A 72,089-nucleotide genomic window follows, 5' to 3' on the forward strand; every position below is an offset into this window, starting at 1 on the left:
AGGACATTCAGAAGCCAAGTTATAAGCCCACAAAGGTGTAACTGGACTACTTCTTTAAAGTGACACCAGATCCAGTGACCTATGGGACATGGTTTGACCCCCTTAGGAAAGTGCTATCATCATGAAACGTTCAGATCACTTACAACTCAATAGATTCTACCTTCCTGTAACGTTTCAGCCTGATTGGACCTTGTTTTCACACAAATGAACCCAGAATGATGTGAAATTGTGCTTCATGCAACATAATTCTGGGTGCCATTTAAAAACCATAAGTGCTAATGACTCCATTCCTTTTTGTGGTTGTAGGGGCTGTTGATTGGAGTACACTAAAACAAACCTGATCTCTCTAGGTCATTCAGAAGCCAAGTTATAAGCCCACAAATGTGTAACTGGACTACTTCTTTAAAGTGACACCAGGCCCGGTGACCTTTGGGACATGGTTTGACCCCCTATAGGAATGTGCGATCATCATGAAACATTCAGATCACTTAAAACTCAATAGAGTCTACCTTCCTGTAACGTTTCAGCCTGATTGGACCTTGTTTTCACACAAATGAACCCAGAATGATGTGAAATTGTGCTTTGTGCAACATAATTCTGGGTGCCATTTAAAAACCATAAGTGCTAATGACTCCATTCCTTTTTGTGGTTGTAGGGGCTGTTGATTGGAGTACATTAAAACAATCTGATCTCTCTAGGATATTCAGAAGCCAAGTTATAAGCCCACAAATGTGTAACTGGACTACTTCTTTAAAGTGACACGAGGCCCGGTGACCTATGGGACATGGTTTGACCCCCTATAGGAATGTGCGATCATCATGAAACGTTCAGATCACTTACAACTCAATAGATTCTACCTTCTTGTAACGTTTCAGCCTGATTGGACCTTGTTTTCACACAAATGAACCCAGAATGATGTGAAATTGTGCTTCGTGCAACATTATTCTGGGTGCCATTTACAAACCATAAGTGCTAATGACTCCATTCCTTTTTGTGGTTGTAGGGGCTGTTGATTGGAGTACACTAAAACAAACCTGATCTCTCTAGGATATTCAGAAGCCAAGTTATAAGCCCACAAATGTGTAACTGGACTACTTCTTTAAATTGACACCAGATCCGGTGACGTTTTGGACATGGTTTGACCCCCTTAGGAAATTGCTATCATCATGAAACGTTCAGATCACTTACAACTCAATAGATTCTACCTTCCTGTAACTTTTCAGCCTGATTGGACCTTGTTTTCACACAAATGAACCCAGAATGATGTGAAATTGTGCTTCGTGCAACATAATTCTGGGTGCCATTTAAAAACCATAAGTGCTAATGACTCCATTCCTTTTTGTGGTTGTAGGGGCTGTTGATTGGAGTACATTAAAACAAACCTGATCTCTCTAGGACATTCAGAAGCCAAGTTATAAGCCCACAAAGGTGTAACTGGACTACTTATTTAAAGTGACACCAGGCCCGGTGACCTTTGGGACATGGTTTGACCCCCTATAGGAATGTGCGATCATCATGAAACGTTCACATCACTTACAACTCAATAGATTCGACCTTCTTGTAACGTTTCAGCCTGATTGGACCTTGTTTTCACACAAATGAACCCAGAATGATGTGAAATTGTGCTTCGTGCAACATAATTCTGGGTGCCATTTAAAAACCATAAGTGCTAATGACTCCATTCCTTTTTGTGGTTGTAGGGGCTGTTGATTGGAGTACATTAAAACAAACCTGATCTCTCTAGGACATTCAGAAGCCAAGTTATAAGCCCACAAAGGTGTAACTGGACTACCTCTTTAAAGTGACACCAGATCCAGTGACCTATGGGACATGGTTTGACCCCCTTAGGAAAGTGCTATCATCATGAAACGTTCAGATCACTTACAACTCAATAGATTCTACCTTCCTGTAACGTTTCAGCCTGATTGGACCTTGTTTTCACACAAATGAACCCAGAATGATGTGAAATTGTGCTTCATGCAACATAATTCTGGGTGCCATTTAAAAACCATAAGTGCTAATGACTCCATTCCTTTTTGTGGTTGTAGGGGCTGTTGATTGGAGTACACTAAAACAAACCTGATCTCTCTAGGTCATTCAGAAGCCAAGTTATAAGCCCACAAATGTGTAACTGGACTACTTCTTTAAAGTGACACCAGGCCCGGTGACCTTTGGGACATGGTTTGACCCCCTATAGGAATGTGCGATCATCATGAAACATTCAGATCACTTAAAACTCAATAGAGTCTACCTTCCTGTAACGTTTCAGCCTGATTGGACCTTGTTTTCACACAAATGAACCCAGAATGATGTGAAATTGTGCTTTGTGCAACATAATTCTGGGTGCCATTTAAAAACCATAAGTGCTAATGACTCCATTCCTTTTTGTGGTTGTAGGGGCTGTTGATTGGAGTACATTAAAACAATCTGATCTCTCTAGGATATTCAGAAGCCAAGTTATAAGCCCACAAATGTGTAACTGGACTACTTCTTTAAAGTGACACGAGGCCCGGTGACCTATGGGACATGGTTTGACCCCCTATAGGAATGTGCGATCATCATGAAACGTTCAGATCACTTACAACTCAATAGATTCTACCTTCTTGTAACGTTTCAGCCTGATTGGACCTTGTTTTCACACAAATGAACCCAGAATGATGTGAAATTGTGCTTCGTGCAACATTATTCTGGGTGCCATTTACAAACCATAAGTGCTAATGACTCCATTCCTTTTTGTGGTTGTAGGGGCTGTTGATTGGAGTACACTAAAACAAACCTGATCTCTCTAGGATATTCAGAAGCCAAGTTATAAGCCCACAAATGTGTAACTGGACTACTTCTTTAAATTGACACCAGATCCGGTGACGTTTTGGACATGGTTTGACCCCCTTAGGAAATTGCTATCATCATGAAACGTTCAGATCACTTACAACTCAATAGATTCTACCTTCCTGTAACTTTTCAGCCTGATTGGACCTTGTTTTCACACAAATGAACCCAGAATGATGTGAAATTGTGCTTCGTGCAACATAATTCTGGGTGCCATTTAAAAACCATAAGTGCTAATGACTCCATTCATTTTTGTGGTTGTAGGGGCTGTTGATTGGAGTACATTAAAACAAACCTGATCTCTCTAGGACATTCTGAAGCCAAGTTATAAGCCCACAAAGGTGTAACTGGACTACTTATTTAAAGTGACATCAGGCCCGGTGACCTTTGGGACATGGTTTGACCCCCTATAGGAATGTGCGATCATCATGAAACGTTCAGATCACTTACAACTCAATAGATTCGACCTTCTTGTAACGTTTCAGCCTGATTGGACCTTGTTTTCACACAAATGAACCCAGAATGATGTGAAATTGTGCTTCGTGCAACATAATTCTGGGTGCCATTTAAAAACCATAAGTGCTAATGACTCCATTCCTTTTTGTGGTTGTAGGGGCTGTTGATTGGAGTACATTAAAACAAACCTGATCTCTCTAGGACATTCAGAAGCCAAGTTATATGCCCACAAAGGTGTAACTGGACTACTTCTTTAAAGTGACACCAGATCCAGTGACCTATGGGACATGGTTTGACCCCCTTAGGAAAGTGCTATCATCATGAAACGTTCAAATCACTTACAACTCAATAAATTCTACCTTCCTGTAACGTTTCAGCCTGATTGGACCTTGTTTTCACACAAATGAACCCAGAATGATGTGAAATTCTCCTTCATGCAACATAATTCTGGGTGCCATTTAAAAACCATAAGTGCTAATGACTCCATTCCTTTTTGTGGTTGTAGGGGCTGTTGATTGGAGTACACTAAAACAAACCTGATCTCTCTAGGTCATTCAGAAGCCAAGTTATAAGCCCACAAATGTGTAACTGGACTACTTCTTTAAAGTGACACCAGGCCCGGTGACCTTTGGGACATGGTTTGACCCCCTATAGGAATGTGCGATCATCATGAAACATTCAGATCACTTAAAACTCAATAGAGTCTACCTTCCTGTAACGTTTCAGCCTGATTGGACCTTGTTTTCACACAAATGAACCCAGAATGATGTGAAATTGTGCTTTGTGCAACATAATTCTGGGTGCCATTTAAAAACCATAAGTGCTAATGACTCCATTCCTTTTTGTGGTTGTAGGGGCTGTTGATTGGAGTACATTAAAACAAACCTGATCTCTCTAGGATATTCAGAAGCCAAGTTATAAGCCCACAAATGTGTAACTGGACTACTTCTTTAAAGTGACACGAGGCCCGGTGACCTATGGGACATGGTTTGACCCCCTATAGGAATGTGCGATCATCATGAAACGTTCAGATCACTTACAACTCAATAGATTCTACCTTCTTGTAACGTTTCAGCCTGATTGGACCTTGTTTTCACACAAATGAACCCAGAATGGTGTGAAATTGTGCTTCGTGCAACATAATTCTGGGTGCCATTTAAAAACCATAAGTGCTAATGACTCCATTCCTTTTTGTGGTTGTAGGGGCTGTTGATTGGAGTACACTAAAACAAACCTGATCTCTCTAGGATATTCAGAAGCCAAGTTATAAGCCCACAAATGTGTAACTGGACTACTTTAAATTGACACCAGATCCGGTGACGTTTGGGACATGGTTTGACCCCCTTAGGAAATTGCTATCATCATGAAACGTTCAGATCACTTACAACTCAATAGATTCTACCTTCCTGTAACTTTTCAGCCTGATTGGACCTTGTTTTCACACAAATGAACCCAGAATGATGTGAAATTGTGCTTCGTGCAACATAATTCTGGGTGCCATTTAAAAACCATAAGTGCTAATGACTCCATTCCTTTTTGTGGTTGTAGGGGCTGTTGATTGGAGTACATTAAAACAAACCTGATCTCTCTAGGACATTCTGAAGCCAAGTTATAAGCCCACAAAGGTGTAACTGGACTACTTATTTAAAGTGACATCAGGCCCGGTGACCTTTGGGACATGGTTTGACCCCCTATAGGAATGTGCGATCATCATGAAACGTTCAGATCACTTACAACTCAATAGATTCGACCTTCTTGTAACGTTTCAGCCTGATTGGACCTTGTTTTCACACAAATGAACCCAGAATGATGTGAAATTGTGCTTCGTGCAACATAATTCTGGGTGCCATTTAAAAACCATAAGTGCTAATGACTCCATTCTTTTTTGTGGTTGTAGGGGCTGTTGATTGGAGTACATTAAAACAAACCTGATCTCTCTAGGACATTCAGAAGCCAAGTTATATGCCCACAAAGGTGTAACTGGACTACTTTAAAGTGACACCAGATCCAGTGACCTATGGGACATGGTTTGACCCCCTTAGGAAAGTGCTATCATCATGAAACGTTCAAATCACTTACAACTCAATAAATTCTACCTTCCTGTAACGTTTCAGCCTGATTGGACCTTGTTTTCACACAAATGGACCCAGAATGATGTGAAATTGTGCTTCGTGCAACATAATTCTGGGTGCCATTTACAAACCATAAGTGCTAACGACTCCATTCCTTTTTGTGGTTGTAGGGGCTGTTGATTGGAGTACACTAAAACAAACCTGATCTCTCTAGGACATTCAGAAGCCAAGTTATAAGCCCGCAAATGTGTAACTGGACAACTTATTTAAAGTGACACCAGGCCTGGTGACCTTTGGGGCATGGTTTTACCCCCTATAGGAATGTGCGATCATCATGAAACGTTCAGATCACTTACAACTCAATAGATTCTACCTTCTTGTAACGGTACAGCCTGATTGGACCTTGTTTTCACACAAATGGACCCAGAATGATGTGAAATTGTGCTCCGTGCAACATAATTCTGGGTGCCATTTACAAACCATAAGTGCTAATGACTCCATTCCTTTTTGTGGTTGTAGGGGCTGTTGATTGGAGTACACTAAAACAAACCTGATATCTCTAGGATATTCAGAAGCCAAGTTATAATCCCACAAATGTGTAACTGGACTACTTCTTTAAAGTGACACCAGGCCCGGTGACCTTTGGGACATGGTTTGACCCCCTATAGGAATGTGCAATAATCATGAAACGTTCAGATCACTTACAACTCAATAGATTCTACCTTCCTGTAACGTTTCAGCCTGATTGGACCTTGTTTTCACACAAATGAACCCAGAATGATGTGAAATTGTGCTTCGTGCAACATAATTCTGGGTGCCATTTAAAAACCATAAGTGCTAATGACTCCATTCCTTTTTGTGGTTGTAGGGGCTGTTGATTGGAGTACATTAAAACAATCCTGATCTCTCTAGGACATTCAGAAGCCAAGTTATAAGCCCACAAAGGTGTAACTGGACTACTTCTTTAAAGTGACACCAGATCCTGTGACCTATGGGACATGGTTTGACCCCCTTAGGAAAGTGCTATCATCATGAAACGTTCAGATCACTTACAACTCAATAGATTCTACCTTCCTGTAACCTTTCAGCCTGATTGGACCTTGTTTTCACACAAATGAACCCAGAATGATGTGAAATTGTGCTTCGTGCAACATAATTCTGGGTGCCATTTAAAAACCATAAGTGCTAATGACTCCATTCCTTTTTGTGGTTGTAGGGGCTGTTGATTGGAGTACACTAAAACAAACCTGATCTCTCTAGGACATTCAGAAGCCAAGTTATAAGCCCACAAATGTGTAACTGAACTACTTCTTTAAATTGACACCAGATCCTGTGACCTTTGGGACATGGTTTGACCCCTTATAGGAATGTGCGATCATCATGAAACGTTCAGATCACTTACAACTCAATAGATTCTACCTTCTTGTAACGTTTCAGCCTGATTGGACCTTGTTTTCACACAAATGAACCCAGAATGATGTGAAATTGTGCTTTGTGCAACATAATTCTGGGTGCCATTTAAAAACCATAAGTGCTAATGACTCCATTCCTTTTTGTGGTTGTAGGGGCTGTTGATTGGAGTACATTAAAACAAACCTGATCTCTCTAGGATATTCAGAAGCCAAGTTATAAGCCCACAAAGGTGTAACTGGACTACTTCTTTAAAGTGACACGAGGCCCGGTGACCTATGGGACATGGTTTGACCCCCTATAGGAATGTGCGATCATCATGAATCGTTCAGATCACTTAAAACTCAATAGATTCTACCTTCTTGTAACGTTTCAGCCTGACTGGACCTTGTTTTCACACAAATGAACCCAGAATGATGTGAAATTGTGCTTCGTGCAACATAATTCTGGGTGCCATTTAAAAACCATAAGTGCTAATGACTCCATTCCTTTTTGTGGTTGTAGGGGCTGTTGATTGGAGTACACTAAAACAAATCTGATCTCTCTAGGATATTCAGAAGCCAAGTTATAAGCCCACAAATGTGTAACTGGACTACTTCTTTAAATTGACACCAGATCCGGTGACCTTTGGGACATGGTTTGACCCCCTTAGGAAAGTGCTATCATCATGAAACGTTCAGATCACTTACAACTCAATAGATTCTACCTTCATGTAACGTTTCAGCCTGATTGGACCTTGTTTTCACACAAATGAACCCAGAATGATGTGAAATTGTGCTTCGTGCAACATAATTCTGGGTGCCATTTAAAAACCATAAGTGCTAATGACTCCATTCCTTTTTGTGGTTGTAGGGGCTGTTGATTGGAGTACACTAAAACAAACCTGATCTCTCTAGGACATTCAGAAGCCAAGTTATAAGCCCACAAATGTGTAACTGGACTACTTCTATAAATTGACACCAGATCCGGTGACCTTTGGGACATAGTTTGACCCCTTATAGGAATGTGCGATCATCATGAAGCATTCAGATCACTTACAACTCAATAGATTTTACCTTCTTGTAACGTTTCAGCCTGATTGGACCTTGTTTTCACACAAATGGACCCAGAATGATGTGAAATTGTGCTTCGTGCAACATAATTCTGGGTGCCATTTACAAACCATAAGTGCTAATGACTCCATTCCTTTTTGTGGTTGTAGGGGCTGTTGATTGGAGTACACTAAAACAAACCTGATCTCTCTAGGACATTCAGAAGCCAAGTTATAAGCCCTCAAATGTGTAACTGGACAACTTCTTTAAAGTGACACCAGGCCTGGTGACCTTTGGGGCATGGTTTTACCCCCTATAGGAATGTGCGATCATCATGAAACGTTCAGATCACTTACAACTCAATAGATTCTACCTTCTTGTAACGGTACAGCCTGATTGGACCTTGTTTTCACACAAATGGACCCAGAATGATGTGAAATTGTGCTCCGTGCAACATAATTCTGGGTGCCATTTACAAACCATAAGTGCTAATGACTCCATTCCTTTTTGTGGTTGTAGGGGCTGTTGATTGGAGTACACTAAAACAAACCTGATATCTCTAGGATATTCAGAAGCTAAGTTATAATCCCACAAATGTGTAACTGGACTACTTCTTTAAAGTGACACCAGGCCCGGTGACCTTTGGGACATGGTTTGACCCCCTTTAGGAATGTGCAATAATCATGAAACGGTCAGATCACTTACAACTCAATAGATTCTACCTTCCTGTAACGTTTCAGCCTGATTGGACCTTGTTTTCACACAAATGAACCCAGAATGATGTGAAATTGTGCTTCGTGCAACATAATTCTGGGTGCCATTTAAAAACCATAAGTGCTAATGACTCCATTCCTTTTTGTGGTTGTAGGGGCTGTTGATTGGAGTACATTAAAACAATCCTGATCTCTCTAGGACATTCAGAAGCCAAGTTATAAGCCCACAAAGGTGTAACTGGACTACTTCTTTAAAGTGACACCAGATCCTGTGACCTATGGGACATGGTTTGACCCCCTTAGGAAAGTGCTATCATCATGAAACGGTCAGATCACTTACAACTCAATAGATTCTACCTTCCTGTAACCTTTCAGCCTGATTGGACCTTGTTTTCACACAAATGAACCCAGAATGATGTGAAATTGTGCTTCGTGCAACATAATTCTGGGTGCCATTTAAAAACCATAAGTGCTAATGACTCCATTCCTTTTTGTGGTTGTAGGGGCTGTTGATTGGAGTACACTAAAACAAACCTGATCTCTCTAGGACATTCAGAAGCCAAGTTATAAGCCCACAAATCTGTAACTGAACTACTTCTTTAAATTGACACCAGATCCTGTGACCTTTGGGACATGGTTTGACCCCTTATAGGAATGTGCGATCATCATGAAACGTTCAGATCACTTACAACTCAATAGATTCTACCTTCTTGTAACGTTTCAGCCTGATTGGACCTTGTTTTCTCACAAATGAACCCAGAATGATGTGAAATTGTGCTTTGTGCAACATAATTCTGGGTGCCATTTAAAAACCATAAGTGCTAATGACTCCATTCCTTTTTGTGGTTGTAGGGGCTGTTGATTGGAGTACATTAAAACAAACCTGATCTCTCTAGGATATTCAGAAGCCAAGTTATAAGCCCACAAATGTGTAACTGGACTACTTCTTTAAATTGACACCAGATCCGGTGACCTTTGGGACATGGTTTGACCCCTTATAGGAATGTGCGATCATCATGAAACATTCAGATCACTTACAACTCAATAGATTCTACCTTCATGTAACGTTTCAGCCTGATTGGACCTTGTTTTCACACAAATGAACCCAGAATGATGTGAAATTGTGCTTCGTGCAACATAATTCTGGGTGCCATTTAAAAACCATAAGTGCTAATGACTCCATTCCTTTTTGTGGTTGTAGGGGCTGTTGATTGGAGTACACTAAAACAAACCTGATCTCTCTAGGACATTCTGAAGCCAAGTTATAAGCCCACAAATGTGTAACTGGACTACTTCTATAAATTGACACCAGATCCGGTGACCTTTGGGACATAGTTTGACCCCTTATAGGAATGTGCGATCATCATGAAGCATTCAGATCACTTACAACTCAATAGATTTTACCTTCTTGTAACGTTTCAGCCTGATTGGACCTTGTTTTCACACAAATGGACCCAGAATGATGTGAAATTGTGCTTCGTGCAACATAATTCTGGGTGCCATTTACAAACCATAAGTGCTAATGACTCCATTCCTTTTTGTGGTTGTAGGGGCTGTTGATTGGAGTACACTAAAACAAACCTGATCTCTCTAGGACATTCAGAAGCCAAGTTATAAGCCCACAAATGTGTAACTGGACAACTTCTTTAAAGTGACACCAGGCCTGGTGACCTTTGGGGCATGGTTTTACCCCCTATAGGAATGTGCGATCATCATGAAACGTTCAGATCACTTACAACTCAATAGATTCTACCTTCTTGTAACGGTACAGCCTGATTGGACCTTGTTTTCACACAAATGGACCCAGAATGATGTGAAATTGTGCTTCGTGCAACATAATTCTGGGTGCCATTTACAAACCATAAGTGCTAATGACTCCATTCCTTTTTGTGGTTGTAGGGGGTGTTGATTGGAGTACACTAAAACAAACCTGATATCTCTAGGATATTCAGAAGCCAAGTTATAAGCCCACAAATGTGTAACTGGACTACTTCTTTAAAGTGACACCAGGCCCGGTGACCTTTGGGACATGGTTTGACCCCCTATAGAATGTGCAATAATCATGAAACGTTTAGATCACTTACAACTCAATAGATTCTACCTTCCTGTAACGTTTCAGCCTGATTGGACCTTGTTTTCACACAAATGAACCCAGAATGATGTGAAATTGTGCTTCGTGCAACATAATTCTGGGTGCCATTTAAAAACCATAAGTGCTAATGACTCCATTCCTTTTTGTGGTTGTAGTGGCTGTTGATTGGAGTACATTAAAACAATCCTGATCTCTCTAGGACATTCAGAAGCCAAGTTATAAGCCCACAAAGGTGTAACTGGACTACTTCTTTAAAGTGACACCAGATCCTGTGACCTATGGGACATGGTTTGACCCCCTTAGGAAAGTGCTATCATCATGAAACGTTCAGATCACTTACAACTCAATAGATTCTACCTTCCTGTAACCTTTCAGCCTGATTGGACCTTGTTTTCACACAAATGAACCCAGAATGATGTGAAATTGTGCTTCGTGCAACATAATTCTGGGTGCCATTTAAAAACCATAAGTGCTAATGACTCCATTCCTTTTTGTGGTTGTAGGGGCTGTTGATTGGAGTACACTAAAACAAACCTGATCTCTCTAGGACATTCAGAAGCCAAGTTATAAGCCCACAAATGTGTAACTGAACTACTTCTTTAAATTGACACCAGATCCTGTGACCTTTGAGACATGGTTTGACACCTTATAGGAATGTGCGATCATCATGAAACGTTCAGATCACTTACAACTCAATAGATTCTACCTTCTTGTAACGTTTCAGCCTGAATGGACCTTGTTTTCACACAAATGAACCCAGAATGATGTGAAATTGTGCTTCGTGCAACATAATTCTGGGTGCCATTTAAAAACCATAAGTGCTAATGACTCCATTCCTTTTTGTGGTTGTAGGGGCTGTTGATTGGAGTACACTAAAACAAACCTGATCTCTCTAGGATATTCAGAAGCCAAGTTATAAGCCCACAAAGGTGTAACTGGACTACTTCTTTAAAGTGACACGAGGCCCGGTGACCTATGGGACATGGTTTGACCCCCTATAGGAATGTGCGATCATCATGAATCGTTCAGATCACTTAAAACTCAATAGATTCTACCTTCTTGTAACGTTTCATTCTGACTGGACCTTGTTTTCACACAAATGAACCCAGAATGATGTGAAATTGTGCTTCGTGCAACATAATTCTGGGTGCCATTTAAAAACCATAAGTGCTAATGACTCCATTCCTTTTTGTGGTTGTAGGGGCTGTTGATTGGAGTACACTAAAACAAACCTGATCTCTCCAGGATATTCAGAAGCCAAGTTATAAGCCCACAAATGTGTAACTGGACTACTTCATTAAATTGACACCAGATCCGGTGACCTTTGGGACATGGTTTGACCCCCTTAGGAAAGTGCTATCATCATGAAACGTTCAGATCACTTACAACTCAATAGATTCTACCTTCCTGTAACGTTTCAGCCTGATTGGACCTTGTTTTCACACAAATGAACCCAGAATGATGTGAAATTGTGCTTCGTGCAACATAATTCTGGGTGCCATTTAAAAACCATAAGTGCTAATGACTCCATTCCTTTTTGTGGTTGTAGGGGCTGTTGATTGGAGTACATTAAAACAAACCTGATCTCTCTAGGACAATCAGAAGCCAAGTTATAAGCCCACAAATGTGTAACTGGACTACTTCTTTAAATTGACACCAGATCCGGTGACCTTTGGGACATGGTTTGACCCCTTATAAGAATGTGCGATCATCATGAAACATTCAGATCACTTACAACTCAATAGATTCTACCTTCATGTAATGTTTCAGCCTGATTGGACCTTGTTTTCACACAAATTAACCCAGAATGATGTGAAATTGTGCTTCGTGCAACATAATTCTGGGTGCCATTTAAAAACCATAAGTGCTAATGACTCCATTCCTTTTTGTGGTTGTAGGGGCTGTTGATTGGAGTACACTAAAACAAACCTGATCTCTCTAGGATATTCAGAAGCCAAGTTATAAGCCCACAGATGTGTAAGTGGACTACTTCTTTAAATTGACACCAGATCCGGTGACCTTTGGGACATGGTTTGACCCCCTTAGGAAAGTGCTATCATCATGGAACGTTCATATCACTTACAACTCAATAGATTCTACCTTCCTGTAATGTTTCAGCCTGATTGGACCTTGTTTTCACACAAATGAACCCAGAATGATGTGAAATTGTGCTTCGTGCAACATAATTCTGGGTGCCATTTAAAAACCATAAGTGCTAATGACTCCATTCCTTTTTGTGGTTGTAGGGGCTGTTGATTGGAGTACACTAAAACAAACCTGATCTCTCTAGGACATTCAGAAGCCAAGTTATAAGCCCACAAATGTGTAACTGGACTACTTCTTTAAATTGACACCAGATCCGGTGACCTTTGGGACATGGTTTGACCCCTTATAGGAATGTGCGATCGTCATGAAACATTCAGATCACTTACAACTCAATAGATTTTACCTTCTTGTAACGTTTCAGCCTGATTGGACCTTGTTTTCACACAAATGGACCCAGAATGATGTGAAATTGTGCTTCGTGCAACATAATTCTGGGTGCCATTTACAAACCATAAGTGCTAATGACTCCATTCCTTTTTGTGGTTGTAGGGGCTGTTGATTGGAGTACACTAAAACAAACCTGATCTCTCTAGGACATTCAGAAGCCAAGTTATAAGCCCACAAATGTGTAACTGGACAACTTCTTTAAAGTGACACCAGGCCTGGTGACCTTTGGGACATGGTTTTACCCCCTATAGGAATGTGCGATCATCATGAAACGTTCAGATCACTTACAACTCAATAGATTCTACCTTCCTGTAACGTTTCAGCCTGATTGGACCTTGTTTTCACACAAATGAACCCAGAAAGATGTGAAATTGTGCTTCGTGCAACATAATTCTGGGTGCCATTTAAAAACCATAAGTGCTAATGACTCCATTCCTTTTTGTGGTTGTAGGGGCTGTTGATTGGAGTACTCTAAAACAAACCTGATCTCTCTAGGACATTCAGAAGCCAAGTTATAAGCCCACAAAGGTGTAACTGGACTACTTCTTTAAAGTGACACCAGATCCAGTGACCTATGGGACATAGTTTGACCCCCTTAGGAAAGTGCTATCATCATGAAACGTTCAGATCACTTACAACTCAATAGATTCTACCTTCCTGTAACGTTTCAGCCTGATTGGACCTTGTTTTCACACAAATGAACCCAGAATGATGTGAAATTGTGCTTCGTGCAACATAATTCTGGGTGCCATTTAAAAACCATAAGTGCTAATCACTCCATTCCTTTTTGTGGTTGTAGGGGCTGTTGATTGGAGTACACTAAAACAAACCTGATCTCTCTAGGACATTCAGAAGCCAAGTTATAAGCCCACAAATGTGTAACTGGACAACTTCTTTAAAGTGACACCAGGCCTGGTGACCTTTGGGACATGGTTTTACCCCCTATAGGAATGTGCGATCATCATGAAACGTTCAGATCACTTACAACTCAATAGATTCTACCTTCTTGTAACGGTACAGCCTGATTGGACCTTGTTTTCACACAAATGGACCCAGAATGATGTGAAATTGTGCTTCGTGCAACATAATTCTGGGTGCCAATTACAAACCATAAGTGCTAATGACTCCATTCCTTTTTGTGGTTGTAGGGGCTGTTGATTGGAGTACACTAAAACAAACCTGATCTCTCTAGGACATTCAGAAGCCAAGTTATAAGCCCACAAATGTGTAACTGGACTACTTCTTTAAAGTGACACCAGGCCCGGTGACCTTTGGGACATGGTTTGACCCCCTATAGGAATGTGCGATCATCATGAAACGTTCAGATCACTTACAACTCAATAGAGTCTACCTTCCTGTAAGGTTTCAGCCTGATTGGACCTTGTTTTCACACAAATGAACCCAGAATGATGTGAAATTGTGCTTCGTGCAACATAATTCTGGGTGCAATTTAAAAACCATAAGTGCTAATGACTCCATTCCTTTTTGTGGTAGTAGGGGCTGTTGATTGGAGTACATTAAAACAAACCTGATCTCTCTAGGACATTCAGAAGCCAAGTTATAAGCCCACAAATGTGTAACTGGACTACTTCTTTAAATTGACACCAGATCCGGTGACGTTTGGGACATGGTATGACCCTCTTAGGAATGTGCGATCATCATGAAACGTTCAGATCACTTACAACTCAATAGATTCTACCTTCCTGTAATGCTTCAGCGTGATTGGACCTTGTTTTCACACAAATGAACCCAGAATGATGTGAAATTGTGCTTCGTGCAACATAATTCTGGGTGCCATTTAAAAACCATAAGCGCTAATGACTCCATTCCTTTTTGTAGTTGTAGGGGCTGTTGATTGGAGTACACTAAAACAAACCTGATCTCTCTAGGACATTCAGAAGCCAAGTTATAAGCCCACAAATGTGTAACTGGACAACTTCTTTAAAGTGACACCAGGCCTGGTGACCTTTGGGACATGGTTTTACCCCCTATAGGAATGTGCGATCATCATGAAACGTTCAGATCACTTACAACTCAATAGAGTCTACCTTCCTGTAAGGTTTCAGCCTGATTAGACCTTGTTTTCACACAAATGAACCCAGAATGATGTGAAATTGTGCTTCGTGCAACATAATTCTGGGTGCCATTTAAAAACCATAAGTGCTAATGACTCCATTCCTTTTTGTGGTAGTAGGGGCTGTTGATTGGAGTACATTAAAACAAACCTGATTTCTCTAGGACATTCAGAAGCCAAGTTATAAGCCCACAAATGTGTAACTGGACTACTTCTTTAAATTGACACCAGATCCGGTGACGATTGGGACATGGTATGACCCTCTTAGGAATGTGCGATCATCATGAAACGTTCAGATCAATTACAACTCAATAGATTCTACCTTCCTGTAATGCTTCAGCGTGATTGGACCTTGTTTTCACACAAATGAACCCAGAATGATGTGAAATTGTGCTTCGTGCAACATAATTCTGGGTGCCATTTAAAAACCATAAGCGCTAATGACTCCATTCTTTTTTGTGGTTGTAGGGGCTGTTGATTGGAGTACACTAAAACAAACCTGATCTCTCTAGGACATTCAGAAGCCAAGTTATAAGCCCACAAATGTGTAACTGGACAACTTCTTTAAAGTGACACCAGGCCTGGTGACCTTTGGGACATGGTTTTACCCCATATAGGAATGTGCGATCATCATGAAACGTTCAGATCACTTACAACTCAATAGATTCTACCTTCTTGTAACGGTACAGCCTGATTGGACCTTGTTTTCACACAAATGGACCCAGAATGATGTGAAATTGTGCTTCGTGCAACATAATTCTGGGTGCCATTTACAAACCATAAGTGCTAATGACTCCATTCCTTTTTGTGGTTGTAGGGGCTGTTGATTGGAGTACACTAAAACAAACCTGATCTCTCTAGGACATTCAGAAGCCAAGTTATAAGCCCACAAATGTGTAACTGGACTACTTCTTTAAAGTGACACCAGGCCCGGTGACCTTTGGGACATGGTTTGACCCCCTATAGGAATGTGCGATCATCATGAAACTTTCAGATCACTTACAACTCAATAGAGTCTACCTTCCTGTAAGGTTTCAGCCTGATTGGACCTTGTTTTCACACAAATGAACCCAGAATGATGTGAAATTGTGCTTCGTGCAACATAATTCTGGGTGCAATTTAAAAACCATAAGTGCTAATGACTCCATTCCTTTTTGTGGTACTAGGGGCTGTTGATTGGAGTACATTATAAACAAACCTGATCTCTCTAGGACATTCAGAAGCCAAGTTATAAGCCCACAAATGTGTAACTGGACTACTTCTTTAAATTGACACCAGATCCGGTGACGTTTGGGACATGGTATGACCCTCTTAGGAATGTGCGATCATCATGAAACGTTCAGATCACTTACAACTCAATAGATTCTACCTTCCTGTAATGCTTCAGCGTGATTGGACCTTGTTTTCACACAAATGAACCCAGAATGATGTGAAATTGTGCTTCGTGCAACATAATTCTGGGTGCCATTTAAAAACCATAAGCAAGGGACTCCATTCCTTTTTGTAGTTGTAGGGGCTGTTGATTGGAGTACACTAAAACAAACCTGATCTCTCTAGGACATTCAGAAGCCAAGTTATAAGCCCACAAATGTGTAACTGGACAACTTCTTTAAAGTGACACCAGGCCTGGTGACCTTTGGGACATGGTTTTACCCCCTATAGGAATGTGCGATCATCATGAAACGTTCAGATCACTTACAACTCAATAGAGTCTACCTTCCTGTAAGGTTTCAGCCTGATTGGACCTTGTTTTCACACAAATGAACCCAGAATGATGTGAAATTGTGCTTCGTGCAACATAATTCTGGGTGCCATTTAAAAACCATAAGTGCTAATGACTCCATTCCTTTTTGTGGTAGTAGGGGCTGTTGATTGGAGTACATTAAAACAAACCTGATTTCTCTAGGACATTCAGAAGCCAAGTTATAAGCCCACAAATGTGTAACTGGACTACTTCTTTAAATTGACACCAGATCCGGTGACGATTGGGACATGGTATGACCCTCTTAGGAATGTGCGATCATCATGAAACGTTCAGATCACTTACAACTCAATAGATTCTACCTTCCTGTAATGCTTCAGCGTGATTGGACCTTGTTTTCACACAAATGAACCCAGAATGATGTGAAATTGTGCTTCGTGCAACATAATTCTGGGTGCCATTTAAAAACCATAAGCGCTAATGACTCCATTCCTTTTTGTGGTTGTAGGGGCTGTTGATTGGAGTACACTAAAACAAACCTGATCCCTCTAGGACATTCAGAAGCCAAGTTATAAGCCCACAAATGTGTAACTGGACAACTTCTTTAAAGTGACACCAGGCCTGGTGACCTTTGGGACATGGTTTTACCCCATATAGGAATGTGCGATCATCATGAAACGTTCAGATCACTTACAACTCAATAGATTCTACCTTCTTGTAACGGTACAGCCTGATTGGACCTTGTTTTCACACAAATGGACCCAGAATGATGTGAAATTGTGCTTCGTGCAACATAATTCTGGGTGCCATTTACAAACCATAAGTGCTAATGACTCCATTCCTTTTTGTGGTTGTAGGGGTTGTTGATTGGAGTACACTAAAACAAACCTGATCTCTCTAGGACATTCAGAAGCCAAGTTATAAGCCCACAAATGTGTAACTGGACTACTTCTTTAAAGTGACACCAGGCCCGGTGACCTTTGGGACATGGTTTGACCCCCTATAGGAATGTGCGATCATCATGAAACGTTCAGATCACTTACAACTCAATAGAGTCCACCTTCCTGTAAGGTTTCAGCCTGATTGGACCTTGTTTTCACACAAATGAACCCAGAATGATGTGAAATTGTGCTTCGTGCAACATAATTCTGGGTGCCATTTAAAAACCATAAGTGCTAATGACTCCATTCCTTTTTGTGGTTGTAGGGGCTGTTGATTGGAGTACATTAAAACAAACCTGATCTCTCTAGGACATTCAGAAGCCAAGTTATAAGCCCACAAATGTGTAACTGGACTACTTCTTTAAATTGACACCAGATCCGGTGACGTTTGGGACATGGTATGACACTCTTAGGAATGTGCGATCATCATGAAACGTTCAGATCACTTACAACTCAATAGATTCCACCTTCCTGTAATGCTTCAGCGTGATTGGACCTTGTTTTCACACAAATGAACCCAGAATGATGTGAAATTGTGCTTCGTGCAACATAATTCTGGGTGCCATTTAAAAACCATAAGCGCTAATGACTCCATTCCTTTTTGTGGTTGTAGGGGCTGTTGATTGGAGTACACTAAAACAAACCTGATCTCTCTAGGAAATTCAGAAGCCAAGTTATAAGCCCACAAATGTGTAACTGGACTACTTCTTTAAATTGACACCAGATCCGGTGACCTTTGGGACATGGTTTGACCCCCTTAGGAAAGTGCTATCATCATGAAACGTTCAGATCACTTACAACCCAATAGATTCTACCTTCCTGTAACGTTTCTGCCTGATTGGACCTTGTTTTCTCACAAATGAACCCAGAATTATGTGAAATTGTGCTTCGTGCAACATAATTCTGGGTGCCATTTAAAAACCATAAGTCCTAATGACTCCATTCCTTTTTGTGGTTGTAAGGGTTGTTGATTGGAGTACACTAAAACAAACCTGATCTCTCTAGGACATTCAGAAGCCAAGTTATAAGCCCACAAATGTGTAACTGGACTACTTCTTTAAAGTGACACCAGGCCCGGTGACCTTTGGGACATGGTTTGACCCCCTATAGGAATGTGCGATCATCATGAAACGTTCAGATCACTTACAACTCAATAGAGTCTACCTTCCTGTAAGGTTTCAGCCTGATTGGACCTTCTTTTCACACAAATGTGTAACAACCAGGGCTGGAAGACCCGTGAAAGCACCAGACACAGTAAGACGCTTTAAAGTTTTTATTTGAGAACACACGGGGGAGTGTTACCAGTCTGTAGGAAGGGCAGTAGCAGAAGGCTTGGTCAGGAGGGGAAATCCAGAGGCAGAGTCCATGTAACAAATCCAAGGTCAGGAGTCCAGAAGATCAGAAACTGTGAGATAATCCAGTCAGGGAGCAGGCAGGTGGCAAGGTCGAGGTTCAGAAACAAGGTCAGGAACTTGAGGTTTAGGCAGGGTTTTAGAATGCTGGATAATCTACTAACAAATGCTTTCAAAAATCTGGCACTGGCTTGGTGTTTCTCCTGATGTTATATAGAGGTGGTTGCAGGTGGAGCTGATGAGTTAATGTGAGACAGGTGGTTTGAATCAGGTAGATGATGAGCTGGTTGTGGTTGCTGGGGAAACCGGGCCTGGCTGGAGTGGTGGCATGACAGAATCCCCCCCACAAGGGCCGGCACCGGACGGCCCACCCGGCCGGCCAGGACGGGAGCGGCGGGAGTCCCGGAGGAGAGAGAGGTCGACGAAGCGGCGAGCGGGAACCCAGGACCGCTCCTCAGGACCAAAACCAGCCCAGTCCACCAGGTATTGAAGCCCACGGCCCCGGCGCCGGGAACGGAGGACCCGCCGCACAGCCCAGACCGGACCACCAGGAAGGAGCCGGGCGGGCGGAGGGGGCCCGGAGGAGGGCACGAGAGACGAGGACACCACAGGTTTCACCTTTGACACATGGAAAGAGGGGTGGACCCTAAGGGCCCTGGGAAGGCGGAGGCGAACAGCAGCAGGGTTGATGACCTTGGAAATGGGGAAGGGACCAATGAAACGGGGAGCCAACTTCCTGCAGTCCACCCTGAGCGGGATATCGGCCGTCGACAGCCAGACCTTCTGACCCACCCTATATGCGGGAGCCGGAATGCGCCGCCTGTTGGCCGAGCGGGCATATACTGCAGAGGCTTGGAGGAGACGGCGCCTAGCGGACCACCAGGCACGGCGACATCTGAGGGCGGCGGCATAGGCAGAGGGGACGTGGGCCAGGGTCTCTTGAATGGAAAACACAGGGGGTTGATAACCAAAAACAGTGAAAAAGGGAGACACACCTGTCGCAGTAGTGGGTAGAGAGTTCATAGCGTGTTCCACCCAAGGCAGGTTCTGGGACCAGGTTGTGGCGTCGTCCTGGCACAAGAGGCGTAGCTTGGTTTCCATTTCTTGGTTGTGTCTCTCCATCTGTCCGTCGGTCTGTGGATGAAACCCAGAGGAGAGCCTCACCTGAATCCCCAACCGGGCACAAAAAGCTTTCCAGAACCTGGACACAAACTGGGGTCCTCTGTCCGAGACGATGTCTTGTGGAAGACCATGGAGGCGGAAGACCTCACGTGCCAAGATATCAGCCATGTCAGATGCGGTGGGGAGTTTCTTGAGGGGGACCAGATGGACCATCTTGGAAAAACGGTCCACGACTGTGAGGATAACTCTAAAGGAGTTAGATGGAGGTAAGCCTGTGACGAAATCCATGCTCAGATGAGACCAGGGCCGGTGTGGGACGGGCAAAGGTCGTAGAAGACCGGCAGGGGGTCTACGAGAGGCCTTTGCTTTGGCACAGTCGGGGCAGGCCCCGACAAACTCCCGGGAGTCCTTGGCCAACGCCGGCCACCAGAATCTGCTTCTGACCACGTTTATAGTCCTGGTAATGCCTGGGTGACAAAAAAGGCGAGAACTGTGACAGAATAACAATACCTCTGTCTGTAGGTGGTCAGGAACGTAGATCCGACCAGGCGGGCACTGAGGAGGTGCTGGGTAGAGATGTTCTGTCTCCTTGAGTTTGTTCTCCAGAGCTAGGCGGGAGACGCCCAGCAGGACCCCCTTGGGGAGGACTGTAGAGTCCGTGGAGGCGTTGGGTTCAGGTACCTGGTGTTCCATGATCCGAGATAGAGCATCTGGCTTGGTATTCTTGGTGCCAGGTCTGTAAGACAAGTGGAAGTTGAAACGGCTAAAAAACAAGGCCCACCTGGCTTGACGGGGGTTGAGACGCTTGGCTGTCTGTAGATACTCCAGGTTTTTATGGTCAGTCCAGACCAGAAAAGGTGTGATAGCCCCCTCAAGCCAATGCCTCCACTCCTCCAGGGCGAGCTAAACCGCCAACAGTTCCCGGTCACCCACGTCGTAGTTTCGTTCAGCTGGAGATAGGGTCTTAGAAAAGAAAGCACATGGGTGAACCTTGTTTTCAGAGCTGCGCTGGCTCAAAACGGCGCCTACACCAACAGCTGAGGCATCCACCTCTACAATGAACTGGCGTGCAGGATCCGGGGAGTGGAGAACTGGAGCGGTTGTAAACAGTTCTTTGAGTTTGAGAAATGCCCGGTTAGCATAATCAGTCCACACATAACTGACCTTGTTAGAGGTGAGGGCATGGAGAGGTGCAGCGATCCTGCTGTAACCTTTGATGAACCGCCGGTAGAAATTAGCAAACCCCAGGAAGCGTTGGAGCTGCTTTCTGTCTGTCGGAGGGGGCCAGTCAACCACAGCGGTCACCTTGGTGGGGTCCATGGAGATCTGATTGGGGGAGAGTATGAATCCCAGGAAGGACATGGAGGCCTTGTGAAACTCACATTTTTCTGCTTTTATAAAGAGGTTGTTTTGCAGCAACCTGAGAATGACTGCTCTGACGTGTCTTCTGTGGGTGTCCAGATCGGGAGAGAACACAAGGACATCATCTAGGTAAACAAACACAAACCTCCCCACCATATCACGTAAAACATCATTGACGAGGGCCTGGAAAACAGCAGGGGCGTTGGTGAGGCCAAAGGGCATGACCAGGTATTCATAATGTCCATTTGGGGTGTTAAAAGCAGTCTTCCACTCATCCCCTTCTCGAATGCGCACCAGATGGTAAGCGTTGCGCAAATCAAGCTTGGTAAAAACCTGGGAACCTCGAAGGGAGTCGAAAGCAGAGTTGATAAGAGGGAGAGGATAGCGGTTCTTTACCGTAATGTTGTTAATTCCTCTGTAGTCGATACAGGGTCGTAAAGAACCATCCTTCTTCCCCACGAAGAAAAATCCAGCACCAGCCGGAGAAGAGGAGGGGCGGATGATTCCTGATTGTAGGGACTCGTGGATGTATTTCCTCATGGCTTCTTGCTCTGTAAGAGAAAGGGAAAACAGACGCCCTCTAGGGGGTGAAGTTCCAGGCAATAAATCAATGGCACAATCATAGAGGCGATGAGGAGGTAACCTGGTAGCACGATGCTTGTTAAAAGCCTCCTTGAGGTTATGGTACTCAATAGGGACTTTTGAGAGGTCCGTGTAGGTTTCCGATGAGTCAGGTGTACGTAGGAGACTAGGAGAGGCATTAGTCAAACATTGGGACATACACTGGTCAGACCATCCCAAAATCTCCCCCTTACGCCAATCCAGCTGTGGATTGTGAGTGCGCAACCAGGTGATTCCCAAGATGACAGAGATGTTAGGAGAGGGGATGGCCAGGAAATTTAGGGTTTCGACATGGTTCCCCCCAAGCCTCATGGTGATTGGGTCAGTTTCATGGGTGGCTTGGTAAATGATGTGTCCATCAATAGCCTGCACTTCTTGAGTCTGGGCGATGGGGTGCAGGGGCAGGCCAATAGACTCAGCAAAAGAAATGTCCATAAAGTTTGTGTCAGCTCCAGAGTCAATAAACACAGGACAGCTGTGCTCCTGTTTGGCATAAAAAAACGTAGCAGAGGCAAAAGGTCGTACGGGGGGTTTTGGAACCAAACGACCCAATAGAGCCCTCCCCTTCTCTATTGAGCATGCCCTTTTAACGTGCAGTTACGTACGCTGTGATCTGAGCCCCCACAATAAAAACACAGGTTGAGTAACCGACGTCTAGATCTCTCTTTTTCTGTGAGCTTGGTCTTCCCGATTTGCATGGGTTCATCATGGGAGGACTGTGGTGTGTTGTAGTTACTCAAAGTTGCGTTTCCAGGTGAAGTTGCCGGACCTATGGGCGCAGAGCGGGGACTGACAGGTGGCATGGGTCTCCTGGACCTGTCTCTCCGCCTCTCCAACAGTCGGAGGTCGATGCGGGTGGCGAGATTCTCGAGGTCCTCCAGGCTTCTAGGAAACTCTCGAGTTGCCAATTCATCCTTGATCCAGTCCGAGAGACCCTGATAAAACATGTCCATGAGGGCTGCCTCATTCCAGTCGCTCCCTGCAGCCACAGCATGGAAGTCGATGATATAGTCGTTAACCCTCCGGGTTCCTTGTTCCAAAATCAATAATCCTCGGGTGGCCTCCCTACTTGGTAAAACAGGGTTAAAAATCCGAATGAGTTCATTCGAGAAAGCACGGTAATTAAAACAGATAGGAGAGTCCTTAGCCCATTCAGCGGTGCCCCAAACCTTGGCTTGGTCCGACAATAACGAGATCACATAAGCCACGCGAGAGCGTTCGGTTGGAAATGATGAAGGCTGTAGTTCAAAGTGAATCTCGCATTGGGTGAGGAAGGGGCGGCATTGTTTGGGCTCACCTTTAAAAACTTCCGGTGGAACAAGACGAGGTTCGTGGACAGGGGAGACCCGGAACTGGACCGGGGATGCGGAAGCCATTGGGACGTCGGTCACATGACGAGATGAGTCACCGGTTCGGAGCAGATCCAGGAGTTCGTTTACTTTGTCTTCCAGACCAGAAATGGAGCGTTCCACACCGAGCTGCCATTCCTGTGTCGGTGCTGGGTCCATGGTGGCCAGATTTTTCTGTAACAACCAGGGCTGGAGGACCCGTGAAAGCACCAGACACAGTAAGACACTTTAAAGTTTTTATTTGAGAACACACGGGGGAGTGTTACCAGTCTGTAGGAAGGGCAGTAGCAGAAGGCTTGGTCAGGAGGGGAAATCCAGAGGCAGAGTCCATGTAACAAATCCAAGGTCAGGAGTCCAGAAGATCAGAAACTGTGAGATAATCCAGTCAGGGAGCAGGCAGGTGGCAAGGTCGAGGTTCAGAAACAAGGTCAGGAACTTGAGGTTTAGGCAGGGTTTTAGAATGCTGGATAATCTACTAACAAATGCTTTCAAAAATCTGGCACTGGCTTGGTGTTTCTCCTGATGTTATATAGAGGTGGTTGCAGGTGGAGCTGATGAGTTAATGTGAGACAGGTGGTTTGAATCAGGTAGATGATGAGCTGGTTGTGGTTGCTGGGGAAACCGGGCCTGGCTGGAGTGGTGGCATGACACAAATGAACCCAGAATGATGTGAAATTGTGCTTCGTGCAACATAATTCTGGGTGCCATTTAAAAACCATAAGCGCTAATGACTCCATTCCTTTTTGTGGTTGTAGGGGCTGTTGATTGGAGTACACTAAAACAAACCTGATCTCTCTAGGAAATTCAGAAGCCAAGTTATAAGCCCACAAATGTGTAACTGGACTACTTCTTTAAATTGACACCAGATCCGGTGACCTTTGGGACATGGTTTGACCCCCTTAGGAAAGTGCTATCATCATGAAACGTTCAGATCACTTACAACCCAATAGATTCTACCTTCCTGTAACGTTTCTGCCTTATTGGACCTTGTTTTCACACAAATGAACCCAGAATGATGTGAAAGTGTGCTTCGTGCAACATAATTCTGGGTGCCATTTAAAAACCATAAGTGCTAATGACTCCATTCCTTTTTGGGGTAATGGGGGCTGTTAATTGGACTACTCTAACACAAACCTGACCTCTCTAGGATATTCAGAAGCCAAGTTATAAGCCCACAAATGTGTAACTGGACTACTTCTTTAAAGTGACACCAGATCCGGTGACCTTTGGGACATGGTTTGACCCCCTTAGGAAAGTGCTATCATCATGAAACGATCAGATCACTTACAACCCAATAGATTCTACCTTCCTGTAACGTTTCTGCCTTATTGGACCTTGTTTTCACACAAATGAACCCAGAATGATGTGAAAGTGTGCTTCGTGCAACATAATTCTGGGTGCCATTTAAAAACCATAAGTGCTAATGACTCCATTCCTTTTTGGGGTAATGGGGGCTGTTAATTGGACTACTCTAAAACAAACCTGACCTCTCTAGGATATTCAGAAGCCAAGTTATAAGCCCACAAATGTGTAACTGGACAACTTCTTTAAAGTGACACCAGGCCTGGTGACCTTTGGGACATGGTTTTACCCCCTATAGGAATGTGCGATCATCATGAAACGTTCAGATCACTTACAACTCAATAGAGTCTACCTTCCTGTAAGGTTTCAGCCTGATTAGACCTTGTTTTCACACAAATGAACCCAGAATGATGTGAAATTGTGCTTCGTGCAACATAATTCTGGGTGCCATTTAAAAACCATAAGTGCTAATGACTCCATTCCTTTTTGTGGTAGTAGGGGCTGTTGATTGGAGTACATTAAAACAAACCTGATTTCTCTAGGACATTCAGAAGCCAAGTTATAAGCCCACAAATGTGTAACTGGACTACTTCTTTAAATTGACACCAGATCCGGTGACGATTGGGACATGGTATGACCCTCTTAGGAATGTGCGATCATCATGAAACGTTCAGATCAATTACAACTCAATAGATTCTACCTTCCTGTAATGCTTCAGCGTGATTGGACCTTGTTTTCACACAAATGAACCCAGAATGATGTGAAATTGTGCTTCGTGCAACATAATTCTGGGTGCCATTTAAAAACCATAAGCGCTAATGACTCCATTCTTTTTTGTGGTTGTAGGGGCTGTTGATTGGAGTACACTAAAACAAACCTGATCTCTCTAGGACATTCAGAAGCCAAGTTATAAGCCCACAAATGTGTAACTGGACAACTTCTTTAAAGTGACACCAGGCCTGGTGACCTTTGGGACATGGTTTTACCCCATATAGGAATGTGCGATCATCATGAAACGTTCAGATCACTTACAACTCAATAGATTCTACCTTCTTGTAACGGTACAGCCTGATTGGACCTTGTTTTCACACAAATGGACCCAGAATGATGTGAAATTGTGCTTCGTGCAACATAATTCTGGGTGCCATTTACAAACCATAAGTGCTAATGACTCCATTCCTTTTTGTGGTTGTAGGGGCTGTTGATTGGAGTACACTAAAACAAACCTGATCTCTCTAGGACATTCAGAAGCCAAGTTATAAGCCCACAAATGTGTAACTGGACTACTTCTTTAAAGTGACACCAGGCCCGGTGACCTTTGGGACATGGTTTGACCCCCTATAGGAATGTGCGATCATCATGAAACGTTCAGATCACTTACAACTCAATAGAGTCTACCTTCCTGTAAGGTTTCAGCCTGATTGGACCTTGTTTTCACACAAATGAACCCAGAATGATGTGAAATTGTGCTTCGTGCAACATAATTCTGGGTGCAATTTAAAAACCATAAGTGCTAATGACTCCATTCCTTTTTGTGGTAGTAGGGGCTGTTGATTGGAGTACATTATAAACAAACCTGATCTCTCTAGGACATTCAGAAGCCAAGTTATAAGCCCACAAATGTGTAACTGGACTACTTCTTTAAATTGACACCAGATCCGGTGACGTTTGGGACATGGTATGACCCTCTTAGGAATGTGCGATCATCATGAAACGTTCAGATCACTTACAACTCAATAGATTCTACCTTCCTGTAATGCTTCAGCGTGATTGGACCTTGTTTTCACACAAATGAACCCAGAATGATGTGAAATTGTGCTTCGTGCAACATAATTCTGGGTGCCATTTAAAAACCATAAGCAAGGGACTCCATTCCTTTTTGTAGTTGTAGGGGCTGTTGATTGGAGTACACTAAAACAAACCTGATCTCTCTAGGACATTCAGAAGCCAAGTTATAAGCCCACAAATGTGTAACTGGACAACTTCTTTAAAGTGACACCAGGCCTGGTGACCTTTGGGACATGGTTTTACCCCCTATAGGAATGTGCGATCATCATGAAACGTTCAGATCACTTACAACTCAATAGAGTCTACCTTCCTGTAAGGTTTCAGCCTGATTGGACCTTGTTTTCACACAAATGAACCCAGAATGATGTGAAATTGTGCTTCGTGCAACATAATTCTGGGTGCCATTTAAAAACCATAAGTGCTAATGACTCCATTCCTTTTTGTGGTAGTAGGGGCTGTTGATTGGAGTACATTAAAACAAACCTGATTTCTCTAGGACATTCAGAAGCCAAGTTATAAGCCCACAAATGTGTAACTGGACTACTTCTTTAAATTGACACCAGATCCGGTGACGATTGGGACATGGTATGACCCTCTTAGGAATGTGCGATCATCATGAAACGTTCAGATCACTTACAACTCAATAGATTCTACCTTCCTGTAATGCTTCAGCGTGATTGGACCTTGTTTTCACACAAATGAACCCAGAATGATGTGAAATTGTGCTTCGTGCAACATAATTCTGGGTGCCATTTAAAAACCATAAGCGCTAATGACTCCATTCCTTTTTGTGGTTGTAGGGGCTGTTGATTGGAGTACACTAAAACAAACCTGATCCCTCTAGGACATTCAGAAGCCAAGTTATAAGCCCACAAATGTGTAACTGGACAACTTCTTTAAAGTGACACCAGGCCTGGTGACCTTTGGGACATGGTTTTACCCCATATAGGAATGTGCGATCATCATGAAACGTTCAGATCACTTACAACTCAATAGATTCTACCTTCTTGTAACGGTACAGCCTGATTGGACCTTGTTTTCACACAAATGGACCCAGAATGATGTGAAATTGTGCTTCGTGCAACATAATTCTGGGTGCCATTTACAAACCATAAGTGCTAATGACTCCATTCCTTTTTGTGGTTGTAGGGGTTGTTGATTGGAGTACACTAAAACAAACCTGATCTCTCTAGGACATTCAGAAGCCAAGTTATAAGCCCACAAATGTGTAACTGGACTACTTCTTTAAAGTGACACCAGGCCCGGTGACCTTTGGGACATGGTTTGACCCCCTATAGGAATGTGCGATCATCATGAAACGTTCAGATCACTTACAACTCAATAGAGTCTACCTTCCTGTAAGGTTTCAGCCTGATTGGACCTTGTTTTCACACAAATGAACCCAGAATGATGTGAAATTGTGCTTCGTGCAACATAATTCTGGGTGCCATTTAAAAACCATAAGTGCTAATGACTCCATTCCTTTTTGTGGTTGTAGGGGCTGTTGATTGGAGTACATTAAAACAAACCTGATCTCTCTAGGACATTCAGAAGCCAAGTTATAAGCCCACAAATGTGTAACTGGACTACTTCTTTAAATTGACACCAGATCCGGTGACGTTTGGGACATGGTATGACACTCTTAGGAATGTGCGATCATCATGAAACGTTCAGATCACTTACAACTCAATAGATTCCACCTTCCTGTAATGCTTCAGCGTGATTGGACCTTGTTTTCACACAAATGAACCCAGAATGATGTGAAATTGTGCTTCGTGCAACATAATTCTGGGTGCCATTTAAAAACCATAAGCGCTAATGACTCCATTCCTTTTTGTGGTTGTAGGGGCTGTTGATTGGAGTACACTAAAACAAACCTGATCTCTCTAGGAAATTCAGAAGCCAAGTTATAAGCCCACAAATGTGTAACTGGACTACTTCTTTAAATTGACACCAGATCCGGTGACCTTTGGGACATGGTTTGACCCCCTTAGGAAAGTGCTATCATCATGAAACGTTCAGATCACTTACAACCCAATAGATTCTACCTTCCTGTAACGTTTCTGCCTGATTGGACCTTGTTTTCTCACAAATGAACCCAGAATTATGTGAAATTGTGCTTCGTGCAACATAATTCTGGGTGCCATTTAAAAACCATAAGTCCTAATGACTCCATTCCTTTTTGTGGTTGTAAGGGTTGTTGATTGGAGTACACTAAAACAAACCTGATCTCTCTAGGACATTCAGAAGCCAAGTTATAAGCCCACAAATGTGTAACTGGACTACTTCTTTAAAGTGACACCAGGCCCGGTGACCTTTGGGACATGGTTTGACCCCCTATAGGAATGTGCGATCATCATGAAACGTTCAGATCACTTACAACTCAATAGAGTCTACCTTCCTGTAAGGTTTCAGCCTGATTGGACCTTGTTTTCACACAAATGTGTAACAACCAGGGCTGGAGGACCCGTGAAAGCACCAGACACAGTAAGACGCTTTAAAGTTTTTATTTGAGAACACACGGGGGAGTGTTACCAGTCTGTAGGAAGGGCAGTAGCAGAAGGCTTGGTCAGGAGGGGAAATCCAGAGGCAGAGTCCATGTAACAAATCCAAGTTCAGGAGTCCAGAAGATCAGAAACTGTGAGATAATCCAGTCAGGGAGCAGGCAGGTGGCAAGGTCGAGGTTCAGAAACAAGGTCAGGAACTTGAGGTTTAGGCAGGGTTTTAGAATGCTGGATAATCTACTAACAAATGCTTTCAAAAATCTGGCACTGGCTTGGTGTTTCTCCTGATGTTATATAGAGGTGGTTGCAGGTGGAGCTGATGAGTTAATGTGAGACAGGTGGTTTGAATCAGGTAGATGATGAGCTGGTTGTGGTTGCTGGGGAAACCGGGCCTGGCTGGAGTGGTGGCATGACAGAATCCCCCCCACAAGGGCCGGCACCGGACGGCCCACCCGGCCGGCCAGGACGGGAGCGGCGGGAGTCCCGGAGGAGAGAGAGGTCGACGAAGCGGCGAGCGGGAACCCAGGACCGCTCCTCAGGACCAAAACCAGCCCAGTCCACCAGGTATTGAAGCCCACGGCCCCGGCGCCGGGAACGGAGGACCCGCCGCACAGCCCAGACCGGACCACCAGGAAGGAGCCGGGCGGGCGGAGGGGGCCCGGAGGAGGGCACGAGAGACGAGGACACCACAGGTTTCACCTTTGACACATGGAAAGAGGGGTGGACCCTAAGGGCCCTGGGAAGGCGGAGGCGAACAGCAGCAGGGTTGATGACCTTGGAAATGGGGAAGGGACCAATGAAACGGGGAGCCAACTTCCTGCAGTCCACCCTGAGCGGGATATCGGCCGTCGACAGCCAGACCTTCTGACCCACCCTATATGCGGGAGCCGGAATGCGCCGCCTGTTGGCCGAGCGGGCATATACTGCAGAGGCTTGGAGGAGACGGCGCCTAGCGGACCACCAGGCACGGCGACATCTGAGGGCGGCGGCATAGGCAGAGGGGACGTGGGCCAGGGTCTCTTGAATGGAAAACACAGGGGGTTGATAACCAAAAACAGTGAAAAAGGGAGACACACCTGTCGCAGTAGTGGGTAGAGAGTTCATAGCGTGTTCCACCCAAGGCAGGTTCTGGGACCAGGTTGTGGCGTCGTCCTGGCACAAGAGGCGTAGCTTGGTTTCCATTTCTTGGTTGTGTCTCTCCATCTGTCCGTCGGTCTGTGGATGAAACCCAGAGGAGAGCCTCACCTGAATCCCCAACCGGGCACAAAAAGCTTTCCAGAACCTGGACACGAACTGGGGTCCTCTGTCCGAGACGATGTCTTGTGGAAGACCATGGAGGCGGAAGACCTCACGTGCCAAGATATCAGCCATGTCAGATGCGGTGGGGAGTTTCTTGAGGGGGACCAGATGGACCATCTTGGAAAAACGGTCCACGACTGTGAGGATAACTCTAAAGGAGTTAGATGGAGGTAAGCCTGTGACGAAATCCATGCTCAGATGAGACCAGGGCCGGTGTGGGACGGGCAAAGGTCGTAGAAGACCGGCAGGGGGTCTACGAGAGGCCTTTGCTTTGGCACAGTCGGGGCAGGCCCCGACAAACTCCCGGGAGTCCTTGGCCAACGCCGGCCACCAGAATCTGCTTCTGACCACGTTTATAGTCCTGGTAATGCCTGGGTGACAAAAAAGGCGAGAACTGTGACAGAATAACAATACCTCTGTCTGTAGGTGGTCAGGAACGTAGATCCGACCAGGCGGGCACTGAGGAGGTGCTGGGTAGAGATGTTCTGTCTCCTTGAGTTTGTTCTCCAGAGCTAGGCGGGAGACGCCCAGCAGGACCCCCTTGGGGAGGACTGTAGAGTCCGTGGAGGCGTTGGGTTCAGGTACCTGGTGTTCCATGATCCGAGATAGAGCATCTGGCTTGGTATTCTTGGTGCCAGGTCTGTAAGACAAGTGGAAGTTGAAACGGCTAAAAAACAAGGCCCACCTGGCTTGACGGGGGTTGAGACGCTTGGCTGTCTGTAGATACTCCAGGTTTTTATGGTCAGTCCAGACCAGAAAAGGTGTGATAGCCCCCTCAAGCCAATGCCTCCACTCCTCCAGGGCGAGCTAAACCGCCAACAGTTCCCGGTCACCCACGTCGTAGTTTCGTTCAGCTGGAGATAGGGTCTTAGAAAAGAAAGCACATGGGTGAACCTTGTTATCAGAGCTGCGCTGGCTCAAAACGGCGCCTACACCAACAGCTGAGGCATCCACCTCTACAATGAACTGGCGTGCAGGATCCGGGGAGTGGAGAACTGGAGCGGTTGTAAACAGTTCTTTGAGTTTGAGAAATGCCCGGTTAGCATAATCAGTCCACACATAACTGACCTTGTTAGAGGTGAGGGCATGGAGAGGTGCAGCGATCCTGCTGTAACCTTTGATGAACCGCCGGTAGAAATTAGCAAACCCCAGGAAGCGTTGGAGCTGCTTTCTGTCTGTCGGAGGGGGCCAGTCAACCACAGCGGTCACCTTGGTGGGGTCCATGGAGATCTGATTGGGGGAGAGTATGAATCCCAGGAAGGACATGGAGGCCTTGTGAAACTCACATTTTTCTGCTTTTATAAAGAGGTTGTTTTGCAGCAACCTGAGAATGACTGCTCTGACGTGTCTTCTGTGGGTGTCCAGATCGGGAGAGAACACAAGGACATCATCTAGGTAAACAAACACAAACCTCCCCACCATATCACGTAAAACATCATTGACGAGGGCCTGGAAAACAGCAGGGGCGTTGGTGAGGCCAAAGGGCATGACCAGGTATTCATAATGTCCATTTGGGGTGTTAAAAGCAGTCTTCCACTCATCCCCTTCTCGAATGCGCACCAGATGGTAAGCGTTGCGCAAATCAAGCTTGGTAAAAACCTGGGAACCTCGAAGGGAGTCGAAAGCAGAGTTGATAAGAGGGAGAGGATAGCGGTTCTTTACCGTAATGTTGTTAATTCCTCTGTAGTCGATACAGGGTCGTAAAGAACCATCCTTCTTCCCCACGAAGAAAAATCCAGCACCAGCCGGAGAAGAGGAGGGGCGGATGATTCCTGATTGTAGGGACTCGTGGATGTATTTCCTCATGGCTTCTTGCTCTGTAAGAGAAAGGGAAAACAGACGCCCTCTAGGGGGTGAAGTTCCAGGCAATAAATCAATGGCACAATCATAGAGGCGATGAGGAGGTAACCTGGTAGCACGATGCTTGTTAAAAGCCTCCTTGAGGTTATGGTACTCAATAGGGACTTTTGAGAGGTCCGTGTAGGTTTCCGATGAGTCAGGTGTACGTAGGAGACTAGGAGAGGCATTAGTCAAACATTGGGACATACACTGGTCAGACCATCCCAAAATCTCCCCCTTACGCCAATCCAGCTGTGGATTGTGAGTGCGCAACCAGGTGATTCCCAAGATGACAGAGATGTTAGGAGAGGGGATGGCCAGGAAATTTAGGGTTTCGACATGGTTCCCCCCAAGCCTCATGGTGATTGGGTCAGTTTCATGGGTGGCTTGGTAAATGATGTGTCCATCAATAGCCTGCACTTCTTGAGTCTGGGCGATGGGGTGCAGGGGCAGGCCAATAGACTCAGCAAAAGAAATGTCCATAAAGTTTGTGTCAGCTCCAGAGTCAATAAACACAGGACAGCTGTGCTCCTGTTTGGCATAAAAAAACGTAGCAGAGGCAAAAGGTCGTACGGGGGGTTTTGGAACCAAACGACCCAATAGAGCCCTCCCCTTCTCTATTGAGCATGCCCTTTTAACGTGCAGTTACGTACGCTGTGATCTGAGCCCCCACAATAAAAACACAGGTTGAGTAACCGACGTCTAGATCTCTCTTTTTCTGTGAGCTTGGTCTTCCCGATTTGCATGGGTTCATCATGGGAGGACTGTGGTGTGTTGTAGTTACTCACAGTTGCGTTTCCAGGTGAAGTTGCCGGACCTATGGGCGCAGAGCGGGGACTGACAGGTGGCATGGGTCTCCTGGACCTGTCTCTCCGCCTCTCCAACAGTCGGAGGTCGATGCGGGTGGCGAGATTCTCGAGGTCCTCCAGGCTTCTAGGAAACTCTCGAGTTGCCAATTCATCCTTGATCCAGTCCGAGAGACCCTGATAAAACATGTCCATGAGGGCTGCCTCATTCCAGTCGCTCCCTGCAGCCACAGCATGGAAGTCGATGATATAGTCGTTAACCCTCCGGGTTCCTTGTTCCAAAATCAATAATCCTCGGGTGGCCTCCCTACTTGGTAAAACAGGGTTAAAAATCCGAATGAGTTCATTCGAGAAAGCACGGTAATTAAAACAGATAGGAGAGTCCTTAGCCCATTCAGCGGTGCCCCAAACCTTGGCTTGGTCCGACAATAACGAGATCACATAAGCCACGCGAGAGCGTTCGGTTGGAAATGATGAAGGCTGTAGTTCAAAGTGAATCTCGCATTGGGTGAGGAAGGGGCGGCATTGTTTGGGCTCACCTTTAAAAACTTCCGGTGGAACAAGACGAGGTTCGTGGACAGGGGAGACCCGGAACTGGACCGGGGATGCGGAAGCCATTGGGACGTCGGTCACATGACGAGATGAGTCACCGGTTCGGAGCAGATCCAGGAGTTCGTTTACTTTGTCTTCCAGACCAGAAATGGAGCGTTCCACACCGAGCTGCCATTCCTGTGTCGGTGCTGGGTCCATGGTGGCCAGATTTTTCTGTAACAACCAGGGCTGGAGGACCCGTGAAAGCACCAGACACAGTAAGACGCTTTAAAGTTTTTATTTGAGAACACACGGGGGAGTGTTACCAGTCTGTAGGAAGGGCAGTAGCAGAAGGCTTGGTCAGGAGGGGAAATCCAGAGGCAGAGTCCATGTAACAAATCCAAGGTCAGGAGTCCAGAAGATCAGAAACTGTGAGATAATCCAGTCAGGGAGCAGGCAGGTGGCAAGGTCGAGGTTCAGAAACAAGGTCAGGAACTTGAGGTTTAGGCAGGGTTTTAGAATGCTGGATAATCTACTAACAAATGCTTTCAAAAATCTGGCACTGGCTTGGTGTTTCTCCTGATGTTATATAGAGGTGGTTGCAGGTGGAGCTGATGAGTTAATGTGAGACAGGTGGTTTGAATCAGGTAGATGATGAGCTGGTTGTGGTTGCTGGGGAAACCGGGCCTGGCTGGAGTGGTGGCATGACACAAATGAACCCAGAATGATGTGAAATTGTGATTCGTGCAACATAATTCTGGGTGCCATTTAAAAACCATAAGCGCTAATGACTCCATTCCTTTTTGTGGTTGTAGGGGCTGTTGATTGGAGTACACTAAAACAAACCTGATCTCTCTAGGAAATTCAGAAGCCAAGTTATAAGCCCACAAATGTGTAACTGGACTACTTCTTTAAATTGACACCAGATCCGGTGACCTTTGGGACATGGTTTGACCCCCTTAGGAAAGTGCTATCATCATGAAACGTTCAGATCACTTACAACCCAATAGATTCTACCTTCCTGTAACGTTTCTGCCTTATTGGACCTTGTTTTCACACAAATGAACCCAGAATGATGTGAAAGTGTGCTTCGTGCAACATAATTCTGGGTGCCATTTAAAAACCATAAGTGCTAATGACTCCATTCCTTTTTGGGGTAATGGGGGCTGTTAATTGGACTACTCTAAAACAAACCTGACCTCTCTAGGATATTCAGAAGCCAAGTTATAAGCCCACAAATGTGTAACTGGACTACTTCTTTAAAGTGACACCAGATCCGGTGACCTTTGGGACATGGTTTGACCCCCTTAGGAAAGTGCTATCATCATGAAACGTTCAGATCACTTACAACTCAATAGATTCTACCTTCCTGTAACGTTTCTGCCTGATTGGACCTTGTTTTCTCACAAATGAACCCAGAATTATGTGAAATTGTGCTTCGTGCAACATCATTCTGGGTGCCATTTAAAAACCATAAGTCCTAATGACTCCATTCCTTTTTGTGGTTGTAGGGGCTGTTGATTGGAGTACACTAAAACAAACCTGATCTCTCTAGGACATTCAGAAGCCAAGTTATAAGCCCACAAATGTGAAACTGGACTACTTCGTTAAAGTGACACCAGGCCCGGTGACCTTTGGGACATGGTTTTACCCCCTATAGGAATGTGCGATCATCATGAAATGTTCAGATCACTTACAACTCAGTAGATTCTACCTTCTTGTAACGTTTCAGCCTGGTCTGACCTTGTTTTCACAAAAATGGACCCAGAATGATGTGAAATTGTGCTTCGTGCAACATAATTCTGGGTGCCATTTACAAACCATAAGTGCTAATGACTCCATTCCTTTTTGTGGTTGTAGGGGCTGTTGATTGGAGTACATTAAAACAAACCTGATCTCTCTAGGACATTCAGAAGCCAAGTTTTAAGCCCACAAAGGTGTAACTGGACTACTTCTTTAAAGTGACACCAGGCCCGGTGACCTTTGGGACACGGTTTGACCCCCTATAGGAATGTGCGATCATCATGAAACGTTCAGATCACTTACAACTCAGTAGATTCTACCTTCTTGTAACGTTTCAGCCTGATTGGACCTTGTTTTCACACAAATGGACCCAGAATGATGTGAAATTGTGCTTCGTGCAACATAATTCTGGGTGCCATTTACAAACCATAAGTGCTAATGACTCCATTCCTTTTTGTGGTTGTAGGGGCTGTTGATTGGAGTACATTAAAACAAACCTGATCTCTCTAGGACATTCAGAAGCCAAGTTTTAAGCCCACAAAGGTGTAACTGGACTACTACCTATAGGGGGTAAAACCATGTCCCAAAGGTCACCGGGCCTGGTGTCACTTTAAAGAAGTAGTCCAGTTACACCTTTGTGGGCTCATAACTTGGCTTCTGAATGTCCTAGAGGGATCAGGTTTGTTTTAGTGTACTCCAATCAACAGCCGCTACAAACACAAAAAGGAATGGAGTCATTAGCACTTATGGTTTGTAAATGGCACCCAGAATTATGTTGCACGAAGCACAATTTCACATCATTCTGGGTTCATTTATGTGAAAACAAGGTCCAATCAGGCTGAAACCTTACAAGAAGGTAGAATCTACTGAGTTGTAAGTGATCTGAACGTTTCATGATGATCGCATATTCCTATAGGGGGTAAAACCATGTCCCAAAGGTCACCGGGCCTGGTGTCACTTTAAAGAAGTAGTCCAGTTACACCTTTGTGGGCTTATAACTTGGCTTCTGAATATCCTAGAGAGGTCAGGTTTGTTTTAGAGTACTCCAATTAACAGCCCCTACAACCACAAAAAGGAATGGAGTCATTAGCACTTATGGCTTTTAAATGGCACCCAGAATTATGTTGCACGAAGCACAATTTCACATCATTCTGGGTTCATTTGTGTGAAAACAAGGTCCAATCAGGCTGAAACGTTAAAGGAAGGTAGAATATATTGAGTTGTAAGTGATCTGAACATTTCATGATGATCGCACATTCCTATAGGGGGTCAAACCATGTCCCAAAGGTCACCGGATCTGGTGTCAATTTAAAGAAGTAGTCCAGTTACACATTTGTGGGCTAATAACTTGGCTTCTGAATGTCCTAGAGAGATCAGGTTTGTTTTAGTGTACTCCAATCAACAGCCCCTACAACCACAAAAAGGAATGGAGTCATTAGCACTTATGGTTTTTAAATGGCACCCAGAATTATGTTGCATGAAGCACAATTTCACATCATTCTGGGTTCATTTGTGTGAAAACAAGGTCCAATCAGGCTGAAACGTTACAGGAAGGTAGAATCTATTGAGTTGTAAGTGATCTGAACATTTCATGATGATAGCACTTTCCTAAGGGGGTCAAACCATGTCCCAAAGGTCCTCGGATCTGGTGTCAATTTAAAGAAGTAGTCCAGTTACACATTTGTGGGCTTACAACTTGGCTTCTGAATGTCCTAGAGAGATCAGGTTTGTTTTAGAGTACTCCAATTAACAGCCCCTACAACCACAAAAAGGAATGGAGTCATTTGCACTTATGGCTTTTAAATGGCACCCAGAATTATGTTGCACGAAGCACAATTTTACATCATTCTAGGTTCATTTGTGTGAAAACAAGGTCCAATCAGCTAGAAACGTTACAGGAAGGTAGAATCTATTGAGTTGTAAGTGATCTGAACGTTTCATGATGATAGCACTTTCCTAAGGGGGTCAAACCATGTCCCAAAGGTCACCGGATCTGGTGTCAATTTAAAGAAGTAGTCCAGTTACACCTTTGTGGGCTTATAACTTGGCTTCTGAATATCCTAAAGAGGTAAGGTTTGTTTTAGAGTACTCCAGTTATCAGCCCCCATTACCACAAAAAGGAATGGAGTCATTAGCACTTATGGTTTGTAAATGGCACCCAGAATTATGTTGCACGAAGCACAATTTCACATCATTCTGGGTTCATTTGTGTGAAAACAAGGTCCAATCAGGCTGAAACGTTATAGGAAGGTAGAATCTATTAAGTTGTAAGTGATCTGAACGTTTCATGATGATAGCAATTTCCTAAGGGGGTCAAACCATGTCCCAAACGTCACCGGATCTGGTGTCAATTTAAAGAAGTAGTCCAGTTACACATTTGTGGGCTTATAACTTGGCTTCTGAATATCCTAGAGAGATCAGGTTTGTTTTAGTGTACTCAAATAAACAGCCCCTACAACCACAAAAAGGAATGGAGTCATTAGCACTTATGGTTTTTAAATGGCACCCAGAATTATGTTGCACGAAGCACAATTTCACATCATTCTGGGTTCATTTGTGTGAAAACAAGGTCCAATCAGGCTGAAACGTTACAGGAAGGTAGAATCTATTGAGTTGTAAGTGATATGAACGTTTCATGATGATAGCACTTTCCTAAGGGGGTCAAACCATGTCCCAAAGGTCCTCGGATCTGGTGTCAATTTAAAGAAGTAGTCCAGTTACACATTTGTGGGCTTACAACTTGGCTTCTGAATGTCCTAGAGAGATCAGGTTTGTTTTAGAGTAATCCAATCAACAGCCCCTACAACCACAAAAAGGAATGGAGTCATTAGCACTTATGGCTTTTAAATGGCACCCAGAATTATGTTGCACGAAGCACAATTTCACATCATTCTAGGTTCATTTGTGTGAAAACAAGGTCCAATCAGCTAGAAACGTTACAGGAAGGTAGAATCTATTGAGTTGTAAGTGATCTGAACGTTTCATGATGATAGCACTTTCCTAAGGGGGTCAAACCATGTCCCAAAGGTCACCGGATCCTTTGTCAATTTAAAGTAGTCCAGTTACACATTTGTGGGCTTATAACTTGGCTTCTGAATGTCCTAGAGAGGTCAGGTTTGTTTTAGAGTACTCCAATTATCAGCCCCCATTACCACAAAAAGGAATGGAGTCATTAGCACTTATGGTTTGTAAATGGCACCCAGAATTATGTTGCACGAAGCACAATTTCACATCATTCTGGGTTCATTTGTGTGAAAACAAGGTCCAATCAGGCTGAAACGTTATAGGAAGGTAGAATCTATTGAGTTGTAAGTGATCTGAACGTTTCATGATGATAGCACTTTCATAAGGGGGTCAAACCATGTCCCAAACGTCACCGGATCTGGTGTCAATTTAAAGAAGTAGTCCAGTTACACATTTGTGGGCTTATAACTTGGCTTCTGAATGCCCTAGAGAGATCAGGTTTGTTTTAGTGTACTCCAATCAACAGCCCCTACAACCACAAAAAGGAATGGAGTCATTAGCACTTATGGTTTGTAAATGGCACCCAGAATTATGTTGCACGAAGCACAATTTCACATCATTCTTGGTCCATTTGTGTGAAAACAAGGTCCAGTCAGGCTGAAACGTTACAAGAAGGTAGAATCTACTGAGTTGTAAGTGATCTGAACGTTTCATGATAATCGCACATTCCTAGAGGGGGTAAAACCATGTCCCAAAGGTCACCGGGCCTGGTGTAACTTTAAAGAAGTAGTCCAGTTACACCTTTGTGGGCTTATAACTTGGCTTCTGAATATCCTAGAGAGGTCAGGTTTTTTTAGAGTACTCCAATTAACAGCCCCTACAACCACAAAAAGGAATGGAGTCATTAGCACTTATGGTTTGTAAATGGCACCCAGAATTATGTTGCACGAAGCACAATTTCACATCATTCTGGGTTCATTTATGTGAAAACAAGGTCCAATCAGGCTGAAACGTTATAGGAAGGTAGAATCTATTGAGTTGTAAGTGATCTGATCGTTTCATGATGATAGCACTTTCCTAAGGGGGTCAAACAATGTCCCAAACGTCACCGGATCTGGTGTCAATTTAAAGAAGTAGTCCAGTTACACATTTGTGGGCTTATAACTTGGCTTCTGAATATCCTAGAGAGATCAGGTTTGTTTTAGTGTACTCAAATCAACAGCCCCTACAACCACAAAAAGGAATGGAGTCATTAGCACTTATGGTTTTTAAATGGCACCCAGAATTATGTTGCACGAAGCACAATTTCACATCATTCTGGGTTCATTTGTGTGAAAACAAGGTCCAATCAGGCTGAAACGTTACAGGAAGGTAGAATCTATTGAGTTGTAAGTGATCTGAACGTTTCATGATGATAGCACTTTCCTAAGGGGGTCAAACCATGTCCCAAAGGTCCTCGGATCTGGTTTCAATTTAAAGAAGTAGTCCAGTTACACATTTGTGGGCTTACAACTTGGCTTCTGAATGTCCTAGAGAGATCAGGTTTGTTTTAGAGTAATCCAATTAAAAGCCCCTACAACCACAAAAAGGAATGGAGTCATTAGCACTTATGGTTTGTAAATGGCACCTAGAATTATGTTGCACGAAGCACAATTTCACATCATTCTGGGTCCATTTGTGTGAAAACAAGGTCCAATCAGGCTGAAATGTTACAAGAAGGTAGAATCTATTGAGTTGTAAGTGATCTGAACGTTTCATGATGATCACACATTCCTATAGGGGGTCAAACCATGTCCCAAAGGTCACCGGGCTTGGTGTCACTTTAAAGAAGTAGTCCAGTTACACCTTTGTGGGCTTATAACTTGGCTTCTGAATGTCCTAGAGAGATCAGGTTTGTTTTAGTGTACTCCAATCAACAGCCCCTACAAACACAAAAAGGAATGGAGTCATTAGCACTTATGGTTTGTAAATGGCACCCAGAATTATGTTGCACGAAGCACAATTTCACATCATTCTGGGTTCATTTATGTGAAAACAAGGTCCAATCAGGCTGAAACGTTATAGGAAGGTAGAATCTATTGAGTTGTAAGTGATCTGAAAGGTTCATGATGATAGGACTTTCCTATGGGGGTCAAACACTGTCCCAAACGTCACCGGATCTGGTGTCAATTTAAAGAAGTAGTCCAGTTACACATTTGTGGGCTTATAACTTCGCTTCTGAATGCCCTAGAGAGATCAGGTTTGTTTTAGTGTACTCCATTCAACAGCCCCTACAACCACAAAAAGGAATGGAGTCATTAGCACTTATTGTTTGTAAATGGCACCCAGAATTATGTTGCACGAAGCACAATTTCACATCATTCTGGGTCCATTTGTGTGAAAACAAGGTCCAATCAGGCTGAAACGTTACAAGAAGGTAGAATCTACTGAGTTGTAAGTGATCTGAACGTTTCATGATGATCGCATATTCCTATAGGGGGTAAAACCATGTCCCAAAGGTCACCGGGCCTGGTGTCACTTTAAAGAAGTAGTCCAGTTACACCTTTGTGGGCTTATAACTTGGCTTCTGAATATCCTAGAGAGGTCAGGTTTGTTTTAGAGTACTCCAATTAACAGCCCCTACAACCACAAAAAGGAATGGAGTCATTAGCACTTATGGCTTTTAAATGGCACCCAGAATTATGTTGCACGAAGCACAATTTCACATCATTCTGGGTTCATTTGTGTGAAAACAAGGTCCAATCAGGCTGAAACATTAAAGGAAGGTAGAATCTATTGAGTTGTAAGTGATCTGAACGTTTCATGATGATCGCACATTCCTATAGGGGGTCAAACCATGTCCCAAAGGTCACCGGATCTGGTGTCAATTTAAAGAAGTAGTCCAGTTACACATTTGTGGGCTTATAACTTGGCTTCTGAATGTCCTAGAGAGATCAGGTTTGTTTTAGTGTACTCCAATCAACAGCCCCTACAACCACAAAAAGGAATGGAGTCATTAGCACTTATGGTTTTTAAATGGCACCCAGAATTATGTTGCATGAAGCACAATTTCACATCATTCTGGGTTCATTTGTGTGAAAACAAGGTCCAATCAGGCTGAAACGTTACAGGAAGGTAGACTCTATTGAGTTGTAAGTGATCTGAACGTTTCATGATGATAGCACTTTCCTAAGGGGGTCAAACCATGTCCCAAAGGTCCTCGGATCTGGTGTCAATTTAAAGAAGTAGTCCAGTTACACATTTGTGGGCTTACAACTTGGCTTCTGAATGTCCTAGAGAGATCAGGTTTGTTTTAGAGTACTCCAATTAACAGCCCCTACAACCACAAAAAGGAATGGAGTCATTTGCACTTATGGCTTTTAAATGGCACCCAGAATTATGTTGCACGAAGCACAATTTCACATCATTCTAGGTTCATTTGTGTGAAAACAAGGTCCAATCAGCTAGAAACGTTACAGGAAGGTAGAATCTATTGAGTTGTAAGTGATCTGAACGTTTCATGATGATAGCACTTTCCTAAGGGGGTCAAACCATGTCCCAAAGGTCACCGGATCCGGTGTCAATTTAAAGAAGTAGTCCAGTTACACCTTTGTGGGCTTATAACTTGGCTTCTGAATATCCTAGAGAGGTCAGGTTTGTTTTAGAGTACTCCAGTTATCAGCCCCCATTACCACAAAAAGAAATGGAGTCATTAGCACTTATGGTTTGTAAATGGCAACCAGAATTATGTTGCACGAAGCACAATTTCAAATCATTCTGGGTTCATTTGTGTGAAAACAAGGTCCAATCAGGCTGAAACGTTATAGGAAGGTAGAATCTATTGAGTTGTAAGTGATCTGAACGTTTCATGATGATAGCAATTTCCTAAGGGGGTCAAACCATGTCCCAAACGTCACCGGATCTGGTGTCAATTTAAAGAAGTAGTCCAGTTACACATTTGTGGGCTTATAACTTGGCTTCTGAATATCCTAGAGAGATCAGGTTTGTTTTAGTGTACTCAAATCAACAGCCCCTACAACCACAAAAAGGAATGGAGTCATTAGCACTTATGGTTTTTAAATGGCACCCAGAATTATGTTGCACGAAGCACAATTTCACATCATTCTGGGTTCATTTGTGTGAAAACAAGGTCCAATCAGGCTGAAACGTTACAGGAAGGTAGAATCTATTGAGTTGTAAGTGATCTGAACGTTTCATGATGATAGCACTTTCCTAAGGGGGTCAAACCATGTCCCAAAGGTCCTCGGATCTGGTGTCAATTTAAAGAAGTAGTCCAGTTACACATTTGTGGGCTTACAACTTGGCTTCTGAATGTCCTAGAGAGATCAGGTTTGTTTTAGAGTAATCCAATTAACAGCCCCTACAACACAAAAAGGAATGGAGTCATTAGCACTTATGGCTTTTAAATGGCACCCAGAATTATGTTGCACGAAGCACAATTTCACATCATTCTAGGTTCATTTGTGTGAAAACAAGGTCCAATCAGCTAGAAACGTTACAGGAAGGTAGAATCTATTGAGTTGTAAGTGATCTGAACGTTTCATGATGATAGCACTTTCCTAAGGGGGTCAAACAGCCCATGTCTGTCACCTGGTGCCTATCGGCTTTGGTTGAACTTGTTAAATTACTTATATGTGTGACATACAGTTTGGAGGTTATTGTTTTTATTTTTGTTGCTGATTTCTGTGACCTAAGAGAAAGACAGCATCACGTTGAGTATTGTTTTATTGATCATTTTGTCTGCCTGACTTCTATAAGAGGTGAGTTAGGAGACATGCCCCGCCCCCGAGAGTGGTACTCCCTCACCTGTCTGGAGGACGCTGGAGACAGGAGGAAGTGAGTTTTGATCGGACGCTGCCAAGCGGTGTTATGGACTAAGGATTATCGCACCTACGACTAGGGAGAGGCTAGCTGACCTATGTGACTTATCTGATGTGCTGGAGGAGTAAGCTGGGAGCGTTTTGTTCTGGTGAACCACCGAAGCAGCGGCCTGTCGGGACCTCAGCGGTACCGTGAGTAAACAGCTGATCGACGCAGCGGTTGCTGCAGCTGCTGTATACTGAATCAGCGATAATCTTAGTTTTTTTTTGCTGAGTATATTATGGACGCACATTTTTCTTTTCTGAACTGAACTGAACTGAATTTATCTGAACTGAACTGAATTTGTCTGAACTGAACTGAATTTATCTGAACGGAACTGAATTTATCTGAACGGGACTCTCGGACCTTTCCATTAATTATTATATATGTTGTTGAAAAAGATCTGATTTAATACACCCCCGTTTTTTGCCTTTTGCTTATGTGATTATTTGGGTTTGTTTGTTTCAGTCCAGGTTAGGGTGATAAACACTTCAAATTGTTTACATCCTTTGTGTTGTGAAGTGAGGGTGAGTTACAAGGGAAAGTTGTTAATAATTGTATTTATGTCTTATATGTCAGGAGAGAGACCTGGCTGGCACCCCGATTAAATCCCCCCTTAGTTACACCTGCTTCCGTCACATAAAAAATTGGCACCCCAGGTGGGACCGTTAAAGGGCGGATATTAAATATACTGAAAAATACAAACCCGGTAATAACAAATAAATAGTTAGCATACAGAATAAAGAATAGACTGTAAAGGGTTAGGAAGACTAAACAAATTAGGACATTTGGAAATGGCGGCACAAGCTGGGTCAGAGAATCAAACTGGCCTGCCTGATGAGCCTCCTACATCATATTCCCTTTTGGATATGGAGCTGTTTGAGCTCCCAGGGCTGGCCACTCCGTTAGAGGCCATCAGCCCTGTTCCTGTGAGCAGAAAGTTAGATGAATGCACACAAACAGTGAATTGTTCCGGTTCACATCCAGACCAGACCCAATACCAACTGGAAATAGGTGAAATAAAGTTAGACATTGCAGAGTTATCCAAAGGAATAACCTCTCAAATGGAACAGCTGAAGGAAAGATTGACTGAGTCATTTATGGAGCAGCAAAAACAACTAGTCAAGCATGTGGATACACGAGTTGAGTATTTACGAACCCAGCTGGATGCTTCCCTTGGATGGAGGCTTAAAGATCAGTACACTGAAATTACCACGAAACTCATACCAGATATCATCCAACCAGTGAAAGAGGAGCTTTCCCTCTGTCTTAACACGTTGCACACCATGGCTGAAGAGCTCACCTCCACGCGGCTAAACCCCTCAATGGGACAGGCAAGCGTGCAGACCATGCCAGATGATTTAGGTGGGAGACCGCTGGGACATGCAGGTCACCCCAGACTGCAGTCGACAATAAGGAGCAGTAAACCAAATGATCTGCTTGACTCCCCTCGAAGCACTGCCATCCAAGGAGAAACTAGGGGCAGGCTTGCGGGAAAGGCTCCCATTAAAGTACAGTTCCCAACATTTGGAAGAATCGATGACTCCTCGGACCCCCTTCAGTACCTGGAGAGATGTGAAGATTTTTTAGCCCTCAACCCACTCACTGATGAGGAGCTCATGGCCACTCTCCGTAATGTGCTTCACGGTACTTCCAGGGACTGGTGGGATGTGGCCCGTCATAAAGTCCAAACGTGGACTGAATTCAACAAGCAGTTTCGTGCTGCGTTCCTATCTGAGGACTATGAGGATGAGTTGGCTGAAAGAGTGCGTAACAGAATCCAAGAAGAGAATGAAGGCATCAGAGACTTTGCTTACATGTATCAATCGCTATGCAAGCGATGGAAGCCCTCTATAACGGAAGGGGATGTTGTGAAGTTGATCCTAAAGAATATCAACCCCCAACTCGCCAGTCAACTGCGGAGCAGAGTCACCTCGGTGGATGAACTTGTTCGTCTGGGACAACAACTGGAGAAGGACCAACAAAACCAACTGCAATATGAACAGAGGAAAGGTCTGCGGAAGGCAGTTCAGAAGCCTCCTTCCAACCTAACTCCCACACCTTCCACTACACAAACGACACAACGCCAACTGAACCCAGCAGCTTCCACCCAACCTCAGGTGTACTGCTGGCGCTGCAAAGGCCACCATGCACCTGCTTCATGCCCCCAGTGGAGGGCTGATAAAAATAGGGCTCCAAACGTATCCAGTCCACAAACTTCTAGTAATCCCCAAAGGCAACTTCAAGGACCATTTCACTCACTTTCCCCTCATACCCAACAAGGAGCCACTGCCTCTGTAAGTTATTTTCCTGCACCTGCTGGAACCAGCATGCCCTGTCAGCTAATGATGCCATTGAATGTTGGTGCGTGGTCAGGAACTGCCATCCTGGACACGGGCTCCTCGTACACCCTGATAAATGAGAATGTTTGGTCCACAGTACGTGATCCACAGGAGATTCTCAAGCCCTGGACCAGGGGACCTTTATATCTGGCAGACGGAGAAAGTCGGCAACCGCTAGGATGGAGTGAACTGAAACTGACTATACAATCTGCAACAGTGACATTACCTTGTGTGATCCTGCCTGGAAAAAGTCTCGCTTTCCCTGCAGTAGTTGGACTCGACTTCATTTTTTTTTCAGGCTTACAGTTTGATGTCTCAGAAAACAGTTATTGGTTCAAAGCCAATAAGCATCAACGCTATCTATTTATAAGTGCATCTGCTGGGAAGCCCGGAAACCATTCTCAACCACATGTTGCTTTCTTTTCTGCAATGACTCCGGCACAATTAATATCTCCTCCTCACAACTACCTAGAAATGGCTGTACAAAATGCCCATCTAGACGACTTCGGAAAGAAACAACTGTTGTATCAACTACAAAATAACAAACATATTTGTACCAATAGTTTGGGCCGTACTAACCTTCTCACCCACAAGATATTTCTCACTCACAATGTGCCCATCAAACAAAAGCCTTACCGTGTATCACCCTTCAAGTTGCAAGTGATTAAGGAGCATGTACAAGAAATGCTGGAGAAAGATATAATAGAACCATCCACTTCTCCTTATGCTTCTCCTGTAGTCCTGGTACCAAAAAAACTCGAGTCCAAACCACGATTCTGTGTTGATTACAGAAAACTAAATGCCGTAACCCGTACTGATGCTTATCCCATCCCTAACATTCAGGAGATATTAGAATCACTTGTTGGAGCTGCCATATTCACCACGTTGGACCTGAACAGTGGCTACTGGCAGGTCCAAATGGAGGAAGAGAGTCGTGAGAAAACAGCTTTTATCAGTCCCCTCGGCTTGTATCAATTTAAGGTGATGCCATTTGGGCTAAAAAATGCACCTGCCACCTTCCAAAGGTTAATGGAGGTGGTTCTGGGGGACTTGAGAGGAAAAAATTGTTTTGTCTATTTGGATGATATCATTGTCTATTCATCCACACCAGAGCAGCACAGGTTTGACCTTCAAGCTGTCTTTGACAAACTGCAAATGGCGAAGTTAACGGTGAACATGAAAAAGAGTCACTTCTTCCGTACCTCACTAAAATTCCTAGGACATGTGGTCTCCTCCTCTGGAGTGGAGGTAGACGCAGAAAAAACCAAGGCTGTTCAGGATTTCCCAGTCCCACAGAACATAAAGGAGCTACAGCGGTTTCTTGGAATAGCTGGATGGTACCATCGCTTTGTGCCTGGATTTTCACAGTTAACCGAACCACTTCATGCTTTGAAACGGAGAGGAGCAAAGTACATCTGGACACCTCAATGCCAAGCAGCCTTTGAAACTCTTAAAAAATATCTAGTCTCTCCACCAATACTTGGCCATCCAGACTTCAACCTCCCTTTTATAGTATACACAGACGCCAGTGAAGTAGGTCTAGGGGCTGTGTTGACTCAACCAACAGGACTCGGGACAGAACAGGTTCTTGCTTTTGCCAGCCGCACCCTTAATAAGGCAGAGAGAAATTACTCTACCACAGAACAAGAGTGTCTGGCTGTGGTGTGGGCTCTTGAGAAGTGGAGATACTATCTGGAAGGGAGGCACTTCACGGTTGTTACGGATCATTCTTCCCTTGTTTGGGTCTTTAAGACCACCAAACCCAGCACCAGACTGATACGGTGGGCTCTTCGTCTACAAGAGTTCTCCTTCACGGTGGAATACCGTAAAGGCAGATATAACACCGTACCAGATGCTCTATCAAGAGCTCCAGTGGACCTCAATCAAATACCTACGTGTGCGGCTGTGTTGGGCTCACTGAAGGACTCCTCACCGGAATTACATATAACAGACGAGGATATCTGGAAAGCACAACAGATGGATCTGGATATTCAAAGCCTGTATGAAAAAATCATTGAAACAGGAGAAATCATTGAAGGTCCAACCACCAGGTTCACCATCATAGAGGATAAAGTGTACAGAGTGACCCAACTACCGCATAAAACCATATATCAAATCTACATCCCCTCACCTCTTCGTCAACAGCTGCTCCATCACTCCCATGACAATCCCTTATCTGGCCACCTTGGACGATTTAAAACTTACAAGAGGTTACAGTCACTTGTGTATTGGCCCAGGATGAGCTTGGACGTAAGAAACTACGTTCGCAGTTGTAAGATCTGCCAGCTTTATAAACCAGAGAACCGGAAACCCCGCGGAAAACTTCAACAGACTCTGGTCAGTGGCCCTTGGGAGATGTTGGGGGTGGACCTCATGGGGCCTTTTCCCCGGAGCACCTATGGAAATGTATACCTGATAGTCTTTGTCGACTACTATACTCGATGGATAGTTATTCCCACTCCGTAAGGCCACAGCTCAGACTGTATCTCAAATCCTGATAAAGGAAATTCTCACCCGTTGGGGTTCACCCACCTACATCCTTACGGACCAAGGCCCACAGTTTGTTTCATCTGTCTTCGAGGAAACGTGCAAACGGTTGAATCTCCAGCAGAAGAGAACTTCACCATATCATCCCCAAACGAACTTAACAGAAAGAATAAACCGAAATTTAAAAGCCATGATCGCATCCTACGTAGAGGAAAAACACAAAACCTGGGATACGTACTTATCAGAGTTCCGTTTTGCCCTCAACTCAGCAGTACATGAGTCCTCAGGAGTAACCCCTGCTGAGCTCAACCTAGGGCGCTCTTTAAAGGGACCCCTGGATAATGAACTCCAACCCCATTTCAGTGATCCTGACTCTCATGCGTATCCCACGGCCAGGCAACTGACAAAACTCAAACACCTGGTTTCTCAACACATGGAAAAGGCTCGCCAAAAACAAAAGAAATATTATGACAAAGGAAGAAGAGAACCAGAGTTCAGGTCACAAGATCGAGTCTGGCTCCGCACTCATCCCAGTTCGAGAGCTGATCTGGCTTATTCTGCCAAGTTAGCCCCTCGTTGGAAAGGTCCCTACCGTATCACCCAGAAGTTAGGGCCTTTGAATTATGAAGTTGTCATGGAAGACACCGGAGAGGACCTACGGGTAGTACATGCAACCCAGTTAAAACCTTGCTATCCTCTTGCAGAGGAAGTCGACCACGCACAGCGACAAAATCTCTTTCGGATATTTGAAGAGGATAGCAGTGACGAAGACTTCTCAGGGTTTATGTAAAACTAAAAGCCTATATGATTGACGCCTACGCAGGCTTTGGCTTATTGCAGGGGAGGGGGTGTGTAACAGCCCATGTCTGTCACCTGGTGCCTATCGGCTTTGGTTGAACTTGTTAAATTACTTATATGTGTGACATACAGTTTGGAGGTTATTGTTTTTATTTTTGTTGCTGATTTCTGTGACCTAAGAGAAAGACAGCATCACGTTGAGTATTGTTTTATTGATCATTTTGTCTGCCTGACTTCTATAAGAGGTGAGTTAGGAGACATGCCCCGCCCCCGAGAGTGGTACTCCCTCACCTGTCTGGAGGACGCTGGAGACAGGAGGAAGTGAGTTTTGATCGGACGCTGCCAAGCGGTGTTATGGACTAAGGATTATCGCACCTACGACTAGGGAGAGGCTAGCTGACCTATGTGACTTATCTGATGTGCTGGAGGAGTAAGCTGGGAGCGTTTTGTTCTGGTGAACCGCCGAAGCAGCGGCCTGTCGGGACCTCAGCGGTACCGTGAGTAAACAGCTGATCGACGCAGCGGTTGCTGCAGCTGCTGTATACTGAATCAGCGATAATCTTAGTTTTTTTTTGCTGAGTATATTATGGACGCACATTTTTCTTTTCTGAACTGAACTGAACTGAATTTATCTGAACTGAACTGAATTTATCTGAACTGAACTGAATTTATCTGAACGGAACTGAATTTATCTGAACGGGACTCTCGGACCTTTCCATTAATTATTATATATGTTGTTGAAAAAGATCTGATTTAATACACCCCCGTTTTTTGCCTTTTGCTTATGTGATTATTTGGGTTTGTTTGTTTCAGTCCAGGTTAGGGTGATAAACACTTCAAATTGTTTACATCCTTTGTGTTGTGAAGTGAGGGTGAGTTACAAGGGAAAGTTGTTAATAATTGTATTTATGTCTTATATGTCAGGAGAGAGACCTGGCTGGCACCCCGATTAAATCCCCCCTTAGTTACACCTGCTTCCGTCACAAAACCATGTCCCAAAGGTCACCGGATCCTTTGTCAATTTAAAGAAGTAGTCCAGTTACACATTTGTGGGCTTATAACTTGGCTTCTGAATGTCCTAGAGAGGTCAGGTTTGTTTTAGAGTACTCCAATTATCAGCCCCCATTACCACAAAAAGGAATGGAGTCATTAGCACTTATGGTTTGTAAATGGCACCCAGAATTATGTTGCACGAAGCACAATTTCACATCATTCTGGGTTCATTTGTGTGAAAACAAGGTCCAATCAGGCTGAAACGTTATAGGAAGGTAGAATCTATTGAGTTGTAAGTGATGTGAACGTTTCATGATGATAGCACTTTCATAAGGGGGTCAAACCATGTCCCAAATGTCACCGGATCTGGTGTCAATTTAAAGAAGTAGTCCAGTTACACATTTGTGGGCTTATAACTTGGCTTCTGAATGCCCTAGAGAGATCAGGTTTGTTTTAGTGTACTCCAATCAACAGCCCCTACAACCACAAAAAGGAATGGAGTCATTAGCACTTATGGTTTGTAAATGGCACCCAGAATTATGTTGCACGAAGCACAATTTCACATCATTCTTGGTCCATTTGTGTGAAAACAAGGTCCAATCAGGCTGAAACGTTACAAGAAGGTAGAATCTACTGAGTTGTAAGTGATCTGAACGTTTCATGATGATCGCACATTCCTAGAGGGGGTAAAACCATGTCCCAAAGGTCACCGGGCCTGGTGTAACTTTAAAGAAGTAGTCCAGTTACACCTTTGTGGGCTTATAACTTGGCTTCTGAATATCCTAGAGAGGTCAGGTTTGTTTTAGAGTACTCCAATTAACAGCCCCTACAACCACAAAAAGGAATGGAGTCATTAGCACTTATGGTTTGTAAATGGCACCCAGAATTATGTTGCACGAAGCACAATTTCACATCATTCTGGGTTCATTTATGTGAAAACAAGGTCCAATCAGGCTGAAACGTTATAGGAAGGTAGAATCTATTGAGTTGTAAGTGATCTGATCGTTTCATGATGATAGCACTTTCCTAAGGGGGTCAAACAATGTCCCAAACGTCACCGGATCTGGTGTCAATTTAAAGAAGTAGTCCAGTTACACATTTGTGGGCTTATAACTTGGCTTTTGAATATCCTAAAGAGATCAGGTTTGTTTTAGTGTACTCAAATCAACAGCCCCTACAACCACAAAAAGGAATGGAGTCATTAGCACTTATGGTTTTTAAATGGCACCCAGAATTATGTTGCACGAAGCACAATTTCACATCATTCTGGGTTCATTTGTGTGAAAACAAGGTCCAATCAGGCTGAAACGTTGCAGGAAGGTAGAGTCTATTGAGTTGTAATTGATCTGAACGTTTCATGACGATAGCACTTTCCTAAGGGGGTCAAACCATGTCCCAAAGGTCCTCGAATCTGGTGTCAATTTAAAGAAGTAGTCCAGTTACACATTTGTGGGCTTACAACTTGGCTTCTGAATGTCCTAGAGAGATCAGGTTTGTTTTAGAGTAATCCAATTAACAGCCCCTACAACCACAAAAAGGAATGGAGTCATTAGCACTTATGGCTTTTAAATGTCACCCAGAATTATGTTGCACGAAGCACAATTTCACATCATTCTAGGTTCATTTGTGTGAAAACAAGGTCCAATCAGCTAGAAACGTTACAGGAAGGTAGAATCTATTGAGTTGTAAGTGATCTGAACGTTTCATGATGATAGCACTTTCCTAAGGGGGTCAAACCATGTCCTAAAGGTCACCGGATCCTTTGTCAATTTAAAGAAGTAGTCCAGTTACACATTTGTGGGCTTATAACTTGGCTTCTGAATGTCCTAGAGAGGTCAGGTTTGTTTTAGAGTACTCCAATTATCAGCCCCCATTACCACAAAAAGGAATGGAGTCATTAGCACTTATGGTTTGTAAATGGCACCCAGAATTATGTTGCACGAAGCACAATTTCACATCATTCTGGGTTCATTTGTGTGAAAACAAGGTCCAATCAGGCTGAAACGTTATAGGAAGGTAGAATCTATTGAGTTGTAAGTGATCTGAACGTTTCATGATGATAGCACTTTCATAAGGGGGTCAAACCATGTCCCAAACGTCACCGGATCTGGTGTCAATTTAAAGAAGTAGTCCAGTTACACATTTGTGGGCTTATAACTTGGCTTCTGAATGCCCTAGAGAGATCAGGTTTGTTTTAGTGTACTCCAATCAACAGCCCCTACAACCACAAAAAGGAATGGAGTCATTAGCACTTATGGTTTGTAAATGGCACCCAGAATTATGTTGCACGAAGCACAATTTCACATCATTCTTGGTCCATTTGTGTGAAAACAAGGTCCAATCAGGCTGAAACGTTACAAGAAGGTAGAATCTACTGAGTTGTAAGTGATCTGAACGTTTCATGATTATCGCACATTCCTAGAGGGGGTAAAACCATGTCCCAAAGGTCACCGGGCCTGGTGTCACTTTAAAGAAGTAGTCCAGTTACACCTTTGAGGGCTTATAACTTGGCTTCTGAATATCCTAGAGAGGTCAGGTTTGTTTTAGAGTACACCAATTAACAGCCCCTACAACCACAAAAAGGAATGGAGTCATTAGCACTTATGGTTTGTAAATGGCACCCAGAATTATGTTGCACGAAGCACAATTTCACATCATTCTGGGTTCATTTATGTGAAAACAAGGTCCAATCAGGCTGAAACGTTATAGGAAGGTAGAATCTATTGAGTTGTAAGGGATCTGAACGTTTCATGATGATAGCACTTTCCTAAGGGGGTCAAACCATGTCCCAAAGGTCACCGGGCCTGGTGTCAATTTAAAGAAGTAGTCCAGTTACACATTTGTGGGCTTACAACTTGGCTTCTGAATGTCCTAGAGAGATCAGGTTTGTTTTAGAGTACTCCAATTAACAGCCCCTACAACCACAAAAAGGAATGGAGTCATTAGCACTTATGGCTTTTAAATGGCACCCAGAATTATGTTGCACGAAGCACAATTTCACATCATTCTGGGTTCATTTGTGTGAAAACAAGGTCCAATCAGCTAGAAACGTTACAGGAAGGTAGAATCTATTGAGTTGTAAGTGATCTGAACGTTTCATGATGATAGCACTTTCCTAAGGGGGTCAAACCATGTCCCAAAGGTCACCGGATCTGGTGTCATTTTAAAGAAGTAGTCCAGTTACACCTTTGTGGGCTTATAACTTGGCTTCTGAATATCCTAGAGAGGTCAGGTTTGTTTTAGAGTACTCCAATTATCAGCCCCCATTACCACAAAAAGGAATGGAGTCATTAGCACTTATGGTTTGTAAATGGCACCGAGAATTATGTTGCACGAAGCACAATTTCACATCATTCTGGGTTCATTTGTGTGAAAACAAGGTCCAATCAGGCTGAAACGTTATAGGAAGGTAGAATCTATTGAGTTGTAAGTGATCTGAACGTTTCATGATGATAGCACTTTCCTAAGGGGGTCAAACCATGTCCCAAACGTCACCGGATCTGGTGTCAATTTAAAGAAGTAGTCCAGTTACACATTTGTGGGCTTATAACTTTGCTTCTGAATGCCCTAGAGAGATCAGGTTTGTTTTAGTGTACTCCAATCAACAGCCCCTACAACCACAAAAAGGAATGGAGTCATTAGCACTTATTGTTTGTAAATGGCACCCAGAATTATGTTGCACGAAGCACAATTTCACATCATTCTGGGTCCATTTATGTGAAAACAAGGTCCAATCAGGCTGAAACGTTAAAGAAGGTAGAATCTACTGAGTTGTAAGTGATCTGAACGTTTCATGATGATCGCACATTCCTATAGGGGGTAAAACCATGTCCCAAAGGTAACCGGGCCTGGTGTCACTTTAAAGAAGTAGTCCAGTTACAGCTTTGTGGGCTTATAACTTGGCTTCTGAATGCCCTAGAGAGATCAGGTTTGTTTTAGTGTACTCCAATCAACAGCCCCTACAACCACAAAAAGGAATGGAGTCATTAGCACTTATTGTTTGTAAATGGCACCCAGAATTATGTTGCACGAAGCACAATTTCACATCATTCTGGGTCCATTTGTGTGAAAACAAGGTCCAATCAGGCTGAAACGTTACAAGAAGGTAGAATCTACTGAGTTGTAAGTGATCTGAACGTTTCATGATGATAGTACTTTCCTAAGGGGGTCAAACATTGTCCCAAAGGTCACCGGATCTGGTGTCAATTTAAAGAAGTAGTCCAGTTACACATTTGTGGGCTTATAACTTGGCTTCTGAATGTCCTAGAGAGATCAGGTTTGTTTTAGTGTACTCCAATCAACAGCCCCTACAACCACAAAAAGGAATGGAGTCATTAGCACTTATGGCTTTTAAATGGCACCCAGAATTATGTTGCACGAAGCACAATTTCACATCATTCTGGGTTCATTTGTGTGAAAACAAGGTCCAATCAGCTAGAAACGTTACAGGAAGGTAGAATCTATTGAGTTGTAAGTGATCTGAACGTTTCATGATGATAGCACTTTCCTAAGGGGGTCAAACCATGTCCCAAAGCTCACCGGATCTGGTGTCAATTTAAAGAAGTAGTCCAGTTACACCATTGTGGGCTTATAACTTGGCTTCTGAATATCCTAGAGAGGTCAGGTTTGTTTTAGAGTACTCCAATTATCAGCCCCCATTACCACAAAAAGGAATGGAGTCATTAGCACTTATGGTTTGTAAATGGCACCCAGAATTATGTTGCACGAAGCACAATTTCACATCATTCTGGGTTCATTTGTGTGAAAACAAGGTCCAATCAGGCTGAAACGTTATAGGAAGGTAGAATCTATTGAGTTGTAAGTGATCTGAACGTTTCATGATGATAGCACTTTCCTAAGGGGGTCAAACCATGTCCCAAACGTCACCGGATCTGGTGTCAATTTAAAGAAGTAGTCCAGTTACACATTTGTGGGCTTATAACTTGGCTTCTGAATGCCCTAGAGAGATCAGGTTTGTTTTAGTGGACTCCAATCAACAGCCCCTACAACCACAAAAAGGAATGGAGTCATTAGCACTTATGGTTTGTAAATGGCACCCAGAATTATGTTGCACGAAGCACAATTTCACATCATTCTTGGTCCATTTGTGTGAAAACAAGGTCCAATCAGGCTGAAACGTTACAAGAAGGTAGAATCTACAGAGTTGTAAGTGATCTGAACGTTTCATGATGATCGCACATTCCTATAGGGGGTAAAACCATGTCCCAAAGGTCACCGGGCCTGGTGTCACTTTAAAGAAGTAGTCCAGTTACACCTTTGTGGGCTTATAACTTGGCTTCTGAATATCCTAGAGAGGTCAGGTTTGTTTTAGAGTACTCCAATTAACAGCCCCTACAACCACAAAAAGGAATGGAGTCATTAGCACTTATGGTTTGTAAATGGCACCCAGAATTATGTTGCACGAAGCACAATTTCACATCATTCTGGGTTCATTTATGTGAAAACAAGGTCCAATCAGGCTGAAACGTTATAGGAAGGTAGAATCTATTGAGTTGTAAGGGATCTGAACGTTTCATGATGATAGCACTTTCCTAAGGGGGTCAAACCATGTCCCAAAGGCCACCGGATCTGGTGTCAATTTAAAGAAGTAGTCCAGTTACACCTTTGTGGGCTTATAACTTGGCTTCTGAATATCCTAGAGAGGTCAGGTTTGTTTTAGAGTACTCAAATTATCAGCCCCCATTACCACAAAAAGGAATGGAGTCATTAGCACTTATGGTTTGTAAATGGCACCGAGAATTATGTTGCACGAAGCACAATTTCACATCATTCTGGGTTCATTTGTGTGAAAACAAGGTCCAATCAGGCTGAAACGTTATAGGAAGGTAGAATCTATTGAGTTGTAAGTGATCTGAACGTTTCATGATGATAGCACTTTCCTAAGGGGGTCAAACCATGTCCCAAACGTCACCGGATCTGGTGTCAATTTAAAGAAGTAGTCCAGTTACACATTTGTGGGCTTATAACTTTGCTTCTGAATGCCCTAGAGAGATCAGGTTTGTTTTAGTGTACTCCAATCAACAGCCCCTACAACCACAAAAAGGAATGGAGTCATTAGCACTTATTGTTTGTAAATGGCACCCAGAATTATGTTGCACGAAGCACAATTTCACATCATTCTGGGTCCATTTATGTGAAAACAAGGTCCAATCAGGCTGAAACGTTAAAGAAGGTAGAATCTACTGAGTTGTAAGTGATCTGAACGTTTCATGATGATCCCACATTCCTATAGGGGGTAAAACCATGTCCCAAAGGTAACCGGGCCTGGTGTCACTTTAAAGAAGTAGTCCAGTTACACCTTTGTGGGCTTATAACTTGGCTTCTGAATGCCCTAGAGAGATCAGGTTTGTTTTAGTGTACTCCAATCAACAGCCCCTACAACCACAAAAAGGAATGGAGTCATTAGCACTTATTGTTTGTAAATGGCACCCAGAATTATGTTGCACGAAGCACAATTTCACATCATTCTGGGTCCATTTGTGTGAAAACAAGGTCCAATCAGGCTGAAACGTTACAAGAAGGTAGAATCTACTGAGTTGTAAGTGATCTGAACGTTTCATGATGATAGTACTTTCCTAAGGGGGTCAAACATTGTCCCAAAGGTCACCGGATCTGGTGTCAATTTAAAGAAGTAGTCCAGTTACACATTTGTGGGCTTATAACTTGGCTTCTGAATGTCCTAGAGAGATCAGGTTTGTTATAGTGTACTCCAATCAACAGCCCCTACAACCACAAAAAGGAATGGAGTCATTAGCACTTATGGTTTTTAAATGGCACCCAGAATTATGTATCACGAAGCACAATTTCACATCATTCTGGGTTCATTTGTGTGAAAACAAGGTCCAATCAGGCTGAAACGTTACAGGAAGGTAGAATCTATTGAGTTGTAAGTGATCTGAACATTTCATGATGATAGCACTTTCCTAAGGGGGTCAAACCATGTCCCAAAGGTCACCGGATCTGGTGGCAATTTAAAGAAGTAGTCCAGTTACACATTTGTGGGCTTACAACTTGGCGTCTGAATGTCCTAGAGAGATCAGGTTTGTTTTAGTGTACTCCAATCAACAGCCCCTACAACCACAAAAAGGAATGGAGTCATTAGCACTTATGGTTTTTAAATGGCACCCAGAATTATGTTATACGAAGCACAATTTCACATCATTCTGGGTTCATTTGTGTGAAAACAAGGTCCAATAATCTAGAAACGTTACAGGAAGGTAGAATCTATTGAGTTGTAAGTGATCTGAACGTTTCATGATTATAGCACTTTCCTAAGGGGGTCAAACCATGTCCCAAAGGTCACCGGATCTGGTGTCAATTTAAAGAAGTAGTCCAGTTACACCTTTGTGGGCTTATAACTTGGCTTCTGAATATCCTAGAGAGGTCAGGTTTGTTTTAGAGTACTCCAATTATCAGCCCCCAGTACCACAAAAAGGAATGGAGTCATTAGCACTTATGGCTTTTAAATGGAACCCAGAATTATGTTGCACGAAGCACAATTTCACATCATTCTGGGTTCATTTGTGTGAAAACAAGGTCCAATTGGGCTGAAACGTTACAGGAAGGTAGAATCTATTGAGTTGTAAGTGATCTGAACGTTTCATGATGATCGCACATTCCTATAGGGGGTCAAACCATGTCCCAAAAGTCACCGGATCTGGTGTCAATTTAAAGAAGTAGTCCAGTTACACATTTGTGGGCATATAACTTGGCTTCTGAATGTCCTAGAGAGATCAGGTTGGTTTTAGTGTACTCCAATAAACAGCCCCTACAACCACAAAAAGGAATGGAGTCATTAGCACTTATGGTTTTTAAATGGCACCCAGAATTATGTTGCAAAAAGCACAATTTCACATCATTCTGGGTTCATTTGTGTGAAAACAAGGTCCAATCAGGCTGAAACGTTACAGGAAGGTAGAATCTATTGAGTTGTAAGTGATCTGAACGTTTCATGATGATAGCACTTTCCTAAGGGGGTCAAACCATGTCCCAAAGGTCACCGGATCTGGTGTCAATTTAAAGAAGTAGTCCAGTTACACATTTGTGGGCTTATAACTTGGCTTCTGAATGTCCTAGAGATTTCAGGTTTGTTTTAGTGTACTCCAATCAACATCCCCTACAACCACAAAAAGGAATGGAGTCATTAGCACTTATGGTTTTTAAATGGCACCCAGAATTATGTTGCACGAAGCACAATTTCACATCATTCTGGGTTCATTTGTGTGAAAACAAGGTCCAATCAGCTAGAAACGTTACAGGAAGGTAGAATCTATTGAGTTGTAAGTGATCTGAACGTTTCATGATGATAGCACTTTCCTAAGGGGGTCAAACCATGTCCCAAAGGTCACCGGATCTGGTGTCAATTTAAAGAAGTAGTCCAGTTACACCTTTGTGGGCTTAAAACTTGGCTTCTGAATATCCTGGAGAGGTCAGGTTTGTTTTAGAGTACTCCAATTATCAGCCCCCATTACCACAAAAAGGAATGGAGTCATTAGCACTTATGGTTTTTAAATGGCACCCAGAATTATGTTGCACGAAGAACAATTTCACATCATTCTGGGTTCATTTGTGTGAAAACAAGGTCCAATCAGGCTGAAACGTTACAAGAAGGTAGAATCTATTGAGTTGTAAGTGATCTGAACGTTTCATGATGATTGCATATTCCTATAGGGGGTCAAACCATGTCCCAAAGGTCACCGGGCCTGGTGTCACTTTAAATAAGTAGTCCAGTTACACCTTTGTGGGCTTATAACTTGGCTTCTGAATGCCCTAGAGAGATCAGGTTTGTTTTAGTGTACTCCAATCAACAGCCCCTACAACCACAAAAAGGAATGGAGTCATTAGCACTTATGGTTTTTAAATGGCACCCAGAATTATGTTGCACGAAGAACAATTTCACATCATTCTGGGTTCATTTGTGTGAAAACAAGGTCCAATCAGGCTGAAACGTTACAGGAAGGTAGAATATATTGAATTGTAAGTGATCTCAACGTTTCATGATGATAGCACTTTACTAAGGGGGTCAAACTATGTCCCAAAGGTCACCGGATCTGGTGTCAATTTAAAGAAGTAGTCCAGTTACACATTTGTGGGCTTATAACTTGGCTTCTGAATGTCCTAGAGAGATCAGGTTTGTTTTACTGTACTCCAATCAACAGCCCCTACAACCACAAAAAGGAATGGAGTCATTAGCACTTATGGTTTTTAAATGGCACCCAGAATTATGTTGCACGAAGCACAATTTCACATCATTCTGGGTTCATTTGTGTGAAAACAAGGTCCAATCAGCTAGAAACGTTACAGGAAAGTAGAATCTATTGAGTTGTAAGTGATCTGAACGTTTCATGATGATAGCACTTCCCTAAGGGGGTCAAACCATGTCCCAAAGGTCACCGGATCTGGTGTCAATTTAAAGAAGTAGTCCAGTTACACATTTGTGGGCTTTTAACTTGGCTTCTGAATATCCTAGAGAGGTCAGGTTTTTTTAGAGTACTCCAATTATCAGCCCTCATTACCACAAAAAGGAATGGAGTCATTAGCACTTATGGTTTTTAAATGGCACCCAGAATTATGTTGCACGAAGCACAATTTCACATCATTCTGGGTTCATTTGTGTGAAAACAAGGTCCAATCAGGCTGAAACGTTACAGGAAGGTAGAATCTATTGAGTTGTAAGTGATCTGAACGTTTCATGATGATAGCACTTTCCTAAGGGGGTCAAACCATGTCCCAAACGTCACCGGATCTGGTGTCAATTTAAAGAAGTTGTCCAGTTACACATTTGTGGGCTTATAACTTGGCTTCTGAATGTCCTAGAGAGATCAGGTTTGTTTTAGTGTACTCCATTCAACAGCCTCTACAACCACAAAAAGGAATGGAGTCATTAGCACTTATGGTTTGTAAATGGCAACTAGAATTATGTTGCACGAAGCACAATTTCACATCATTCTGGGTCCATTTGTGTGAAAACAAGGTCCAATCAGGCTGAAACGTTACAAGAAGGTAGAATCTATTGAGTTGTAAGTGATCTGAACGTTTCATGATGATCACACATTCCTATAGGGGGTCAAACCATGTCCCAAAGGTCACCGGGCTTGGTGTCACTTTAAAGTAGTCCAGTTACACCTTTGTGGGCTTATAACTTGGCTTCTGAATATCCTAGGGAGGTCAGGTTTGTTTTAGAGTACTCCAATTAACAGCCCCTACAACCACAAAAAGGAATGGAGCCATTAGCACTTATGGTTTTTAAATGGCACCCAGAATTATGTTGCACGAAGCACAATTTCACATCATTCTGGGTTCATTTGTGTGAAAACAAGGTCCAATCAGGCTGAAACGTTACAGAAAGGTAGAATCTATTGAGTTGTAAGTGATCTGAACGTTTCATGATGATCGCACATTCCTATAGGGGGTCAAACCATGTCCCAAAGGTCACCGGGCCTGGTGTCACTTTAAAGAAGTAGTCCAGTTATACATTTGTGGGCTTATAACTTGGCTTCTGAATGTCCTAGAGAGGTCAGGTTTGTTTTAGTGTACTCCAATCAACAGCCCCTACATCCACAAAAAGGAATGGAGTCATTAGCACTTATGGTTTGTAAATGGCACCCAGAATTATGTTGCACGAAGCACAATTTCACATCATTCTGGGTCCATTTGTGTGAAAACAAGGTCCAATCAGGATGAAACGTTACAAGAAGGTAGAATCTATTGAGTTGTAAGTGATCTGAACTTTCATAATGATCGCACATTCCTATAGGGGGTCAAACCATGTCCCAAAGGTCACCGGGCCTGGTGTCACTTTAAAGAAGTAGTCCAGTTACACATTTGTGGGCTTATAACTTGGCTTCTGAATATCCTAGAGAGGTCAGGTTTGTTTTAGAGTACTCCAATCAACAGCCCCTACAACCACAAAAAGGAATAGAGTCATTAGAACTTATGGTTTGTAAATGGCACCCAGAATTATGTTGCACGAAGCACAATTTCACATCATTCTGGGTCCATTTGTGTGAAAACAAGGTCCAATCAGGCTGAAACGTTACAAGAAGGTAGAATCTACTGAGTTGTAAGTGATCTGAAAGTTTCATGATGATCGCACATTCCTATAGGGGGTAAAACCATGTCCCAAAGGTCACCGGGCCTGGTGTCACTTTAAAGAAGTAGTCCAGTTACACATTTGTGGGCTTATAACTTGGCTTCTGAATGTCCTAGAGAGATCAGGTTTGTTTTAGTGTACTCCAATCAACAGCCCCTACAAACACAAAAAGGAATGGAGTCATTAGCACTTATGGTTTGTAAATGGGACCCAGAATTATGTTGCACGAAGCACAATTTCACATCATTCTGGGTTCATTTGTGTGAAAACAAGGTCCAATCAGGCTGAAACATTATAGGAAGGTAGAATCTATTGAGTTGTAAGTGATCTGAACGTTTCATGATGATAGCACTTTCCTAAGGGGGTCAAACCATGTCCCAAAGGTCACCGGATCTGGTGTCAATTTAAAGAAGTAGTCCAGTTACATATTTGTGGGCTTATAACTTGGCTTCTGAATGCCCTAGAGAGATCAGGTTTGTTTTAGTGTACTCCAAACAACAGCCCCTACAACCACAAAAAGGAATGGAGTCATTAGCACTTATGGTTTGTAAATGGCACCCAGAATTATGTTGCACGAAGCACAATTTCACATCATTCTGGGTCCATTTGTGTGAAAACAAGGTCCAATCAGGCTGAAACGTTACAAGAAGGTAGAATCTATTGAAATGTAAGTGATCTGAATGATTCATGATGATCGCACATTCCTATAGGGGGTCAAACCATGTCCCAAAGGTCACCAGGCCTGGTGTCACTTTAAAGAAGTAGTCCAGTTACACATTTGTGGGCTTATAACTTGGCTTCTGAATGTCCTAGAGAGATCAGGTTTGTTTTAGTGTACTCCAATCAACAGCCCCTACAACCACAAAAAGGAATGGAGTCATCAGCACTTATGGTTTGTAAATGGCACCCAGAATTATGTTGCACGAAGCACAATTTCACATCATTCTGGGTCCATTTGTGTGAAAACAAGGTCCAATCAGGCTGAAACGTTACAGGAAGGTAGAATCTATTGAGTTGTAAGTGATCTGAACGTTTCATGATGATAGCACTTTCCTAAGGGGGTCAAACCATGTCCCAAACGTCACCGGATCTGGTGTCAATTTAAAGAAGTTGTCCAGTTACACATTTGTGGGCTTATAACTTGGCTTCTGAATGTCCTAGAGAGATCAGGTTTGTTTTAGTGTACTCCATTAAACAGCCCCTACAACCACAAAAAGGAATGGAGTCATTAGCACTTATGGTTTGTAAATGGCAACTAGAATTATGTTGCACGAAGCACAATTTCACATCATTCTGGGTCCATTTGTGTGAAAACAAGGTCCAATCAGGCTGAAACGTTACAAGAAGGTAGAATCTATTGAGTTGTAATTGATCTGAACGTTTCATGATGATCACACATTCCTATAGGGGGTCAAACCATGTCCCAAAGGTCACCGGGCTTGGTGTCACTTTAAAGTAGTCCAGTTACACATTTGTGGGCTTATAACTTGGCTTCTGAATATCCTAGGGAGGTCAGGTTTGTTTTAGAGTACTCCAATTAACAGCCCCTACAACCACAAAAAGGAATGGAGCCATTAGCACTTATGGTTTTTAAATGGCACCCAGAATTATGTTGCACGAAGCACAATTTCACATCATTCTGGGTTCATTTGTGTGAAAACAAGGTCCAATCAGGCTGAAACGTTACAGGAAGGTAGAATCTATTGAGTTGTAAGTGATCTGAACTTTTCATGATGATCGCACATTCCTATAGGGGGTCAAACCATGTCCCAAAGGTCACCGGGCCTGGTGTCACTTTAAAGAAGTAGTCCAGTTATACATTTGTGGGCTTATAACTTGGCTTCTGAATGTCCTAGAGAGGTCAGGTTTGTTTTAGTGTACTCCAATCAACAGCCCCTACATCCACAAAAAGGAATGGAGTCATTAGCACTTATGGTTTGTAAATGGCACCCAGAATTATGTTGCACGAAGCACAATTTCACATCATTCTGGGTCCATTTGTGTGAAAACAAGGTCCAATCAGGATGAAACGTTACAAGAAGGTAGAATCTATTGAGTTGTAAGTGATCTGAACTTTCATAATGATCGCACATTCCTATAGGGGGTCAAACCATGTCCCAAAGGTCACCGGGCCTGGTGTCACTTTAAAGAAGTAGTCCAGTTACACATTTGTGGGCTTATAACTTGGCTTCTGAATATCCTAGAGAGGTCAGGTTTGTTTTAGAGTACTCCAATCAACAGCCCCTACAACCACAAAAAGGAATAGAGTCATTAGAACTTATGGTTTGTAAATGGCACCCAGAATTATGTTGCACGAAGCACAATTTCACATCATTCTGGGTCCATTTGTGTGAAAACAAGGTCCAATCAGGCTGAAACGTTACAAGAAGGTAGAATCTACTGAGTTGTAAGTGATCTGAAAGTTTCATGATGATCGCACATTCCTATAGGGGGTAAAACCATGTCCCAAAGGTCACCGGGCCTGGTGTCACTTTAAAGAAGTAGTCCAGTTACACATTTGTGGGCTTATAACTTGGCTTCTGAATGTCCTAGAGAGATCAGGTTTGTTTTAGTGTACTCCAATCAACAGCCCCTACTAACACAAAAAGGAATGGAGTCATTAGCACTTATGGTTTGTAAATGGGACCCAGAATTATGTTGCACGAAGCACAATTTCACATCATTCTGGGTTCATTTGTGTGAAAACAAGGTCCAATCAGGCTGAAACATTATAGGAAGGTAGAATCTATTGAGTTGTAAGTGATCTGAACGTTTCATGATGATAGCACTTTCCTAAGGGGGTCAAACCATGTCCCAAACGTCACCGGATCTGGTGTCAATTTAAAGAAGTAGTCCAGTTACACATTTGTGGGCTTATAACTTGGCTTCTGAATGCCCTAGAGAGATCAGGTTTGTTTTAATGTACTCCAAACAACAGCCCCTATAACCACAAAAAGGAATGGAGTCATTAGCACTTATGGTTTGTTAATGGCACCCAGAATTATGTTGCACGAAGCACAATTTCACATCATTCTGGGTCCATTTGTGTGAAAACAAGGTCCAATCAGGCTGAAACGTTACAGGAAGGTAGAATCTATTGAGTTGTAAGTGATCTGAACGTTTCATGATGATCGCACATTCCTATAGGGGGTCAAACCATGTCCCAAAGGTCACCGGGCCTGGTGTCACTTTAAAAGAAGTAGTCCAGTTACACCTTTGTGGGCTTATAACTTGGCTTCTGAATATCCTTGAGAGGTCAGGTTTGTTTTAGAGTATTCCAATTAACAGCCCCTACAACCACAAAAAGGAATGGAGTCATTAGCACTTATGGCTTTTAAATGGCACCCAGAATTATGTTGCACGAAGCACAATTTCACATCATTCTGGGTTCATTTGTGTGAAAACAAGGTCCAATCAGGCTGAAACGTTACAGGAAGGTAGAATCTATTGAGTTGTAAGTGATCTGAACGTTTCATGATGATCGCACATTCCTATAGGGGGTCAAACCATGTCCCAAAGGTCACCGGATCTGGTGTCAATTTAAAGAAGTAGTCCAGTTACACATTTGTGGGCTTATAACTTGGCTTCTGAATGTCCTAGAGAGGTCAGGTTTGTTTTAGTGTACTCCAATCAACAGCCCCTACATTCACAAAAAGGAATGGAGTCATTAGCACTTATGGTTTGTAAATGGCACCCAGAATTATGTTGCACGAAGCACAATTTCACATCATTCTGGGTCCATTTGTGTGAAAACAAGGTCCTATCAGGCTGAAACGTTACAAGAAGGTAGAATCTATTGAGTTGTAAGTGATCTGAACGTTTCATGATGATCGCACATTCCTCTAGGGGGTAAAACCATGTCCAAAAGGTCACCAGATCTGGTGTCAATTCAAAGAAGTAGTCCAGTTACACATTTGTGGGCTTATAACTTGGCTTCTGAATGTCCTAGAGAGATCAGGTTTGTTTTAGTGTACTCCAATCAACAGCCCCTACAACCACAAAAAGGAATGGAGTCATTAGCACTTATGGTTTTTAAATGGCACCCAGAATTATGTTGCACAAAAGCACAATTTCACATCATTCTGGGTTCATTTGTGTGAAAACAAGGTCCAGTCAGGCTGAAACGTTACAGGAAGGTAGAATCTATTGAGTTGTAAATGATCTGAACGTTTCATGATGATAGCACTTTCCTAAGGGGGTCAAACCATGTCCCAAAGGTCACCGGATCTGGTGTCAATTTAAAGAAGTAGTCCAGTTACACATTTGTGGGCTTATAACTTGGCTTCTGAATGTCCTAGAGAGATCAGGTTTGTTTTAGTGTACTCCAATCAACAGCCCCTACAACCACAAAAAGGAATGGAGTCATTAGCACTTATGGTTTTTAAATGGCACCCAGAATTATGTTGCACAAAAGCACAATTTCACATCATTCTGGGTTCATTTGTGTGAAAACAAGGTCCAATCAGGCAGAAATGTTACAAGAAGGTAGAATCTATTGAGTTGTAAGTGATCTGAACGTTTCATGATGATCGCAAATTCCTATAGGGGGTCAAACCATGTCCCAAAGGTCACTGGGCCTGGTGTCACTTTAAAGTAGTCCAGTTACACCTTTGTGGGCTTATAACTTGGCTTCTGAATGTCCTAGAGGGATCAGGTTTGTTTTAGTGTACTCCAATCAACAGCCCCTACAACTACAAAAAGGAATGGAGTCATTAGCGCTTATGGTTTTTAAATGGCACCCAGAATTATGTTGCACGAAGCACAATTTCACATCATTCTGGGTTCATTTGTGTGAAAACAAGGTCCAATCACGCTGAAGCATTACAGGAAGGTAGAATCTATTGAGTTGTAAGTGATCTGAACGTTTCATGATGATCGCACATTCCTAAGAGGGTCATACCATGTCCCAAACGTCACCGGATCTGGTGTCAATTTAAAGAAGTAGTCCAGTTACACATTTGTGGGCTTATAACTTGGCTTCTGAATGTCCTAGAGAGATCAGGTTTGTTTTAGTGTACTCCAATCAACAGCCCCTACAACCACAAAAAGGAATGGAGTCATTAGCACTTATGGTTTGTAAATGGCACCCAGAATTATGTTGTACGAAGCACAATTTCACATCATTCTGGGTCCATTTGTGTGAAAACAAGGTCCAATCAGGCTGTACCGTTACAAGAAGGTAGAATCTATTGAGTTGTAAGTGATCTGAACGTTTCATGATGATCGCACATTCATATATGGGGTAAAACCATGTCCCAAAGGTCACCAGGCCTGGTGTCACTTTAAAGAAGTTGTCCAGTTACACATTTGTGGGCTTATAACTTGGCTTCTGAATGTCCTAGAGAGATCAGGTTTGTTTTAGTGTACTCCAATCAACAGCCCCTACAACCACAAAAAAGAATGGAGTCATTAGCGCTTATGGTTTTTAAATGGCATCCAGAATTATGTTGCACGAAGCACAATTTCACATCATTCTGGGTTCATTTGTGTGAAAACAAGGTCCAATCACGCTGAAGCATTACAGGAAGGTAGAATCTATTGAGTTGTAAGTGATCTGAACGTTTCATGATGATCGCACATTCCTAAGTGGGTTCAAACCATGTCCCAAAGGTCACCAGATCTGGTGTCAATTTAAAGAAGTAGTCCAGTTACACCTTTGTGGGCTTATAACTTGGCTTCTGAATAACCTAGAGAGGTCAGGTTTGTTTTAGAGTACTCTAATTAACAGCCCCCATTACCCCAAAAAGGAATGGAGTCATTAGCACTTATGGTTTTTAAATAGCACCCAGAATTATGTTGCACGAAGCACAATTTCACATCATTATGGGTTCATTTGTGTGAAAACAAGGTCCAATCAGGCAGAAATGTTACAAGAAGGTAGAATCTATTGAGTTGTAAGTGATCTGAACGTTTCATGATGATCGCAAATTCCTATAGGGGGTCAAACCATGTCCCAAAGGTCACTGGGCCTGGTGTCACTTTAAAGAAGTAGTCCAGTTACACCTTTGTGGGCTTATAACTTGGCTTCTGAATGTCCTAGAGGGATCAGGTTTGTTTTAATGTACTCCAATCAACAGCCCCTACAACCACAAAAAGGAATGGAGTCATTAGCACTTATGGTTTGTAAATGGCACCCAGAATTATGTTGCACGAAGCACAATTTCACATCATTCTGGGTCCATTTGTGTGAAAACAAGGTCCAATCAGGCTGAAACGTTACAGGAAGGTAGAATCTATTGAGTTGTAAGTGATCTGAGCGTTTCATGGAGATAGCACATTCCTATAGGGGGTCAAACCATGTCCCAAAGGTCACCGGATCTGGTGTCAATTTAAAGAAGTAGTCCAGTTACACATTTGTGGGCTTATAACTTGGCTTCTGAATGTCCTAGAGAGATCAGGTTTGTTTTAGTGTACTCCAATCAACAGCCCCTACATCCACAAAAAGGAATGGAGTCATTAGCACTTATGGTTTGTAGATGGCACCCAGAATTATGTTGCACGAAGCACAATTTCACATCATTCTGGGTCCATTTGTGTGAAAACAAGGTCCAATCAGGATGAAACGTTACAAGAAGGTAGAAACTATTGAGTTGTAAGTGATCTGAACTTTCATAATGATCGCACATTCCTATAGGGGGTCAAACCATGTCCCAAAGGTCACCGGGCCTGGTGTCACTTTAAAGAAGTAGTCCAGTTACACATTTGTGGGCTTATAACTTGGCTTCTGAATGTCCTAGAGAGATCAGGTTTGTTTTAGTGTACTCCAATCAACAGCCCCTACAAACACAAAAAGGAATGGAGTCATTAGCACTTATGGTTTGTAAATGGAACCCAGAATTATGTTGCACGAAGCACAATTTCACATCATCCTGGGTTCATTTGTGTGAAAACAAGGTCCAATCAGGCTGAAACGTTATAGGAAGGTACAATCTATTGAGTTGTAAGTGATCTGAACGTTTCATGATGATAGCACTTTCCTAAGGGGGTCAAACCATGTCCCAAACGTCACCGGATCTGGTGTCAATTTAAAGAAGTAGTCCAGTTACACATTTGTGGGCTTATAACTTGGCTTCTGAATGCCCTAGAGAGATCAGGTTTGTTTTAGTGTACTCCAAACAACAGCCCCTACAACCACAAAAAGGAATGGAGTCATTAGCACTTATGGTTTGTAAATGGCACCCAGAATTATGTTGCACGAAGCACAATTTCACATCATTCTGGGTCCATTTGTGTGAAAACAAGGTCCAATCAGGCTGAAACGTTACAGGAAGGTAGAATCTATTGAGTTGTAAGTGATCTGAACGTTTCATGATGATCACACATTCCTATAGGGGGTCAAACCATGTCCCAAAGGTCACCGGGCCTGGTGTCACTTTAAAAGAAGTAGTCCAGTTACACCTTTGTGGGCTTATAACTTGGCTTCTGAATATCCTAGAGAGGTCAGGTTTGTTTTAGAGTATTCCAATTAACAGCCCCTACAACCACAAAAAGGAATAGAGTCATTAGCACTTATGGTTTGTAAATGGCACCCAGAATTATGTTGCACGAAGCACAATTTCACATCATTCTGGGTCCATTTGTGTGAAAACAAGGTCCAATCAGGCTGAAACGTTACAAGAAGGTAGAATCTACTGAGTTGTAAGTGATCTGAACGTTTCATGATGATCGCACATTCCTATAGGGGGTAAAACCATGTCCAAAAGGTCACCGGGCCTCGTGTCACGTTAAAGAAGTAGTCCAGTTACACATTTGTGGGCTTATAACTTGGCTTCTGAATGTCCTAGAGAGATCAGGTTTGTTTTAGTGTACTCCAATCAACAGCCCCTACAAACACAAAAAGGAATGGAGTCATTAGCACTTATGGTTTGTAAATGGAACCCAGAATTATGTTGCACAAAGCACAATTTCACATCATCCTGGGTTCATTTGTGTGAAAACAAGGTCCAATCAGGCTGAAACGTTATAGGAAGGTACAATCTATTGAGTTGTAAGTGATCTGAACGTTTCATGATGATAGCACTTTCCTAAGGGGGTCAAACCATGTCCCAAACGTCACCGGATCTGGTGTCAATTTAAAGAAGTAGTCCAGTTACACATTTGTGGGCTTATAACTTGGCTTCTGAATGCCCTAGAGAGATCAGGTTTGTTTTAGTGTACTCCAAACAACAGCCCCTACAACCACAAAAAGGAATGGAGTCATTAGCACTTATGGTTTGTAAATGGCACCCAGAATTATGTTGCACGAAGCACAATTTCACATCATTCTGGGTCCATTTGTGTGAAAACAAGGTCCAATCAGGCTGAAACGTTACAGGAAGGTAGAATCTATTGAGTTGTAAGTGATCTGAACGTTTCATGATGATCACACATTCCTATAGGGGGTCAAACCATGTCCCAAAGGTCACCGGGCCTGGTGTCACTTTAAAAGAAGTAGTCCAGTTACACCTTTGTGGGCTTATAACTTGGCTTCTGAATATCCTAGAGAGGTCAGGTTTGTTTTAGAGTATTCCAATTAACAGCCCCTACAACCACAAAAAGGAATGGAGTCATTAGCACTTATGGTTTGTAAATGGCACCCAGAATTATGTTGCACGAAGCACAATTTCACATCATTCTGGGTCCATTTGTGTGAAAACAAGGTCCAATCAGGCTGAAACGTTACAAGAAGGTAGAATCTACTGAGTTGTAAGTGATCTGAACGTTTCATGATGATCGCACATTCCTATAGGGGGTAAAACCATGTCCCAAAGGTCACCGGGCCTGGTGTCACTTTAAAGAAGTAGTCCAGTTACACATTTGTGGGCTTATAACTTGGCTTCTGAATGTCCTAGAGAGATCAGGTTTGTTTTAGTGTACTCCAATCAACAGCCCCTACAAACACAAAAAGGAATGGAGTCATTAGCACTTATGGTTTGTAAATGGCACCCAGAATTATGTTGCACGAAGCACAATTTCACATCATTCTGGGTCCATTTGTGTGAAAACAAGGTCCAATCAGGCTGAAACGTTATGGGAAGGTACAATCTATTGAGTTGTAAGTGATCTGAACGTTTCATGATGATAGCACTTTCCTAAGGGGGTCAAACCATGTCCCAAACGTCACCGGATCTGGTGTCAATTTAAAGAAGTAGTCCAGTTACACATTTGTGGGCTTATAACTTGGCTTCTGAATGCCCTAGAGAGATCAGGTTTGTTTTAGTGTACTCCAAACAACAGCCCCTACAACCACAAAAAGGAATGGAGTCATTAGCACTTATGGTTTGTAAATGGCACCCAGAATTATGTTGCACGAAGCACAATTTCACATCATTCTGGGTCCATTTGTGTGAAAACAAGGTCCAATCAGGCTGAAACGTTACAGGAAGGTAGAATCTATTGAGTTGTAAGTGATCTGAACGTTTCATGATGATCACATATTTCTATAGGGGGTCAAACCATGTCCCAAAGGTCACCGGGCCTGGTGTCACTTTAAAAGAAGTAGTCCAGTTACACCTTTGTGGGCTTATAACTTGGCTTCTGAATATCCTAGAGAGGTCAGGTTTTTTTTAGAGTATTCCAATTAACAGCCCCTACAACCACAAAAAGGAATGGAGTCATTAGCACTTATGGCTTTTAAATGGCACCCAGAATTATGTTGCACGAAGCACAATTTCACATCATTCTGGGTTCATTTGTGTGAAAACAAGGTCCAATCAGGCTGAAACGTTACAGGAAGGTAGAATCTATTGAGTTGTGAGTGATCTGAACGTTTCATGATGATAGCACTTTCCTAAGGGGGGTCAAACCATGTCCCAAAGGTCACCAGATCTGGTGTCAATTTAAAGAAGTAGTCCAGTTACACCTTTGTGGGCTTATAACTTGGCTTCTGAATATCCTAGAGAGGTCAGGTTTGTTTTAGAGTACTCCAATTAACAGCCCCCATTACCCCAAAAAGGAATGGAGTTAGTAGCACTTATGGTTTTTAAATGGCACCCAGAATTATGTTGCACGAAGCACAATTTCACATCATTATGGGTTCATTTGTGTGAAAACAAGGTCCAATCAGGCTGAAACGTTACAAGAAGGTAGAATCTATTGAGTTGTAAGTGATCTGAACATTTCATGATGATCGCACATTCCTATAGGGGGTTAAACCATGTCCCATAGGTCACCGGGCCTGGTGTCACTTTAAAGAAGTAGTCCAGTTACACCTTTGTGGGCTTATAACTTGGCTTCTGAATGACCTAGAGAGATCAGGTTTGTTTTAATGTACTCCAATCAACAGCCCCTACAACCACAAAAAGGAATGGAGTCATTAGCACTTATGGTTTGTAAATGGCACCCAGAATTATGTTGCACGAAGCACAATTTCACATCATTCTGGGTCCATTTGTGTGAAAACAAGGTCCAATCAGGCTGAAACATTACAAGAAGGTAGAATCTATTGAGTTGTAAGTGATCTGAATGTTTCATGATGATCGCACATTCCTATAGGGGGTCAAACCATGTCCCAAAGGTCACCAGGCCTGGTGTCACTTTAAAGAAGTAGTCCAGTTACACATTTGTGGGCTTATAACTTGGCTTCTGAATGACCTAGAGAGATCAGGTTTGTTTTAGTGTACTCCAATCAACAGCCCCTACAACAACAAAAAGGAATGGAGTCATTAGCACTTATGGTTTGTAAATGGAACCCAGAATTATGTTGCACGAAGCACAATTTCACATCATCCTGGGTTCATTTGTGTGAAAACAAGGTCCAATCAGGCTGAAACGTTATGGGAAGGTACAATCTATTGAGTTGTAAGTGATCTGAACGTTTCATGATGATAGCACTTTCCTAAGGGGGTCAAACCATGTCCCAAACGTCACCGGATCTGGTGTCAATTTAAAGAAGTAGTCCAGTTACACATTTGTGGGCTTATAACTTGGCTTCTGAATGCCCTAGAGAGATCAGGTTTGTTTTAGTGTACTCCAAACAACAGCCCCTACAACCACAAAAAGGAATGGAGTCATTAGCACTTATGGTTTGTAAATGGCACCCAGAATTATGTTGCACGAAGCACAATTTCACATCATTCTGGGTCCATTTGTGTGAAAACAAGGTCCAATCAGGCTGAAACGT

The sequence above is a fragment of the Nothobranchius furzeri genome, chromosome 10 (genome assembly GCF_043380555.1).
Source record: "Nothobranchius furzeri strain GRZ-AD chromosome 10, NfurGRZ-RIMD1, whole genome shotgun sequence".
NCBI lineage: Eukaryota > Metazoa > Chordata > Actinopteri > Cyprinodontiformes > Nothobranchiidae > Nothobranchius > Nothobranchius furzeri.